At 36.1% G+C, this 62,319-nt stretch overlaps 4 protein-coding genes across 5 annotated transcripts; all 4 read right to left on the bottom strand.

The window, feature by feature from the left end:
• Positions 1–3,628: 3,628 nt before the first annotated feature.
• Positions 3,629–5,148, bottom strand: LOC107740657 (insulin-like growth factor 2 mRNA-binding protein 1). Its single transcript, XM_016553162.1, has 2 exons — positions 4,941–5,148; positions 3,629–3,711 (listed from the first exon to the last, which is right to left on the bottom strand). Exons 1-2 carry the CDS (start codon positions 5,113–5,115, stop codon positions 3,629–3,631), a joined length of 258 nt encoding a protein of 85 aa, XP_016408648.1. The 5' UTR covers positions 5,116–5,148.
• Positions 5,149–16,162: 11,014 nt separating this feature from the next.
• On the bottom strand, positions 16,163–24,138 carry LOC107740626 (ubiquitin-conjugating enzyme E2 Z-like). The gene is made up of 7 exons (XM_016553106.1): positions 23,482–24,138; positions 21,471–21,543; positions 19,833–20,020; positions 19,418–19,529; positions 19,184–19,296; positions 18,178–18,268; positions 16,163–16,972 (listed from the first exon to the last, which is right to left on the bottom strand). Exons 1-7 carry the CDS (start codon positions 23,781–23,783, stop codon positions 16,796–16,798), a joined length of 1,056 nt encoding a protein of 351 aa, XP_016408592.1. The 5' UTR covers positions 23,784–24,138; the 3' UTR covers positions 16,163–16,795.
• A 1,142-nt stretch (positions 24,139–25,280) lies between these two features.
• On the bottom strand, positions 25,281–28,236 carry LOC107740625 (ATP synthase F(0) complex subunit C2, mitochondrial-like). 2 transcript variants are annotated; one of them, XM_016553105.1, is made up of 5 exons: positions 28,177–28,236; positions 26,566–26,613; positions 25,947–26,021; positions 25,681–25,868; positions 25,281–25,605 (listed from the first exon to the last, which is right to left on the bottom strand). In XM_016553105.1, the coding sequence occupies exons 2-5, from the start codon at positions 26,602–26,604 to the stop codon at positions 25,491–25,493; spliced, it is 417 nt and encodes a 138-aa protein (XP_016408591.1). In that variant the 5' UTR covers positions 26,605–26,613; positions 28,177–28,236; the 3' UTR covers positions 25,281–25,490. The 2 variants fall into 2 exon arrangements, with proteins under 2 accessions (XP_016408591.1, XP_016408590.1); XM_016553104.1 differs by lacking the exon at positions 28,177–28,236 and adding an exon at positions 27,920–28,021.
• A 25,590-nt stretch (positions 28,237–53,826) lies between these two features.
• Positions 53,827–55,598, bottom strand: LOC107740655 (homeobox even-skipped homolog protein 1-like). Its single transcript, XM_016553161.1, has 3 exons — positions 55,574–55,598; positions 54,870–55,105; positions 53,827–54,255 (listed from the first exon to the last, which is right to left on the bottom strand). The coding sequence occupies exons 1-3, from the start codon at positions 55,596–55,598 to the stop codon at positions 53,827–53,829; spliced, it is 690 nt and encodes a 229-aa protein (XP_016408647.1).
• Positions 55,599–62,319: the final 6,721 nt, after the last annotated feature.

The raw sequence follows: 62,319 nt of genomic DNA, 5'->3' as shown, positions 1-62,319 counted from the left end.
TTTCTCTCTGAATCCCCTTTGCAAAGGCCTGGGGGGACATAGTTTCTTTAAATTCACAAATCCTTCCTTACGGGTTACTTATACAAAACTGCTGTTATTTCAACCCTGCTGTAAGCCTGTAGGTTTTTCCTTCAGTCAAAGCAACCAAAGCATTTGTTAGATATTGGGTGTATTACTTTGTATATAAAATGTAAAAAAAAAAAACACACATAAAACAGGCTATTTACAGCACTCACTAATTGCAAGACAGCAGACAATCCATTTATTGTTGTTCTTTAAAAGGATATTTTGCTCTAATTTAATCACAATGGATTTGACAGCAAACATGGGCCATGGTAAACGAGGGTCTCTAGCTTACTCCAAAATTGAGCACTTGAAAGAAAAATCAAGACTGAACGGTCAAAATACGGAATATCATGAGGGGGAAAAAAACCAACAGGGAGAAACTACTAACACTATACACACCGCATAGGTCACACACACAACAGGTCTTCCCCTTCACTATTTATCAATAAACAGTTAGTGTTCTACACTTTTCACTTTTTTTCCACGTACTACTCACGAATACACACATACAATCAGAAGAGCCGCTACATTATTTTAAACTCCCGTTTTGGAAATAATTCATTTTTTCAGTCATTCTAGTTCACGTTTGCCAAAGTATTTCTTCACTGCAATTTTTACTAGTGTATTTAAAATATATATTTCTATTGCAGCTCTACACCAATGACTTGCACCATACTGGCCTCTTGTACTACTTCTCTACGGCATTGTTCAGTTCACAAAGAATTTGCCAGCACTGCCACAATTTGTCAATATACATCCCTGTTGTGTTACAATGAGAATTTTTTTAAGAGCAACAAAAACCATGCTGCTTGCTGGATCTTGATAGGTGCTTACAAGGGGAAGGGAGCACGCAGAGTAGCATCTGGAAGAAGGGGGAAGGGCCATTGTTACACTTTTAACACCCGGTATTGTCATAAAGGTGTGTCTCTTCCCCTTGTCTCTAAATCTCTCCTGCCGAAGGACTTCAAAAGTGGCCCATCAAGCCATTGCAAATGGCCCCGTCACACCAATGCAACATTACATAAAGCAGGGAGAAACTCAAGGCGTGAGACATGGAGCCGCCCACACAGCTCTATGCACAAAACATTATGGCTTACTCACTACACCCTCTATGGTCTTCACTGTATTCTTTGCACACATTTAACATCAGTTTCACCAACAACTACTTTATTACAAGCATATTACTTTAAACAACTGAATACAAAAAAGCTCTTGATATCAGCTTTTGGTGGTCTTGATGTGTTGACAAGTTTTAATTATTTGTTTATTGTCAACAATAAGACGTCTTCAACAAAACGCATTTCAAATTTTCCTTATGAGCATTACATAAGTCAGACCCAATGTTACCAGATGTAAGGGGTGTGCACAATAGCAAAGAAGCTGCTCTGACCCTCCACCCCACCCCAAATCTTGTTACTCATCCTGCATTCACACTTCTCCAAAGCAACACATGAAACCTGAAGCAATTGAAATGTGTTCATGCACAAATTAAGCAAAAATATATCTATTTGAATTGGACAGAGTCACAATTCCACCAGCACATACGCATACAACACAACAAAGGGTCAAATCAACATATATGCTGACCTGGGGGTGAACGCTGCTTTTTAAAGTCCCGCACCTCAGAGGCCAGCCCCACAAAGACGTTTATCAAAATGGCGACGAGTAACAGTTCCACCCTAATCAACATTTCTAATGCATTTTCCACAACTCTGGTTGTGTTTTGTGTATGTGTGTGCGCGTGCGTTCCGCTTACTTGGAATTTTCAACTCAAAAGAACCACACAACGTCTCACCAGAGCAGACTATACGAATTCTAAAATTATCATACGCACACAGGGAGAAAAAAGTCCCTTAAGTAGCCTATAAACATAAATAGCAAAATATGTGAGTTTAAGAGCAAAACGCATTTTTAGCTAAAATATCTCACCGAGCAATTATATTAAGGATTAGTTCACGGATTAGTAAACTGTTTACATGGCGCTATCAAATGCATTTGCACCCATTCATGTTAATGCCCCAGTGCTTTCAAATGGAGCCTTCGACAGAGAGCTACGTTGTACGCCATTTTCTCAATTGCTGACGTTGGTTACTCTTCACACTGATGGCGACCACGTGTCATAGCCTACTATCAGTGTACAGTTGGCCTCCCAACACTAATCACAACGTATGCCATTAAGGTCTATTAAAAACGTATATCTGTTACAAATTCATTCATGATAAAAAAAAAAGCCCGCTTTATCAGTAGGCCTATACATCTGAAGACGTACGTCATCTTACGTACGTATCTCCAGATGTATCACAAATATGCAAAAAAAATTTTCAAAAACAGCTATATCATACGTATAGTGTAATATTAAATATGCAACGCATACGTTCACACAACAGGTCTGTCAGCGGCAAACAGATGTATGGCTAAAGCGCGTAAACCAGGCAAACACATAAAACGCTGGTTCAACTGGTAAGAAAGCGGCCATAAAAACAACGTAAATGTATCAGCTGTACCTACCACAGAATTATTGAAACATATATGAGCAGCAGTATTTAAAATATTCACTGCAAATTATTTATTTGTATTATTTAGCACACATTATAGTTTTACTATATAGATTCTCCACAGGATGCAACGTTTTAAAACAATTTACCATCGAGTTATACGCCAGGTTAACAAGTGTAGCTCGGATGGATGTGAAAAAAAATGCGTTTAGGGTGTAAAGAGGTAAGAAGGAGAGTTGAGCTGGGTGGGGACGAAGGGGGAGACCTTTTTGTTCCACATAAACAGTCTTCTGCTCGCCATGCAAACTCCCCAGAACACAAATAAATACATTTCTGAGGATAATTTTAATTTTAAGCAGCAAAAGTTACAGTCTCATATCCACAATTACTTATAACTATCGGCAGAAACACGGATAAATTATATTTTAGACAACAAATCTTTCGAACTGTACAGTTTATGGAACATAGCCATGTATATTGGCTACGCTTTGTTTCTCCAGCGCTGACCTGAAGCGGCGTTCCCTACAAAGTCTACCATTTAAATATCCGCACAAAAGTACGAACAACGATGGTGTTCCAAAGTAATAGCAGCTTTTAAAACCACAGCGGGCTAGAAAACTAAATCTGTGTTGCATGAATCGTTTAAACGAATCAAGCACCGAGGCCTAGGCCTTACAGTAGGCCAAGGCCTAATCAACAGGGAACAAGTGATTGAAATGACACGGAGATCAGCATTGTTACATGTTTGACAAATATGCACGCATATGCCTAACGTGGAGACGACTCCCATATAGCGCTGTAGTAACTATGAATGTAACAGCACGTGGTGTAATGCTACGAGCATATGCCCCTTTTAACATCCGTCACGTGAAGAGAAACAAAGTATATTCGTATACAGAGAGCTAGACGCTTAAAAAGTAACAACTACTTAACTGTTACAACCAAACAGATCAGCAATTTAAGCACACCGCGAGATCCTACTTACACAGTACACATATTTGTATCACCGCCACGACATATATATACATTCAGCTTTTATATAGTACAGTAAGCAAACAATTGTCGAACTATTCAAGAGAAAGCAAATACCTCTGCTTCTTAGGGACAGAATGTTCGACCTCAATTCGTTTGCCGTGAAGTTCCACTTTACCTGGAAAAAGGAAATAAATTATTTTTTTTCTATTTTTTTTTACCCCACTCACAAAATGAGACCACAGCTTACTTAAATGGCCCTCATAATCCAAGCCAATTTTAAAACTAAAACATAATAAATGTGTGCCTCAAATATTTTTATATGTATTTCCCTGTGTGAAGAGAAATGGTATTTTTACTGTAGCCTATAACTTGCGTTGCGAAAGGCCTAAACGAGCTTTTGAGGTGTTGGATTCGCAAGGGTGGGTGTAGTAATTGAACTAAAAAAATGAATAAATAAAAGAATAAAATAAATGACAAAATTCTTAGGACGCTTTCTAGGTTCACTGCTCAGGGCTACACTAGCTATTTGCGTCAACTGTATGACAGATTCCATACGTGTAGGCTATTATTTGTTGTTCGTGTCTAGTTGAGACCTAAGAGGCATATAGCGATAAAAAGAACAGCTGAAGATGAATTAATCTTGACCGTGACTTCATGTGGTGGATAGTTTTAACTGGATCCTTATCGGCATGGCGACCTTCGTGCTATATAGAGCACACGTCACATGCTACATATATGGAGAACCGAGGAGAGACATATTTTGTGGTCAGTGGGACAGATGCAATGAAACTGCATGGTTAAAGTCAGCATATGAGAATGCTACATGGTCGGATGCGTTAAAGACAAGGTATCCCTCAGCATTGTGCCTGTTAACTCAATAGGGGCTTCACGAAACATGTTTCATTTTAGCTCCATTGGCCTATTAGCCAAAAGGGGGAGGGGTGAGACCGGATTCTATAGCTGTGCCGGGGTAGGTTGGACTAAACCTAAAGACTGAGCTTAGGAGAACCACGTCCTACAGTTTACAATCAGAACGACGCTAAATGCATAGTTATTTGCTAAAGTAGAGTACACTGCACGTTTTAAACCTGTCAGAGCAAAGAAAGTAAAGTCGTGGTAGATGTGTGCATGAATGCTTTTATTGTATGCAAACCCTCTCCTCTTAAAAGTTCACCATCTCAGGCACCTTTGCACTATAGAGCCTTACATTGCCCTGACTTCAATGGCAAAAAGTAGAAACATTGATTCATTTTCACAATAAAACCGAGATCCCCAGCAAAACAATAGATTTTGAAGTATAAACAAGCAAAACACTTATGGGAGGTTAACCAGGGTAAGTTACGAAAGAAAACCGGCGAAGAAGCAAACCGGTAACGAAAGGCCCATTAAAATCTATTTACTCACCAGAAAATGTTTCAATCGCTTTCATTGCCCATTGGTCGTCTGGGCAATCAACAAACGCATAGCCAGTTTTCATGAGAAACTGTCCAGAGTATGGGATCTTGTTATCTTCAAAGGTTTTAACCAAGTCCTCTGCAGTCACGTTTTCATTGAGATTTCCAATATATAGCTTGTTCATCGTGAAAAACTCTAACGCCCCCCCCCCAAAACAGAAATGAAAATAAAACTTTTCGGCAAAACGCTCTTAATTTTGGAAAAAAGGACTAAGACACCCGCAGATTACAAAATCATGTAGATGTCAGCCGGTTGGAATTAAAAACGAGGGGAAAAAAATCAAACTGCAAGACAATCCAAAATAAAAAGGGGAAAGTTCTACTAACAGTAACGTTGTAGTCTTATTAAGTCCTGCAGGCGAGTGGTAAATATTCTTCACTGTAGCAACCTTCGCGAATTCCCAGCACGGTGTAGAAATGATATCAGTTTGAATTAAGCAGATGTTTGTTACGATGGAATAGTGGCGAGCATATAGGCGGATCGCTGCCCCTCAACCTAAAGCTGTACCCTGCACTGTCACACAGATCCTACCGCTTGGCGATGGCACCGCCTCTAAAACCGAGTCGAATTTACTAATTTTTTTGTTTGCAAAGAAGAAACCACGTGGTCTCAGTGTAGCTAGAGAAGGGGCCGGTCCTCTGCTCTCTCTCGTGCGCGCGCTCTCTCTCTCTCTCTCAAACTGTGCTTGATTGGAAAGACAGGAACGTTTTCTGTACATTGCACCGTATATGTTCTGCCATGCACACAGACATACAGAGTCATACTAGCCCACACTTGCTCCAGTTTTACTTATTGCGCTCAACGTCACGTTTCCTGTTTTCTTTTAACCTTGTGTTTCTGCATTTGCAAGAATGTCTCGGATTCCAACGAGACACAATTTACAGGACAAAAAGCCATTTGTTATCATTTTCGGTTTTAAGATATTCTAAGTGTAAATGCAATCCCTCTGTGATGTTGCCCGGCTGCTTTTCCTTATCCTTGCCCTTTTCGTACTCGTTTGCCTTACGCAAGTGGCTAAAGTTGATCACGAAACACGTATTTCGAACCAATATCCTTATGACATTGTTAGCTGTGGGTCACGAGCAGGGCGGTGAAGTAAAACATTTAGTTAGAGTAGTTTTACAACCAAAGTTTATGGCAAACATTTTTGAGGTGGAGTAAATACTAAGCAGTGACACACATATTCGATGCATGGTTTTATTGAAACACTGTATCCTTTTTAATTCGGCTCTTGGGAACTTGGCTGCGCGGGGAACGCAGAATCCAGTTTAACTTTAACAGGTCAGCTCCAGCAGCGAGACAGATTTCCCACAGATCTCCAAAGTTCTCGTGCTCCCCTCCATGTCGGGCCAAACCGAGGCACGAGAAGGTCTAACAACTGATGTTGAGAAAGCAGGGCCTAGCTAGCGTCGGGGATACCGCCTACCAACAGGAAGTGAGCAACTGTTGCATTGCCTATTGTGTGTGCACGCTGTGTATGATATGTTTCATTGCGAGGATTTTTTCAGCGGTATACTCAGGTCTGAAAAATCCGACCTCAAATCCCTATTAAAATGAGTTAAACGCAAATCAGATGTGAATTTCAAGCGGTTACTTTTGTTACGTGGCTCTCAAATTGTACACGTGGCGGCAGTACACCGGCTCTCTGTGAGAAAATGGCTTCCCGTCCATTACAGCAAGAGTGAGAAGTGATTCACATCTCGCAAGAACGCCATAACGATGGTCCGCAATGATGCGTAATTTAGTGTATTTCGACCAACGTGCTTAATAAAACAAGCGCAGATCCCGTTTCATTGATTCCTTAAGCTTCCCTCATGTTTAAATCACACATGACGGACTCTTTAAGTAACGAAGCACAACTTCGCAAGGATGTCTTCATTCAAGAATGATTACGATGAGTTGACTAAAGAGGCGTAGTTGTGTGCATATCCGAATTGTGTAACACGTCTGTAGTGATTAATCGCCTTGTCTTTTTAATGTCTGGATAAATACAAAGTTTCCCCTGATGCAAGTACGCATCTGGAGGGTCTCTCGCCAAGGTTTACTACAATGTAAATAAAGGCTGCTTTGAGGATTACACTTCTTATTTTTATGTTCATTCACCACAATGCATAAGCGTATGCTCTTTGTAGTGCCTCAAGGCCATTCGTAGGTAATTCACTCTGTTAGGTGTATATGAATTTTAACAGATTCAGTTGCATATCTCTACTGCAACACCAGCTGACATGCAGGGTATAGATGTACTAAGAACTAAAGGGGTCACGGATCTGATGGCCTCTGTCTAAACACGTTTTTTTTTTTGTGAGTGGTTGTACAGAGTTAGCTTTAAAGTTACTAGGTCAAATGCATGTGTAGCCTATATTCTATTAAAAGCAACCATAAACATGCAAAACCGCAGCAAGTCATCATCTCTTGTGTTGCATGAGATATGAATTTCTTTTCATAGTCCTGTTACACTCAGTAACTGTTGCAAGGGGGTGCACTTTGTGGTCCTGTGAAGGAATTGGCATGTCAATACAACCCCCTGTGAGTTTAAGAGCGACTCTGAGATTTGAGATTGTGACCTGACCACACACTGTGAGGGGGATGAGGAATAGCTGGTGTTTTCTGGGTGAGGGGGACCACAGGCATGGAGCTCATCCAGGACAACAAGGAATTTAGGAGTTTGATGGTGAATCAGTGAAAACTGTTTCTTGCTATTCCTTACAAAGTGTTATGCTTATAATACAAAAACTATATTTTATTGGTAACAGTAGATTTAGATACTATAGAATATAAACAAGTGCTTTGTTTTCTTTTGCGTCATGTTGCATTTAGCAACAAGGCTCTGGATCTTACTCAGGGGAACAAAGCGTGGTAGGAAGGAAGTTCTGAAAAGAAGCAAGAATGACTCTAAGAATAGTGACAAAATGTTTATTTACAGTTTACATGCTATTCAGTTGATTCCAGTAACTTAAGGTTACTTTTTGGAGAAAATAATGAATGGTGAAACAAAAAAATCAGAAAGACAAAGTAACAAAATGAAACCTGACGAACAAAGCTGAAGTTATGTTTGGTCTGGCCCCATATAGTTCAGGGTAATCTGACTGGCTTACCTGCCTACATATGTCATTGTAAGGCAAGTTTCTGCTGTATTTCTTTTCAAACAGTTAATATTTGGAAAGCAACATTTGCATATTGGAGACCAGAGGCAAGATCAGTCTTAAACATAGAAATGGAAGATTGTAGCTGAAAGAAAACATAGACAGTTAAACATTTTTTAATGTAATCGTTGGATATGCATTTTTAATCAGCCTCTTTGCATACAAAAAAAGCGAGAAATGTTACATAACTTCGAAAAACCTATAGCCACAACAAGACTGTCATTGTGGAACTGCAGTCTAGGGACAGGAATACAACATTATTGCATGTAAATTACTTTATATTGTATGGTTATTATAATACAAAATTAGACCTAAAGTTTTTTTATATAACCCAAAATAGATTTTCATTTTTTATTTTATTTTTTCCATCACAAGAAAGGCAGATTAGTATGCATATTTGTGCAACCCATGATCCCCTAAAGGCTTTTTCAGAAGGTCTAAGAGTGCAAGTGGTAAAGACTTCATTACTTTTGTTTTCCTTGAATGCTTCAATATATATATATTTTTTTGCTTCTCTTGTATCTTCATGCATCTATAGGCAATTCTCATCATGGAAGGAACTGATAGATCTTTACAATCTTTAACTTTTCATTTTTTTTAATCAATTGTAAATTAAATGTAATAAATTGACTGAATCTGAAAACAAATCATTTTGTTAATTAATCATTAATTAAATCTGACTAAGAACAATTAAATGAAATAAACTTAGAACTAAAAATACCACAAGTGTCTGATCATTTGTAGATATTGGATATTTAAGTAGCACTTAACTTCTTTAAATTAAACAGTTAACAGAGAATTTAATCCCTTTTAAATATGAGTAATTTTGGTTATTTTTATGCATGTACAAATACAAGAACACAAATGTTACAAAAAGTAATCCAAACACGTTGATTTCAGTCTTAGTTTGAGCAGTTATGGGCATACATTTGCAAGAACAAAAATAACAGCAGAACCAAATCTGATTTAAAGTTTTCAAAGATAGAAATTTTTGTTTTCCCTCTTTAAATACCTTGGAATAAGGAACATTACAATTCCAACATAAACCCATGCAACCATGCAAATAGTTTTATGCAACATTTTATTTTAAATTTATTTGACAACCTGTTACATTTGTCTCATACAGCATCTGTTCAAAAGCATGTTTGGACTATTTAAATACTGGCAAAGAGTGATGTTATTTCTGCCCTCTTGGAGGAAGTTGAGAATGATTGGCAGTTCCCTGTCATTTCCCATGATGCCACTCAAATGATGTGAGACCCTCTCTGCTGTCTTAGCAATAACACAATATAATCTGTGTTTGTAAAATCCTGTAAATCCAGCTTTATTAATCTAATCAGTAAGCCACAATGAAGACCAGCAGTATGTTTAGTGTGTTTCCAACTCCTGAAACAGTTATGTTGCGCAATTTTTGAACAAACGGTTTCAAACTGTCTTCTCTTTTATTTCTATATGTATAAACACATATCTAAAAATATTTCCAGTTTGTAAAAACATCTAAACTAGATGTCTTTTTAAAATAGATGTCTCTTTAAAACCTGTTGATGCAACCCACAAAAAAAAACAACAACAAAAAAAACGTGAGTTTATAAAACTGTTTGATTTAAATGCTGTGTGCAAATAAATAAATTATATTACAAGCAGTGTTTCATTTTACATACAATTGATAAATAATTAGTAGCCTATAATCCAGCCCCTCCCAATAAAACAAGTTTCTCAGGTCTGTTTCTCAAATCAAATACAAGTTGAAAAATTATCTAATCTCCTAATAAAATAAACCACTAAAGTTTGAGTAAATGTTTCTTTCTCTTATAAATACATAGTGTACAAATTAAGTGTACAACATATTTGAAGCTTTTAGGAAGACAGTCATTTCCAACAAAAACAAAATAGTTAAGAGCACAACACACAAGCAAATTTAATTATTTTAAGTATGCAATTTAAACGCATAATACAAGCACGTATAAAATAAATAATCAGCAAAATTAAAATACCACTGCAACATTAATCAGCAAGCCTTTTTGAAAAATAAAGTTTTGTAAACAAATTAAAGAAAAGTGACTTAGATTAAAGACAAAACAAGACAAGATAAATTAACAAGAAAGAAAGAAAGAAAAGAATGATCATCATGCAATGCACACGCTGTTGTTGAACTACCTGACTGATTCTTATCATCACTTCCTCTACTGTATTAAACTTCTCGATGATAAATACATTGAATATTCGATATCCGGTTTTCGAACGACAAAGAAACAGATTTTATGACCAGCAACTTGAAGCTAATATGCGGTTTTTCACAAAATGGAGCGGGAGAGGGTGTGTCCAATCAGAGAAGGGTTTCGCCTCTAAACTGGTGACGTACATAACACACCCCCCGCACGTACGATCTGAACAAATATACTCACCAGTTGTTGTAGCCTATTTCCCTCGTCCATATATACATACGACTTATGCTTCAGTTCACGTATATCGAAGTACCTGTTTTTCTTCACCAATCTTAAGTAATATTAACCTACTGAGCGACTGAACACAATAAGCACTTTTTATTCATTTAAGTGTGTCAAATGCGCTTGATTTACTCGTAGAGAGAGAGAGAGAGTATATTTATTTATTCATATATTAATTAATTTATGTATTTCTACATTTATTTATTTATTTAATTCTGCATTTACGTATTTATTCATTTATTTATTTATACTTAAGGCATTTCTCGTCCTCCATAAGAGAGAGAGAGCTTTGGGAAACGAGCTGTGGTTGACTCTCATATCAGAGAGCTAACTTATCGACAGTTGTATCGACAGCTCTCCGTATCAATTCGGCAAACTACAAACTATATTTAGCTCTCAAAACGAGATCAAGAGACCGCCAGCTATAAGATGTTGGTGTTTTAAGTTTATTATGCCCACTAGGGCAATGACTTGCACGTGACTGCTTCCACCAAGCGGGCATTTTGAGATAATGCATGTTCCGAGGAACTGAGACGCACAGAGAATTGTTTGTACACTTTAAGTTCATTTTAAGTGCATATTATCATTTATTTCTGGCAGATGATTACATGTACCATATGAAGCTTCATTAACTGAATTAATTTATGAGACAAATAAGATCTAATATCAGATTTCAAGCGAACATAGTGACATTTTCATTATATTGTGGGAACAAATTCCATAAAGATTGTATAGGTCCTAGGTTACAAACCATAATGGATTTCGTTTAGCCTACTTGAAGCTTCTGCCAGATTGATGTCACGTGGGATATAAAACTGTGTTGTTTACCAGACGTTTCATTCGTAATATGTCACTTGGATGTGACAGATATGTTGCTACAGAGTTACACATGATTGATACTCAAAGTTCATGTAGGTTGCATTGATTTTATTTATTTGGTCAAGTGCACCAATGCTAACTGGCAATGACATAGCTTTAAAGATTTTCTATAGCCTACATTTATAGAGATTTTCAACGCGACAAAACTGGAAAACAACTCGACAAAATAAAACGAAATATTGTGTTAACGTTGTGTGCTTGATTCGTATCCTATAATTTTCCAGTAGCTATACATTAGATTGTGAATCCTTACCAATTGCTAAGATTGTTATTTACTCCCAGCACGTGTAAAGAAAACAAATAACAAAGACTAAAAACGCTTAAAATGGCACACTAAATGTTATACATTGCAAGTTTTATAAAAGTTACGTAAATAAGACCAGTCAAATTATTTAATTGTGTTCTGCGTATTTAACGAGTTATTAAAATGTTTTAAAGGTGCAAAGTCAATCTGTTACAGCAACCAAGATGTTTAGCTCTTTGTAATAATTGTCTGAATTAAATAAACAGTTTGCTATAACGAAAGACCAAAGTCAAATCGAATCTGAGTCAATCAAATGACTGTTTTAAAGTCAATAGTGTATCTTAGAAAACAAATCGTTTTGATAAATGAATGAATGAATGAAGTGGAACTCAAATTGTTCATAATGGGACCGTTTTCAGTAGCTAGCCTAATATCAAGTTTTTTTTTAATTACATGCCTAATTCTTTAAAGTAGGCTACGAAGCATAAAGACCAATAAGAAGCAACTTTCATCTGTTCAACATCTACCCCTCATGACTTCCTCTGATAACTTCCTTTTAAACAGAACTTAGGCTGTTGATGACTTAAATTAGTCATAAATTCGCGGTTTCCTCGGTTTCTTTCCCATTGCGATAACTTTTGTTGACATGTTCAACTTTTGTGTTACTCTGCATGGTCTCGCTGCTGTAGCCTGTTGGTTACTTTGGTTCGTTTTTTTTCCTGATGAACTTTCACCGCCCCTCTCCTGAAATTCAAATGTTGTGCTATTGTCGTGAAAGAAATCCTGCACAAGCGAGTCACTATTCATAAGGCAGTCATGTGACAAAATCAAAGACAAAGACGCTCCACTACATTTATGGTGTATGTAGGCAAAAAATATAATTCAGAATAAATGTAGCGACGGCATTATGACAGCATATGTGGATATGAAGAGAAACGAATTTATAACTCAAATTCTAATGAATACTCGAAAGGATGAAGGGTCCATGTTTTCTGATAACCGAATCTTGTAAATAAAACGAGTTTCTGTTTTCAAAGATAGTTTTAGAACTAATAATCTTTTAACATTTACCAGGTGATCCCTAGCCTTTAATAAATAGGCTAAATAAAGTACATGTATGGCTGTTCCTTCGAAGAAGAGCTACATTTCTTCACGAATTTGCTATAGGCTATCACAGTTTACTACAACTCTTTCACCGTGTTCAGTTATGTGCACTGTCAAGATTCATGTTTGAGATCAATTTGCTTCAACGACAACTATTTGTTTTACATACCAGAACAGGGTTGATGCAGGAGGGCACAGAAAAAAAGGGGGAAAAAGTATGTTAAAGGTGTAATCTCTGTGACATACATTTCATACCCTTTTCTGTGGTGCTTATCAATGTTTGTTAGTAATTTTGTGGTCACTGTTGTTTTTAAGAGTAAAGTGTTTAGTTAGGGGATGTTACATTAAGATGTTTTAGCTATAGTTTTAGCTGAACATTTCCTCCAAGACAATTTTAATCTTTATCAAATAGATTGTCAATGATCTTACACTCTCAGAAAAAAAAGTTACAAAGCTGTGACTGTACAAAAGCTAAAAAGTACATCTTTGTACCTTATTTACCCCTAAAGATACATATTAGTACTTTTAAAGTACATATTAGTAGTTTTGAAAGAGTACACTAGGGACATTGTACTTATTTTTTTTAATGGTATGGTATTTACATACCTATTCTATAAGGTTTACATACAGAAACTGCCTCTATAAGCACATCTAACAATTAAAAAATCATCAACAGTTCAGAACATCGGCAATTCCAGTCTTTCACATTGATTAACAGTTTTCTTCATTATAATACAGTTGGCTCGAGGTCTGTGGTGACAAACGCTACACACTACCGCCCCCTAATGACAGCTCCACAATGTGTTAGCAGTGTCCCTACCACAAGCATTATACACACAGGGATTGTATTCCATTATTAAAAGAGCTCATTTCAGATGGTTCGATTGTGTCAGATCAGAGTGTATTCACACCAGGAAAGTCCGCTAGTTATGGCGGTAAAGTTAGTTTGACGTTTGACATTCATTAGACATTCGGGTTTTTTGCCAATTAAACTCTTTGCGGCTTTTATGTTTTGAGCCGCAAAACATAAAAACTTTTATGTCTATCTGAGTTTGAGCAAGCTAGTGAAACGTTGCACGCGCAAAAGAGAAGGTCTGCACATATCCAAAAACTTATTTTAAACGCAAAATTGATTTTCGTGCGCTCGAAATACTTTTTTCTTTGCGAAACGAACGTTTTCTCCACAAAACTCAGATCGCGAGCGTGCAAAATGCACTTTCGTGCGCAGAAATGTGGCAGAAATGTAATCCCATAGTTTTGCACGTGAACCAGAAACTGTAAACAAAACCACATGTGTGCTTAAGGTCATCCATTCATTGGTTTATCCATTCAACCGTACCAGAGTTCATTTGGAAGCGGACCGAGACCACCTCTTCAGCTGGGTCTCGGTACGGTTGTTTGGTCTGCACCCGAGTATGATTGCTGTATTCACACCTGCCAAAAAGATCCGCACCAAGGAGGGAAACAAACTTGAGTTCAATCTCAGATTCAGATTCAATCGAACCAAACAAGACAGGTGTGAATCCACACAAAATAACACAAGGAATATTTTTGTGCCCAAAAATGTATTTAAAAATATATATATTTTGTTGATCTAATGTGCACAAAACAGTTGCACTCAAGATATTTAAATTAAAGTCCAAAGTGTCCAAATCAGTCACAGTCCAAAATGTTTTAGAAATATATGAATAAATATTTTTATTTTCGTTTTTTATGTTTTTTTGACAAACCCTGTATAAAATTCTATAAAAGTGAGTAACTTATAACCCCTGTTTTATTAAGCATCTTTACATAATTCATAAATGTTTCAAGTTTGGCACTTTTGTATAGGTTAAGATGATGCCACATAGAGCCAAATGTGTTACTTTCTAAATGTAATCATTAACATCGAATAAAAAAATTCTGGAAATAATATACACATGCAAAAACATATATATAAACTATGGACTTAGCTTATAGAAATACATCAAATCAACATGTGAACTTCAAAAATACGCTATTTTAATAATGCTTAAAATAGTAAGTTGAGGAACCAAATGAAATCAAAGAGAGGCACAAGTAATCAGAATCAGATTTATATTTTCTTATTACAGTTGCAACTGATAGATACATTAATTATTTACATAATTCATTCTCAATTTGCTAACAAGGGAAAAAGCATTAGTACATTACAAAGTCAAACTCATAGTCGGGGAACTGTTTCCTATACACATGCAAAAACATATATATAAACTATGGACTTAGCTTATAGAAATACATCAAATCAACATGTGAACTTCAAAAATACGCTATTTTAATAATGCTTAAAATAGTAAGTTGAGGAACCAAATGAAATCAAAGAGAGGCACAAGTAATCAGAATCAGATTTATATTTTCTTATTACAGTTGCAACTGATAGATACATTAATTATTTACATAATTCATTCTCATTTTGCTAACAAGGGAAAAAGCATTAGTACATCACAAAGTCAAACTCATAGTCGGGGAACTGTTTCCTGTTGCAGGGCGTTCTAGAAGAGAAACATAAGACTCGAGTCAAATTGTTCATTCAAAACAAACAATCAAGCAACCTAACAGTGTTGTCTTATCAAAATATAATGTCCTAGACCAGAATATATTCTCTCGCACTTAAGAGAAATCAACTGCATCAAAATGCTAGCACATGCAAAACCTCGGAACTGTACTCGGGGCCCATCGGAGAATGCGTTAAAAGAGTTGTTTTGTGGTTCACTTAATAGAAGACTATATGTAATCTGCTTGTTCGTGAATAAAATGCATTATAATTGTACATGTATACAAAATACTAAAGGCTGCCAGTCTGGTTGTGTTTAGCATGATGTGGAAAACTATATGCCTGCTATTTAAAGGGATGGATTGCAATAGATGTTTGCAAAATATTTAGGAGCATAGATAGTCATGAACCACGGTGTCAAGTAATGGTTGAATATTATCCCATTCCTCTTTCCCCAATCTGTACGAGGCAGCTTCATCCTGTTGCATACGAGGACACCAGTGGCCACAGTATCCCCGGTAAAGAGAACGACATTTGTAGCAGTATCGAGGGACACTTGGAGTGGAACTGCCGTCTAAGCATTACGAGTAAAATAACCAAGTGAGCAAAAGTAAGTTTCTAGCTTGTTGAAAATTCAAGGTTATTCCCAGAACAATAACAGAACAGAAGTCTCATTTGACACTCAACAGCGTCACAATTAGAGACAGACTGAAGTTCACCAAACTAAACTGTAACTGACACTCAAAAGGCAACCGTTCCCATAAGGGCTCGGCGGGCTGCTGATACTTTCACCAGTTCAATAGCATTTTAAGAACACTGAACATTAAAATAAAACTTCTCTATGAACTATTATATATACTTTTTTTTTTTTTTTTTTAAGTTGCATCCGTCTTAAAGTGTGGCATTCAGTTCATTATGAATTTGTATCTCAATTTAGGTTTTAAACGATTTCGTCAGCGAAATAAAATGTTTTAGAAACTAAGTGTGAAATGTGTGTATTTGCAAGTAAACCGGTTTGTTTTAAGAGTGATTTTATTATCATCATTAATTATTTGACTTCGTATGACTTGTTTTTTTCTGTTAGCTCTACACTGGATGCAGGAAGGGACAGAGAAACATGGACTCAAAAAGCTGAGGCTGTGAAGCCGGCGTATACATCTTTGTCACTTACAAGTGTACACACGCACACATACATCTCTATACACCTCATTCCCCCTCCGGACTGAACCTCTTCTCCATTAGGGGCAAAAAAACAAAAACAAACAGAAAAACAAAAGGCAGTCATTGGCCAGCACACAAGGAGCAAGAGGAAAAATATTAACCAATCGGATGAGACAGACACTCGGTCCTCTGTCAGTAGAATCGCCAGGGTTTTCAGCACTCTTTACATCTGTGCTCGCTTGAGAGGAGTCCGGAGCTGCAGGTAAAGGGGAACGGTCTAACCTTGCTCGCTTCGCACCCCGATAGAGGGCACTCTAAGGCTGTGAGCTGCCCTGACTGTCCGGATCAGTGCCGGATGAGCTGGTGTCGGAGTCAGAGTCACCATCGTTGTCCTCTGGTGGGCACTTTTCCCGCAATCGCCTCTGGATGGCTCTGAGACGGGTCAACAGACCCTGGTAGTCAAAACGACCTCTTTTCTCTCCAAAAGGATCCTGCAAGAAATAGAACAAAATATGTCAATTTGATGGAGAACAAAAAAAAGGAAGGAACAGGGCATTTAGGATATTTAACCAAACTGAGGTGCCAAGTACCAAAACAGATTAAAAAATATATTTTTGGCTAAGAGAAAACTAATCATTTGTTATATACTGTAATAATAATAATAATAATATATACACCCCCATTCAAAAGTTTGGGGTCAGTATTTTATTTCCTTTGAAAGAAACAAATACTTTAATTCAGCAAGAATGCTGGAAATAAACTTATCACATTTACAATGTTATAACAACTTTCTATTTTCTTTTGAATTTTTTTATTCAAAGAATCCTTAAAAAATGTATCCGTTTTCACAGAGACTAAGAGCACAACTGTTTTCAACATTGAGAATAATAATAAGAAGAAGAAATGCTTTTTGAGCAGTAAATCATCATAGACTGATTTCTGAAGGATCATGTGACACTGAAGACTAGAGTAATGGCTAGTTCCGCCTTCTCGATGACATCACGCGCGTCGTTAAAGACGGCACACGATGAATGGTCGGGAAGCAACGTGTAGTCTGACATGTTTCTTGTCCACGACACGACAAGATTTTAGGAGTCAAAATCGTGTAATCTGACACAGTGACTATCGTGACCGACAAAAATATTGTGTAGTCTGAACCCGGCATTAGAGAATTTGTTAAACCCTCTCAATGAAATGTTAACATGTTACAACCACTGATCTATAATAGATCATTTATACAGATCAGTGGTTACAATACAATATCATAACACTATAGAAGAGGTAAGAACAAATCACACAAAGACAATAAAATTCAATCACCATCTGAACAACAGATCCACTTAACTATGTGCGACACGACTACAAAATGCCTGAAAACTGATTCATAGCGTGACTTGAGGACAATAAGAACTCTGGAAATCCCACAGAAATGGCTGCTGGCGAATAGAAGCTGCGCGGAGTGATTCAGCTCAGCTCTTCACTCGGAGGTGTGGTAGTACGTCAAATTCTTTGTTCCTGCTGCTCTTCTGTAAATGCTGACGCGAATGACTCACCACTGCGAATTGGAATGTTTGTAATATCACAATGCTCAACGCTTGCATAAGGTTATACTTCTAATGTTACGATGACAATCAAAATGACAAATAATAAGGCGCGATGTGAAATGTGGCAAAGCACATTTGCAAACAGTCATTACCTGCATGTTCTGTCCTTGGAGATGCAGACGTTCTTTGCAGACCCCCTCATAGAAATCATAGTACTCCAGGAAGGATTTCTCCATCACGCTCCTAGTACAGAAAAACAATGCTCTTATAAGGGTGTTCAATAAAGAATAATAAGCAATGAACTTTTTTACAGAAACACAGACACCCAAAATTAAAGTTTTAAAGTTTTAATCTAGCCGAAAACAAAATTGAAAAACTTTATTTGAAAATAAATAAACTGAGAAAATGTATGTAATAATAAACACTCAAACAAAAAAAGTTGTACAAACATTTAAACTGTACATAAAGGGAGTTATGTCAACTTCTTAATACCAGAATTATGTTTCTACTCCAACTTGTTGAAATATAAGCATGCTAATGGTGGTTGTAATGAAAACTTGTTTTCACGACAGATTTATTCAAACATACAAGACAACAGGTTAATGAATATGTATTTAAGTATATTTATTTATCAAAATGCTCCCCTCCTCTCTAGTCAGTTTAGCTGACTAACCAGTTTATGGACATTGAATGTCTTTCCTGAGGTAAATGTAACATTGTAAACAGTTTTACTGACATATTTTTTGCTGTTCACTACTCATTGAATGATTACATTTCAGTAAATTTCAGTTTCCTTCAACATACCATCTGATGTTCATTAATGTTTATTTTGTGCTAGTAACGCAGAAGAGATGATCCATTCATGTGCCACTTAAATCTACTTTACATTAAAAAGCGGTAGTTTTCTTTTTGTATTTTATGAGAAAATTAAAAGAATTTGAAAGCCATTCATTAAAAACGAGAAATCAATATTGTTAATCCAGCACTAGCACAAAATAGACACTGACACAGTCAAAAGTGTGTCAAAACGGCAGTTTCGGACGAAAATTATTGGTTGCTAAATTTTGGTGCATCACTAATGGTAATACTTGTGTGTGGACTACAAGCGCTTTAAAAATAACCCTGATTATGCAAAATGTTCAAGGGATAATCACTCACCACAAGGCCTCAGGACACGGCACTTTACCCTCTAGCATATCACACACTGCAACTCGCATGGTCTCGTGGCGGATACACTCGTTATAGTTTTTGCTGTCACCTGGATGCCTTTCCTAGCAAACAGATGACAGTGCAGAATAAACGATAACATTCACTGTGGATAGCAATCACAGATTACAGGAGGACCACATCAAGGCTTTAGATACTAAGAATGCATTGTGGGAGCTGTTGTACCTGCTCAAAGCCTGGCTCATTGTGGTAAGGGTTCTCTGTCATTAGGGACTGTATGGAGATGAGAACGGAGGAGATGCTCTGGGCGGGACTCCACGCTGGACCAGTCCAAGTGCTGTGGAAAGAAACAGCCATCAAAATCAGGATCACAACAAGGACGATAAAGCTAGCTATAACGATAACTATATTATCATCATTCATTCACAGAAAAAAACAAAAAAACTCTGAAAGTGATTTCTACAATATTGATCATGTCTCGTTATCATTATGGATGTGATGTGGACTTATCTATTCTCACAGAATTAGAATGAATATTAAAACATGTTGTCCTTGGTGTAAACAGGCCTCAATTTTGGAACTAAAAGTGGTCAAGTAAAATACATGTGGGAATCCAATCACAAAAAGAAATCATTCTTACCCAAGGATGCTGAGGCAAACTTTGCCGTTGCGATAGAAGTTGGGGTTGAAACGAACCGTGTTGTGCCCGGTAGTGATCAGTTTGACACGTGGAGGGTGAATTGGATAGTCGGGAGGACAGCGGAACAGGAAGAGGAAGAAGCCGCCCTCATATGGTGTGTCGAAGGGTCCAGTGATGAGGGCGTGAATCTGTGGAGACACGAGAAGGAAGACGGTTTATTCCAAACCACTACAGGGAGAATAACCAGAGACATCCATTCACTGCAGCAATTTCCATGACTTATTACAACATTTTCCAATACTTTCAGCATTTGTTAATTTAGGTTAACGTTAATTTTTATACCATTATTTACCATTGTTCATTGTTAATTCGTGCTTGTACATAAAAACATTAATAAAAAATGCAAAAAAAAAAACTTATTACAAGGGTGTCAAACTCATTTCCTAGAGGGCCACAGCCCTGCAGACCCTGCGTTCCATTCGGAAGGGCTCATCCCTATGCCCTAATCCCTTCAAAGGGTTGACCCTCCGGAGTGAGAGCTTCGAAGGGTTGAAGGGTGTAGGGGACCAAACAACTGTTTCTTGAAGTGCCCTTCTGCATCATCATCACGTGCCCACACGGAGGCGCCGTCATCATGCAAAGAATCTGCGCAAAGGATCATGGGAGCCCGAAGTGTCCATCAGTTGTACCCTTCGAAATCCTTCATTCCGAAGGGCCCTTTGAAGTGGCCAGTTTTGAGCACTTCGGTTTGGAACGACCCTTCAATATGGCGGCCATGATTGTTTTCAATCCGAAGTGCCCTTCGGAGGGCGATATATCCCGTTTGGCACGCACCGAGAGTTTAGCGCCAACCCTAATTAAACACACCTGATACAGCTAATCATGCCCTTTAGGCTTATTTGAAAACTACATGGTTTGTGTTGGAGCTAAAGTCTGAAGGGCTTCGGCCCTCCAGGAACTGAGTTTGACACCCCTGGTTTATAAGTTTGGGGTCAGTTCAATATTTTAACGTTTTTAAAAGAAGTCTCTTATGCTTACCAAGGTTGCATTTATTTGATCAAACATACAGTAAAAAATTATACGATTTTACAGTTCAAAAATAACTATGTTTTAAAAATGTTTTACAAATACTGTGAAATTATTCCTGTGATGGCAAAACTGAATTTTCATCAGCCATTACCCCAGTTTTCAGTGTCACATGATCCTTCAGAAATCACTGTAAATGCTAACTTAGTGTTCAAGAAATGCAACTTTTTTTCAGAATCTCTTTGATGAATTGAAAGTTCAAGAGAACCGCATTTGTTTGAAACATATGATTTTTTGTGACAATGTAAGTCTTCACTGTCACTTTTGATCAATTTAACGCATCCAAGCTGAATAAAAGTATTAATTTCTTTCAGAAGAATAAAATAAAAATCATACTGACCCTGAACTTAGTAGTGCGTATGTTGTAATTAATATTAATCTTGAATCAAAAATGCTGTAAAAGCATTGTCCATGAAACCTAATACTTTAACTGTACACATGCAATTAATGCCTTCATTGTTTAGTAAGAATATAACAATAGAAGGAAGGATCGAGGGAGCAGAGAACGGAAATATCACCATAATTGTGAGGGAGAAGTGTGCTGATGCTTACCTTGGTCATGTCATGAGGATCAGGAACCACAAACATACCTGGAGGAGGTTCTTTATAAATGGACATAATGTCTCTAAATGAAGGAAAGAAGAGCGGGGTATGAGAAGAGAATGCTTACAAACACAGAGACTTCACGAATATGAAGAAACATTGGTCGGATAATGCACCGTTTTTGTCAAAACACAAGGAGGAAGCAGAGGTCTCAAAAAAATACTCTACCAAGAAAACCATTAGATTATTGAATGCCTGGAGTAAAGAGACAAACTACACATAAACATAACTGACTCATTGTCACCGAGTGCTTTCGTCTTGTGTCCACTTCTCCATTATTAGTCCTCCAGCGACATCTATCACTTTATGCCCAGGCCAAAGTCACTGCCAAGTGATAATTCCCCAGAGTGGCAACATTGTGTCTTATAAATACAGTCGCCTATGATAGATTAATCTGCGTGCAACATTTGGCTGGAAAATGTTTTAGCATGCCAGGATAGTAGAGAATGACTGGTTAATGGTTTGAGCAATATTTTACAAATATTCAATAATCTTTTCAACTTAAAACGTTCCCTGTTCTAGTGATAAATGCCATTATTTGGTGGTTTTCTAAAGAAAGGTACCAACCAAACTTCAAAATTACATTGTGTGTTCAACAAAATATAACAATATATATATATTCATGACGTTTGCATTACATTTAGTCATTTAGCAGACACTTTTATCTAAAGGGACTTACAAATGAGGGCAATGGAAGCAATCAAAATCAACAAAAGAGCAATAATATGCAACATAATAAACAAATATAGATGAAATATATGAAATTAATAATAATAATAAATAATAAATATATGCATAAATATTCAAATAAATATACAATAAATATCACATTTTATGCAACAGGCATCAATTCTCAAAGAAAGAAATACATACCTAAGATGAAAATAAATCAGAATGAAAAACTATTTGTATTAATGTAATAATAATAGTTTTAAAACTATATTCTTGGCACATAATAGACAGTTATATATATTTTATAAATTGTAATTAAAATTTAAATCTCTATTCTAATTCTATTCTTTAAAAAAAAAACTTGTCTCTTTTAGACTTACACTATTCATTTACTGCTTGTTTTCTTTTAAAAACCACTAGCTTTTCTAATCTTTTTGTATTCTATCTATTTGTTTTCTTTTTATTTATTATACAATTAACAAAAGCAAAAAAGGCCTCTAACACTAGCTTGCTCTATTCTTTTATATAATAAAAAAAAACCTTGCTATGTGTACTGCGTTAAGCTAACTGAGACTTGTTATAGCACTTGCATGTCATTGCCCTCTTGTTGATTTTGATTGCTTCCATTGTCCTCATTTGTAAGTCGCTTTGGATAAAAGCGTCTGCTAAATTACTAATATATGCGGAAGGGCGTTCCCCTAGCGTTTCCGACGCAGCTCGAGTTCCTGAAGAGTAACTTTAGGATATTAAGTAAAGATCATGTTCCATGAAGATATTTTGTAAATTTCCTACCGTAAATAAATCAAAACTTAATTTTTTAAACAGTAATATGCATTGCTAAGAACTTTATTTGGACAGCTTTAAAGGCGATTTTCTCAGTATTTTGATTTTTTTGCACCCTCAGATTCCAGATTTTCAAATAGTTGTATCAGCCAAATATTATCCTATCCTAACAAACCATACATCAATGGTTTATTTATCAATGGTGAATTATTTATTCAGCTTTCAGATGATGTATAAAACTCAAGTACAAAAAAAATTACCCTTATGACTGGTTTTGTGGTCCAGGGTCACATATATAATGTGCCGAGAATCAAAATTGAGCAGTGAAATATTAAATCGGAAGTTTGTGTTTATTCAGCTTTCGGGACACACACAGCTTACTTCCTTCACCATATGTCTGGACTGGAAAGTAAACAAACAATGCAAATATCACGCTGGTTAACTTAAAAAAGTTGTCTTATATTTCCCAAAACAAATACAGCGCTACATGACAGCCCAGCTTTACCTTTTTATCCGGAGAATGCACTGCGGAGACGCCTTCTCGTTGTCCCAGTCGGTGCTCAGCGTAGGATCCCAGGAGGTGGCGTGAATTTGGGACAGGAGGCCCGCTCCGGCCGGGACCCCTGACACGATACCGGTCGGCAGGGACGGAGGAACGGCCATCACGGGGACTGAGGGCACGACCAGGCCGGTGTCTGCCGGAGGCGGCGAGGCTGATGAGTGGCCCGGTACGGAATTACCCAAACTCGAGGACAGCTGCGCCGTCCCCACAGAGCCGTTGGCCTCCTCCCCAACGCTATCCGCCATCGTCGATGAACTGACCGAGCCGCTGTCAGATCAATCCGTTACCAATGCAGTTTCAGTTTCTCCTCGCTCGGAGGCAAGTGGAGGAGCAGGCCAGGAAGAGAGAAATGACTCCTACATATTCTCCCCTTTCCCCTCTTCCGACCTCAACTATAACAACCCAATGGCGAAAGCAGCGCCGATTTTAACCTATTATCTGAAGTAACGTTAGCTGAGCTTAGAGACGCGTTTATCATTCGCATCAGTGAGTAACTGAGTCTAAACGCGCATAAACGTAGTTTCTCCTCGTCTGGTCTGGTCTGGCCTGGCCTGGCCTGTTTATCAGCGTTGTTTCATTTCTCCTCACTTCCTCCTCGTTTAGAAGGAAATAGTGCCATCTAGCGGTGCACTCCTAGAGGACATTCAGGATTCAAACGATTCTTTCGGTATAACAGAACTCTAAATAATGTGTTTTTAAACTACACGTCAAACTGTCATATGAAAACAGTCCTAATACAGTAACCATTACTGGTTAATTTGGAGTCAAACAGTAACAGTTCAGTGAGTCTTGTATTAATTCGTAAGTGTTTGATTCATTAAAAAGAACCGGGACTCGGACCATATTGGTCGCTCTATTTATTCACCGATTCATTTAAAACGAATCTGTTCATACGAGTCATTTGTCAGAGAATCGGTCTACATTAGCCGCGCTCGATTTGATTTACATTTAGTCATTTAGCAGATGCTTTTATCCAAATAAGGGCATTAGAAGCAATCAAAATCAACAGAAGAGCAATAAAATGCAAGTGCTATGACAAGTGTCGGTTAGCCTATAGCCTAACGCAGTACACGTAGCAAGGTTTATATATATACATATATTTGGAAAGCTCCTCATATGACAGGATAACTTCAATACCGAGTGCCCACAAAATATTTGGCAGGTAACCCTGGAAACCGACAACATTTCTACATTTGTTTCTCTAGGAACAAAATATGGGATGTCCTTCAAACAAAGAAGCTTTTTATGACAACGAGTTACTAGTTTTACAGCAGCACAATTAATTACAGCATAGCAGTGACTATGGACATTACTTAAAATTAACATACTTGTATTACACACATAAGTGAAGCTTTAAACTAAAATTCTGTTTAAACCAACTGAGACTGGTTTAAGCGGTTTGATGGAACTGAGATGAGGGGTGTAATCTGTTACATTGCATAAGGTGTCATCTTGTAAGAACTTAAGTACTTTTTTTTTTTTCCAGAAACAGAGTTGCAAACTTGACTCAATGATTGCCATGTATTTTTGCATTGCTAAATATTTTATTAATCTAATCTGGAGGTATTAAGGGGATACTTTCCCCCGAAAAAGAAAATTGTCATTGTCACAAGTTATATTAAAGGACATTTTTTGATAAACATTCCCCAAATCCAATATTAGTTTTAAAAACACACCAGCCTAGTCTACCTTTCCTCAACAACCTTGCATTCTCAAAGCGGAAAAACAAGAGCAACGGCAAACAGATTTCAACCATTTATTCAGATGGCCTTATGTGAAGTGAGTTCTTACATAAAACTTTCAGATAGAGGAAAAACGGTACAGGGGAACATAAAAACGGAGAGTTTCTTGTAGTTTTGTTGGAATGGCGATGCCACGGCCTAAGCTGCGTGTCAGAGTTCCAATCTCCAGATCAAGGGAGTCGAACCACGAGAGAAGAGAAGACATCCAAATTACATGGCGAACAGGATGAGGAATGCCACCATCAGACAGAACAGACCCATGGCCTCAGACAAAGCGAAGCCCAAAATGGCGTAGGAAAAGAGCTGCTGTTTCAGGGAGGGATTCCTGTAAATGGAGAAAAAGCTATTTAGGCACAAGCTACATGTATAACAAATAAACCAAGTTTAAGAGGCTGATTACCTGGCATAGCCAATAATGAGGCTGCCGAACACCGTCCCGATTCCTGCTCCTGATCCGGCCACACCCACCGTGGCAGCACCAGCACCAATGAACTTGGCCGCGGTGTCTATATCTCTGGATACAGCGCTGGTCTGGAAGCCCCGGGTTACATTAAGAAGGCTGGCTTCACTGACTGGCAACAGAGCAGCCTGAGAAGGGCAAGAAATATAAGTATGTGCAAGAGAAGCTGCAAGTCACATGGAAGGCACTTTAATTTTTTTTTTTACCTGTTCAGTTCTTGCTTCTGGTCTGTTGAACACCACTGAAACAGGCCGGGCCAAAACCCTGGATCCTCCACGGACCTGAAGGAGAAAAAAATTCAGAATGAGAACTAAATTAATGTCAATATGATATGCATTGTTTTTCTATTAACAAACCTGAACAGAAAGCATGTTTCTGATTCAAATATTTTATGAGTGAGTGAGTACAAGGACCCAATAGGTATTAATGTCATCAACTTTAACAACTTTAAACCAATGCACTTGCAGAGAAGGGAAAAAACAAAAACAATGTGTGGGTATTTCTTTACTTCTCTAGCTCCTTAATCTAGCTTCTGAATAAACCTGGCATCGTTTACTATGAATATTGATGGCTTTGTGAAAAATTCCTTGTGTTCCTCTATTGCAAGTCACTTTGAATGAAAGCATCTTCTAAATTCATAAACGTAAACTTAACAAGCCTTTAAATGCATGATTATAAATGTGGTTAGAACTAATATTAAATGTAGACAATCACTTCCATGGAAGTTACTCAATACTCAGAACATGCCTCTAGATAGACATGGCATTAAGGTAATTTTCTGAGACTGTCAATGGAGTGTGACAGTATTTGAGACTGAATACATACCACAGCAGGTGAGGTGACAAACTTAGCACATGCATACATGTTTGGAGCCTGTGGAGAAGAAAGATGTTAGACCGGTGAAAGAAAAGCACTAGCGTCATTCACAGCATGGCATGAAATTTAGTGTTCATTTAGTGTTCTATACACTGATATTTATGGAAAGCGACAAAGACAAAAGACATTTGCGCCATTGAGACTTAAGTTACAACTCACTTAGCAACTGAAGAGACTTCCAATTTAAGACCATGCCATTCGGAGAAAGCAAATGAGATATTAAATAGTTCCATAATTTCATCAGCATCCAAACCAGAAGACTCTTTATATGCATACAGCCCATCCATTTAGATCTGCTTGGATATGTGAACATCCAACCAAAGGATGCAAGACTGCTTCAGCCCAAGAGCACATCCCTGTAGGTCAGTGGTCAAACATGGCAGCATAGAGGTCATGGGCTGGATGTTTGACTACGGTAATACAGGTTTTTACCCACAATAAAATGTACAGATTGGAGGGATAGTTTAAGCCATCAAATCTGAGGTTATTAGACAGAGCCTGTTGAACAGTCCACATTGACACTAGCAGCATAAATCCAGCCATAAATTGTGTACTAAATATTTTCCTCTTATGCATGTTTTATTTAATTACATATTTGCCATTCAAAGTTACCTAGGTTGTCTATTTTGACTTATTTCAGGTCATAGTATGGATAACCTTTTGAACAGCCTGAGAATAAGGTCCATACTAGTTTCAAAATACATTATTAAGTACGAAAGGACATTAATAATCTTTCCCAAGATTACTAATCTTAAACTTTAGGTGTTGAACTTGCCTGGAAACTGCTCAGGCGGACAGGCTGTAGAGTGAAGGTCACCCATAGCTTTTACTGTTTTTTTATTGAAACTTAAACGCATGTAAATCGTCTTACAACATGAAACAGACATAATTTATAGCTGCACTTCATTGTAGCATAAAAATGCATGCAATTGCATGGTTTAGGCGCAGCGCCAGTTTGAGGGCCCAGCGCGAGTCAGACATTTTGCAAGCGTCACGAGCAATATGTGAATAAAACCTGCGTGCATTTAAAAAGCACTATAAATCTCGAAGCTAAGGAGCATTTGTGCTATTTACCGGTTGCTCGACGTGTTAGGATCCTAAGATGTAATCGCAAACTGATTCATTCATTCATTCACATGAAATGACTTTGACAAGCGGCTAGCGGAGATTTAGCAACGCGCTTCTCTGAATGGCACTGTAGTTATCTGAGCCGGATCAACAACTTCCGCACACATTCACAGCTTAAAAAAGCAAACCTGCCCATTATGTATCTCTAGACGAATGCAGAGAAAACCAGACTCACCTATTAGATACAGCACACAAGGCCCGGGGTTACAGGGACACGCTTGCAGCTAACTTAAAGGCAACGAGTACTCCGTGAAAACTGTCACCTTGTCATTTATATGCTTCGGAACTACGTCCTCGTTTGTAATCGCGCTTCTCTGAATGGCACTGTAGTTATCTGAGCCGGATCAACAACTTCCGCACACATTCACAGCTTAAAAAAGCAAACCTGCCCATTATGTATCTCTAGACGAATGCAGAGAAAACCAGACTCACCTATTAGATACAGCACACAAGGTCCGGGGTTACAGGGACACGCTTGCAGCTAACTTAAAGGCAACGAGTACTCCGTGAAAACTGTCACCTTGTCATTTATAAGCTTCGGAACTACGTCCTCGTTTGTAATTGGGCAGAGGGTCACGTTTGACTCCTCTGATTGGCTACAAGGTATGTCAATACAAACAACGTACCCAATCATGTGCGTTGTCAAGAAGGCGGCCTCTCTTTGATTGGTTTAAATGATTTAAGGAAGAACGCCGGGGAAGTCATGAATCGCTTCCCGTGTCCCCTGTTTCTATTGGCTGCTCAGGGTGGAAATCACGCTTTGTAGATTTTTTTAATTGCAGTTTTTAGAAGAGAGAACATACAAGGGAAATAGCATATAAATGACATCAAACCAAATAAAATAATAAACGAAAAAAAAAAGAAAAGAAAGAAAAGAAAATCACATGTCCGTAAACAAGTACAAATAATTACCAATTATTCAAAGAGTAGATTTAAGGCTTTAAAATAATTTACAGTTTTATTTTTCGCGTTGTTATTTCTTGTTTCTTTTAACGTTTACAGGTAGTGACCTATTTTCTATTTTAAAAGGAGTAAAATTATGCTTTTCACTGCCCATTTACCTTTCTGAATAAAGAATTCTCCATATATAATGAGTAAATTCACAACATACCAAATTTTGCAGTCAACAGTATACTCATAAAAAAAATAAAACATCCTTTTTATTGAGTTGCAATTCAATATTCGCTTTACAGATCTTCTTTATGCACCAAGAGCTTGTAACACTCCAAAGAGAAAGGAAAAAATGAAATCGCATCATATGACCCCTTTAAAAAAAAAATACAATCATAAAATAAATTGACAATACTCTCATTTTCCTCTTTACAGAAAACCCACTTCAAGTCAATGTCTTTACAAAATGTTCAATTACAGGATAAATACGGTGAACAATCTTAAATGATAGCTCTCTAATTTAATCAAATACGAAATGTGCTGTGATTGGTTATATGGGCCAGTGTGTGTTGTGATTGGTTATCTGGGCCAGTGTGTGTTGTGATTGGTTATCTGGGCCAGTGTGTGTTGTGATTGGTTATCTGGGCCAGTGTGTGCCTTCTCTAGTGCAGCTCAATCAGGATTCGTCCTGTTCGTCGGTATTTGTGATATCACAAATCCCGGAAAATGTGCGTTGTAGTCCAAACGAGTCGTTCGTTGTAGTTTTTGAAAAGTGATTTCTGTTAAATAAAATATTTTGAAACTCCTTTTGAAAACTCCTTTTGAAGTGGACTTTGAGCTTTGTAACTTTGCAGATCTTGTTTATGCTCAAACAGCAACATTACAGACTAACTAAAGTTAAAAAAGTGAAAAAGCATAATAGGACCCCTTTAAAGGTCTGTTTCCGCCTTGTAGATTTTAGAGGACGGGGTGACTACAACTGAATTGCAAGAGAGACATCTACACTCCAGAGCAGAAGGTGGCGGTAATGCACCTCTTTACGTTGGTTGCCAGCTGCCGTTAAAAACCAAGAAGAAGAAGAAGAAGAAGAAGAAGAAGAATCTCAAAGATACAGAGTTAATGAACGGGATTTAAATAATAATTATTTTTAAGTTATTTTTTTCTTCTCTTTTTTTATTTTATTTCTTTAGCTTTTTAGTTTTCCCTTAACATCAATGCTCCACGCTCCATCCTAGTAGGTGGCGGTATATGCACCTAAAGCTGGTTTGCCAACCGCCATAAAACGTCAAAGAAGAAGAAGAACTGAATTGCAATAGCTGCTGGATATCTCTAGAGGGCGAGCTGTGCTCTCTTATCTGAGGGAATTTTTTTTGAGTGGTGGAACTATGACGTCACTTTGTAGGCCAATCGGCTGTTAGCAGCACACTGGTTGTAATTTCAGTATCTACTAATAAGAAAGCTATAAGGACTGTTAGGATTTGCTCTGCCTTTGATCTCTTCATGTAATCATGTTTAGATGATGGCCCTCTTATCTTTATCTTTATTTTATTCTTTTTGTGATTTGTTTCCATTTTATTTTTGTGGTTGATATTATGTGATGGATGCTTATTCTTTGTATGTTTCCGTTCTCTGCAATAAAAACAAAAAACAAAAAAAACTAAAGCATCACACTGGTTCCCTCTAGCCAATGGGATTTTTCCATAGGCTTTTGGATTATCGCAAAAAATAAATTCTGTGTTCAATCATAGTTCATGAAATTTACACGTTTTGTCCATCAAGATAATCTTCACAAAATAATGAATTTTGAAGCCAAAATAAAAGTGCCAGAACTTAAAAGCTAAACTTAGGCTATAAACGAACTACACCTCCACCATGCTTCCCACAACTTTTCAAACTTATTCTTAACACGTTCAGTGAAAAGGATTTAGTCTGTAGGCTATATTAATTTTAATTCACGCTACATTAACCTTTTCATATAAACTGGAATAAATGCAAAACTAGAGCCAAACTAAAACTGAAATGAGACATTAGTAATAAATAGTATCGTGAATAAATGAAATAATCATAACTATGACATATGAAAGCACGTATTTCTGTACATTTCGAAATAAGATGCATCAAAAGTGAATAAATCTTTGATTAATATGAATATTTTAATCAAAAACGTGTCTCCACGTAGTATTCAATAAAATTCTAGTGCATTTAATCTATTAAATAACAGCAGAGTGAGCGAGTTTTTGGATATGGTAAGATTAAACTTATTTTAGTGAATAAAGTACCACATTTCAGCTATCGTTTTGTTAGGATGGGTACACAAAATGTTATTTTATCCTTGCTTCTAGAAAATCCTCAATCTATATGTTTTCTAACAGCTGCTTGTGGCCGTAAACATTTAATTTTAACGTGTCGAGTGAGTAAGTATTGGCTACAACCAATGCCTAATTCGTGACACCTGTTTAAATCTAAAGGAGGTAGGTGATAATTCAAACAGTATGTATGAATATGTGAATTCATATTTCTATACGTGATCTAATGTTATCTAGACAATATAAAAAAAAAACATCCGCAAACTCTATGCACAATCCTCAGATTACGAAAGATTTAAGATTACACACAAACACAGCAAGAAAAACAAGTTTATATGGAAAATGCATATTTTACAACAAAAAAATAATATGTCATATAATAATTTAATATGAATTATTAGTTAATTAGAGTGGCTAATATATGCTCTGTGTTTTCATCATTTTTAGCAGAACATGCACTGTCTGGACCCATAGCTGAAATATATTTAGACTTTTTCTAAGTATAAGTCAAGTATACTTAAATGTCATTTTAAGTATATTTCTGAGAAGTACATAAAGCACATTTCTGAGAAGTATATAAAAAGTAGACTAAAAGTATACTTTCCTATTTTTAGTTTAAAAGAAGTATACTAATAGCACACTTGAATAAACTTCTTTTTCGTAAGGGCATACAGGAGAAGGGTTATATATTCATACAGATTATTTTGTAATATTGCTACCAGCTGCTTAAATATGTTTCAATAATGTTTTGCTAAAGTTCACATCAAGTTATGAAAACGTTATTTCTGAATGTTCTCTGAACATTCAAAAAAAATGTCCAGTTTTTAAAAATGTTTTATGAACGGGTTTTCTTGGTTATGCAGACATTAAGAAAACATAGCATGTTGTAGTTTTGCAAACATTATGGAAATGTTATTTTTGAATGTTCTCTGAACATTCTGAAACAAGTAGGCCTAGTTACATTAAAAAATGTTAACAAACATCCAACTAAAACATGTTCCACGAACGATGTATAAATAACATTTTTGTGTTAATGTTTTGAGAACATTATTAAATGTCAGACTGAACACTGAATGAACATTTTTCAAAGGTCATAACTTTGAGGGAACCTTGCCAGAACATTAGCCAAAGAGAACGTTTGAGAACGTTCCCTGTTAGCTGGGGATGGATGTATTGTAAATAACTAACTTCTGACAACCGTGAAACATTTCAAAATAAAATAAATATTTGCATTTTAGCAATATTCAATCACGATCTACTTAATAACTTGGAGAGGCTCCAATTACAAATTAAATAATAGGCTACATTTTATGTGTAATTTATATAGATATATTCTGTTACATGAATGTATTCTATTACAATTCGCTGCGAGAGATTCAAATATAAGCTGGCAATGCCCTCTTAATGTGCCAAGCGTTTGTGTCTTATTCCATTCATGTGATTTGTAGCATATCTGACAGCTTCTTTTAGTGGTTGAGACTTGCATACCTTTGTCTGTTGTGAACTTCACCTTTCTCTATATAAGTTTCCTTTATACTCACCTGTGTGTCTATATCATTTTAACTGCCTGTCTGAACAAGACCTTTTATGGATTATGGGCATGATAAATCAAATCGAAATCTTTCCTCTCTACCCCTAAACCCCACGTTGGAATAGAAAACAAAAAATATTCTCCTAACTTTTTTCATCTGGTTCCTGTATCTATGTATGAAACCACAGAACGAAGCTCCAAAGGCTGAATAGTGAATTTTTGGAAACCTGCCTTCAGAAACATGTTTGTGCATTTGAACAGATTTATGCTGATGAATGAATGACTGACTGATGAGAATGAATATGTGTTTTATTAGCCTATTTAATATCTAAATCATTAATGCATAGGCAGTTCATGCATATTTTGTGCATATAAAAAGCATATTTTTCACATTTCAGTTGGTAGGTTATACCAATTTTTTGCAGATTTTCATTATACGCCTGTTTGTTCTTAAAATGTTAATAACCGGAATAGCCCTAGATAATACAATCTCACAATGTAGCCCTTGTGTCACTGATTAAACAGAAAATAAAGCAGAACACATCCTTCAAGTAAATGTGTTTCACTGCACAATAATTCATCCAAAGCTTCCACAGATTTTTAGCATACTTTGAAGAAATTAGATACAGTTCACAATTCATCAGAGGTGTACAGCGTGAGATAAAATGAAAGATTCTAGAAGGATTTCGCCGGAGGTTTTAAACAGAAAGGTTGTTTCATAAAAGCCTTAATTTTATGTGTGCACAGAATTGAAACCCCTTTAATGTTGTAAATGACTAATTCATTTTTCCTGTTGAAATAAACTGGAAATTGAATTTGAAGCAATAAATATATCTGTTGAGAAAAATGCTGCGGTTCTTCATGAAAGTATTTTCGGAATATTCCAGAAACAGACCCTTTCTAAGAGTTTAGACGCTCTCTCTCAGCAGGAGGTAGATTTGATAAGTTTTACAGATGACAGGGGCAATAAATAACGGGTCTTTACAAGCTAAAGCTGGCAAGGTTTTCCACAAAGAGCCGCGACTGAAGCACAGACGTGGAGTTATGTTCAAGATCTGCCACTGGGCACATTCAGAGTGACATCTGTAGTAATTGTAATTACACACTTCACATATGTCAAGTGCTTTATCAACAAAACATAGCAACGAGTTTACCTATACACACTTCAGAAATTAAAAAAAAAGTCCTAGTATGTGAGCAGGACCATGAACCTGTGTTGGTTTATTTTAGAAACATGTGAATTCCTATAAAAACATGCTAAACCAACAAAATATTATCATGTACTATACTGATTATATGTTACAGGGGTTTTCAAACTTTTTTAATGCCAAGAACCTCTAAATGTATTGCCCTTACTGTTACTTTTTTCATGTATAAATTACATATTTGCGTGGGGGAAAATATTATATTATATTATATTATATTATAGTTTATATATTACATTAAGCTTTTTCCTAAAAAATAATTGGCTAAAAAAATTGTCATTGCACAAAAATAAATTATTGAAGTATTATCTGGAATAAAATAATCTGAATGATCTCTAATCTCTGACCAGTTTTTAAAAATCAGAATGAAACATTAAATACAAACTATTAAATTGAGCAAGCAATTTTTAAAATAAAAAACTTAATAATTTGACTTTTCATCTCTAATAATACATTTTGAAAAACAACAACAACAACAAAAAAACTTTTACATACTTTTGCATCCTCTTGCAGATCACTATGTCTGGAAGTTTGAAAATATTTTTAATGCTTTATTTTTTGATAAAATTGAATGTGATTTTTTTTTTCATTTCCTTATTTCTGCCAGTAAGGGGCGCCACTGTAATACCCTATCAGTTTTGAGTAAATTTGCTATAGGCTCAAAAAACGACAGCACCATGGAGGCCTAAACATTTCCAAGTGATATTTCTGGCTGTTTTGCACACATGTAGATCGCTAGAACAATGTGGGAATAAAAAGCTTGATTTTGATGGGACACTAAACAAAGAAATTGCAGAATTTCTCTCAGAAGGGGGAGTTACTGAGATCACAGACCCCATCTATAACAGTTCTGTCCTTCCGGAAGGTACTAAATCCCTGTTTTTTATTACTCTGGATAAAAACATTAATCAAGGTTTTGGTGCTCATTTTATAAGATTAATGATAGCAACAATGCAAAAATCTATTGAACTATCATGTGCACATGGCATGTTAATGAGTTTGCATATGACTACATTTTTGTGGATCTGTTTATAAACGACTGACAGCTGACACTAACAGGACATTCTGGTGAACCAAAAGGTGTGCCAGCTTGGGGTGTCCGATTCCCCTCAGCCCACCCTGACAGTAATTCATATGGAGCTGTGGAGTTTAAGAGGCTCTTGCTGAACACTTTTGTTGAAAAGGAACTGGAGCAGCATGCACACATGAAATACCATACAAAGAGTATTCCGTTATTATGGCATACTTTTTTAAATCATAATTATGAAAATTTTCCTATGCATCATCTTGAACAAGACGGATAGCATGACTGAATCACTAAAGAACATCTATTTTTAGGAAAGTATGGTGGAAGCAATAATTTCCATATAACTGATCTTATAGACCTATATATAACTTTATGTATATAGATTTAAATGGAAGTGATAAAGAATAGAAGATTTGAAAAAAAAAAGTAACCTATTTCACTATATGTTAGTTTTCCTTTTAAAGAAACGTTCTTAATGTATATAATTACATGAGAAGTGAAACTGCATTCATTTTTGTTAGATTAATTATTGTTAGAATGCATCTTTAAAAGAACTGCATGTTGTTTTACTGGCCTGTCAGATTCAAATTTTCTTTAATTTAAAGTCAAGTGAAAGAAATGGCCAAAACAGGTTTAACACTTACATTCAAAATATAAACTAGGAACATAAGTCTTAATATGAAATCCAGTGTTGTTTCTTAAGTACATTTGATCTTATTTTAAGGATTTTTGAAAACTTTTTAAAAGGTTTTTAAATTTCCCAAATCCTTAAAATAAGATAAATATACATAAAGGCAAAAATACTTGGGATAAAGACACACTCTGTGTCTATGAACATGTGCATGTGCTATAACTCACATCTCAGTTAAGAAAATCATTACATGAGGGTGCATCAGTAGTTACAGTTGAATATTTGGGGAGTGAGAAATTTGCACTATAAGGTCAAAAGTCGAATTTTTCATGACATCACACTTGGTAGGCACAAGGCACAGATGGATTGTGGTGGTCATAGAAACAAGATGTTGAAAAAAAAAAAAAACAGTAAATGCATTGTTATACTTGCCTGAAGTTGTAGACACCTCATATATTGAAATCATTATTTTTGTCAATTATAATTGACTGTGACAGTTATTGGACTTTTCACACGTTTCAATTTTGTGCTAATCTATAACCAGCACTACTTAGTACTTTTACACTCAATCGTTTGTCACATAAATTGCAAAACTGGTCACAAATCTGCTGCAAATGCTACTTCATACGACACTCTACGTTCTGCCTCTTACACTATCCTCAGTATCCTCTGACTGTAGGCAGTGTAAAATCAATAGGCTCTTAACAGGCCAGCTAGGCTTATTTCCCAGCCTCAACCTTGACAAACGAGGCAGTGTGCTAATTGATCGGCACAGCCCTCGAAATGTTCTCTGCGAGCCACTATGTGCGAACCATCCTTTAACATGCATGTAGGGTTGATCACTACATCTGCTGCATTGAGCCAGCTCTTAACACATCAAATCATGTCCATGAATCATCTTCATGGGACAAACTGAAGATAGTATATGGGAGGCAGATCATTATGACAGAGCAGATGGTGACGGAGAGATGCACAGGCTAATTTTAGCACAAGTCTCATCTAGTCATGTGAATCTTATACATGTCACATGACAAAGGAATTGTGACTGAGAGGATTGTGACTGACAAGGTTTTATTAAAAAAATCACCAGTCATTTTTGTTCCTTGACTTAATTTACTTATATATAAATTACATATATAATCCATAATTTACCTAAAAAGTATTTAAAAAATGAGAGCAAACTTCACTTGAATCAATTTACATACTGTTAGCAGACAGCAGGGTTGTGAGAAATTCAGAGTTGGTCACCTTTTAATTCATGAGTGTGAATTTAAATATCCACAGGATGTTGAATTGGAATTTACTAAATTCTACACATGCAATGCATTATGGGAAATGTAGTTGTTCTGTTGCCCCAATCCATAAAATCTGTCTGTCTGTCTGTCTTATTGTTCTATCTTCTATCATTAACAACATCTATAATTCTGCCTTTCTAGTTAAAAAAATTACAATTACATGAATTTATTCATTTCTACTACCTTACACATTCAAATTTAAATAGCAATTCTGTATCTCGTTTGCTACCTTAATTCTATTTCCAATTTTAAAAATCTGTGCAAATATTTTAATTGGAATTTTAAAGGCGTTCTCAGTTCAGAATGGCACACTGATAAAGAGTCAGCGTCTCAGGTGTCTGCACTTTGTGATACCAAAACGCACTTAAATTTTCCCAGATTGTGAATGAAGAGGGCTTTATATCCTTAGAAAAAGAATGAAAGTGTTGTACTTCCACACAGATGTGGGATACATTACATGTTATTTGTTGAACTTGCAGCAAGAGAAGCGTACACAGATTTCTTTTGCTAGACCAGATTTATGATGACAGTTTTTCTGTTGTTGTATCTCTCCTTATGGATAACAGTACAGACACTGACTAGCTCTGAGTGTGTGCCTGCGTGTGTGTGTGTGTGTCTGTCTGTCTGTGTGGTTTTTTGGCTTTAGAAAAAGAAAACCTTTTGAGCCCACAGACCAGCTGCTCATTTCTGGCCAGAGAGGGAGAGAGAAAAAGAGACAGATGGGGGAGGGAAACACTTGGTTACAGCTTCTTGTAAATAAGACTCATCCCGTCCTTTTGATGTTACACATTCACACACACACACACACACACACATGGACACACACGGACATCTGAACATTAGATACACTCACTAGTATGAACGAATATCTAATGCAGGACTCATGTGACAGGTTTGTTGGGCATCCAGCAGCTTCAAACCTCCCAACGGCTGCTTTCAGAAAATATTTAGCCACTCCATAACAGCACAATAATAATAATAATACATAAAAAACACATAATCAATAGAACAAATGCCTTGATTCTCTCCACAACCATCCCCCACAAACCTTTTCTCACAGACATCAGCTTCATCCATGTCAGCGCAGTGAGCAAGTGCTTTCCCGAGGAGCTGCTGCTGTTTTTTTAATGGGCTGAGAGGGATGTGAAGAGCCCGAGCAGTCATTCAAAGTATTATTACACTCCTGGGCTGCGTACTGCCTGCTTGGCCCCCTTGCCGAGGTCGTGGAAGATGGATGGCTCGCTGGAGCAGCAATTAATAATGTTTTTACAAGAGCAATAGAGGCGTGCGCGAGCCACGGACAGATTGGGCAGAGTATTGAAATGTGCAGGTGAATTGATTGGCCCTTCGGATTTCCTGTAGAAATCATTTGGATTAATTGAAAGCACTGGAAAGGAAGAGGGAAGGTATGGGCCGCGTATTGATTTATAGGTCTCACTCAGAAGAAGAAGAAGAGGACGAGAAAATGGCCACCTTGCTCCTGGAGACAAGATGAGGTGGTTTCAAGCAGGCTGCCATTCAACATTCATTGGTCTATTGTTAGCATTGAAACTCATTTATTGCCACAGGATGGAGATACAAGTATTTCATCAAGTATTGCTATCAAGGATGGTCCACTCAAATACTGCTCATGATCTCATCTTCCTTCCTTTACAGTTTTCTTCATTTGCAGTCACATTTGCACACTAAGGCCAGTGTTGGCCAGATGTACCATCATAACAGAGCTTTTTTGAACAATTTTTAGTTACTCAATACTGCCCCCTGTGGTGTCTATGTTACTAAGAGTCTCAAATGTTGACCACTACACCGCTATCATTACTTCTATATCTTATTAATCTATTGCTCTAACTTGCATTACTACTGCATTTTGTAATATAGATAAAAAAAAATATTAGATAGTTTAAAATATTTATAATAAATAAATAGGCATGCTTTGCAGAGTATATAAAACATATTTTTTTTATAATCTGCATAAAGGCAACAAAATATTACATACAAATATAACTAATTCAAAATAGAATTAATGATGTAGAACTAGGAAATCTGATTCATTAACATGATTTGAACAAGATTAAGCCTTGTGTAAAAGTCGTTTTTGTTCTGTTTTGTTAATAAAAATATATTACTTTAATTTAATTTACAGAAACCGCTTTTTTTTTGGAAAGCAAAAAAAAATAAAAAATCATTAGAGCAGACGAATAAAGGTTTTAAACTGCTGATAACATTTACTTTTGCTCTGTACGGTAAACATGAGTGAATCTTTATTGCCATCTCTAGCAGACAATGTGATGAGGCAAGTTAAAGAATAAACTACAGTGGCACCAGCTTTTGTTAATAAATGCATCTAATGTTTGCTCACTAAGCTGAATGCAAAATAGGGTCTGCCTATTCATCCTGTTCTTTTGGAGATAAGAAAGTTCCATTTGCCAATATAGGTCCTGAAGATCAACAAACATCAAACAGATCCATTTTTATAGATGTAGATGTTTTATGTTTTCCATTCACCTCTTGATCCAGGGAGCAGCATTGCCTCCTAAATAAACCAACAACAAACCCTCTTTTTAGAACTAGTTTATCACAGTTTATAACAATATAAAATTATGTGTGACTGGTTTTTATAATAAGGATCGTACAAGTGTGAAATTTTGTGTGTTTTATTATATTTATTATTATTATTATTATTATGCGTTTACTTGTGTAGGGACAGTACAAACATAATCATAGCTAAAACACTAAAAATGACATGCAAATATGCATTCCATGTCCCTAGAAAGGCTAGAAAAGAAAAGAAAAGAAAAGAAAAATAGGAATAACAAACGCTGCCATTCAGATTTGTTTCTAAATAAATTTAATATTTATATTTAGCAAGGATGGATTGAACTGATCAAAAACCACAATACAGACATCCATAATGTTACAAGCTTTCAATTTCAAATAAATCCTGAAAAAAAGTGCACAAAAATATTAAACGGCATAACCATTTTCAACTGCGATAATAAAGAGAAATCAGCATGATCAGAATGATTTCTGAAGGATCATGTAACACCGAAGACTGGAGTAATGATGCTGAAGATTCAGCTTTGTCATCACAGGAATAAATTATAATTGGAAATATATTGAAATAGAAAAGAGTTATGTTTAATGGTAATAAAATTTCACAATATTACTGTTTTTAATGTATTTTTAATGCATTCGTTTACTAAGCACTTTTTTTTTTTACCAAAGGGTGCATCTTTCTAAGAAAGGCCTATAGAAACTGGGCGAAACTGGGCTGTCTGGGCTGTGTGGATCTCAAGCCTCATTACTTCACTAAAATCTCAGAAGACTAAGGGAAAAGATGTGAAATCAAGAAGCTTAAAAAGTCTTCTTGAAAGTGATCATGGTTTGTTCTGATGACTAAGCTTGTGTGCATAAACCTCAAATTTCAACTCAAAACATTTGTCTTTTTCTATGATAACTCACTAGAAACATGCCTTGTGTTTTTCTCATTTTTGGAAAAATACATCAACACGCACTGTATATCGGTCTGTAGGCCAAAATCACCATCTATCCCTGCTTTTCTCAAGCCAAGGGACAGTGAGTGAGTGAACGAGGGTAGTGAGCAGAGGGTGGTGGGACGTGATGCCCAGAGGCAGGCACTGGTTATGGCCAGCTGCCTGTCTGTAAAGAAAGCGGGTGACGCTGAAGCAGGCAGGAGCAGTGCTCTCCGGTTACAGTACCTGTCTATAAAAACCACTCCCGTGTCCAGCATCCCTCTCCTTCCAGACCCCCCAGGGTTCCCCCGAATAGTACCAACGATGAAAGCCATGTCTTGGGTTGCAGCCTCTACAAACCTGGCTTGTTTATGAGCCCTCGTTTGATGTCTGCGCCTGCATGGTTAAGGGGCGCGCGCACCCAAATACGTGTGAGTAGCACCTGGGTGGTGCGTGGAAATTTGCACAGAGACGCTTTAACTCACGGGAGGGCCTTTAAACATATCACTCAGCATTACAATAGCACTGTTTTTCCAAATTGTGATGCGCAAGGTTTGGCCAGTAGCTCAATTACATGGATTAGAAGCCAGTTCTACGGAGATAATCTTCCTTTCAGAATGTCGTCATACCGTACAGCCTTCAATTGCAACATGAACAGTTGTTACAGAAGCTCCAGGCTAATCTGTGCAATGTAATCTCAGATGCATGTTTGTCTGCTAAAGGTTAAGATCATCTCTTTGCACCCAGCACACCAGCTCAAGCCCTGTTAAAATAGCTCACATTCCCCATGACATTCAAGAGGCTGCTGAAGGACTCTGAGTCAGTGGAGTTAAAGATCGGGCTCTTGTGTAGTTCCAGTGAAGGCGGTTTATTGCAGATTTCTTTACTGCACGCTGGTGCACACCTTTTTTTTACAACGCGGAGAGAAGGCTTAACGGTTGGGGAACGAGTAATAAGTGGCATGTGAATGATGCAGGTCGGTCTGAATGAGCTCCCTCTGATGCTGTTTACAAGAGCTGAGCCTTTTTTAAGACTCTTCCCCAACCGCAAAAAGTCAGATCGCCCTCTTGCTTAATTACTATCAGGGTGTATGATTTTTACGGGCAGGCCAATCACAATTCAATTCAATCCTGGCTCTTTTGTTTGGACAGCTTTAGGAAAGCATAGCCGGGTTATTTATTTATTTACTTAGTTAGTTGGTCTTCTGAATTTTTTTCATTTTTTATGTCAGATCCTTACCAGTGAGGACAACAAAGTAGAAAAACAGTATATGCATATTTATTGTCTTTGTATTATTTTTTAGTCTTTCGGTCTCTTTTATTCAACGTTCAAATGAGGAAAATCGCAATTTTTTTTCATCATTCAATATTTGCAGTATACAAACAAATTTCAAGCACAAGCAAAAGCAGAAGTGAAATGCAGATCTTTTTATAGAGATGAGAACATTAAAGGGATTTATCACTCCAAAAAAGAAAATTCTGTTATCATGTACTCACCCTCATCTCTTTCCAAACCATGTATGACGTCTTCTGCAGAACACAAAAGAAGATATTTTGAAGAACATTGTGAAGCAAGTCATAACTGACTTCCATTATATGGGACAATAAATAAATAAATAATAAATACATAAATAAATAAATTTAAAAAACTGAAACATTTCTCAATATATCTGCAAAGGAAACTAAGTCATACAGGAGTAAAATGACTTGAGTTTGAGTAAATTATGTCATATTTTGGTGAAGTATTTCTTTAACTGAAACATAATTTCATAACCTAAAAGGTTTTATAGTCTGATGTCATAGGAGCTTCTTCTCTAAAAACCACACCTGCACTGGTTCTTTTACCCAAAAACAAACAAACAAATCAATCAATAAATAAATGAATCTTTAGTCAGTAAATAAGGATTTATTTATTTAGTTAGTCAGTTAGTTAGTTAGTTAGCTAGCTAGTAAAGAGGTTTATTATCACACAGACAGCAGCATATAGGACAGGGCTGTCGCTCTTCTAAAAGTCTTTATCTTCAAAATTACAACATTGTGGGGCATCTTATCAGGCATTTAATACATGTTCTACTACAGTGGATGATAGCTTGTGAGGCAGGACTAACCTATAACCTTGCCCCAAACTAAATTATTAAAATAATGTGTATATAATGTTGCACATCACCCTGGCTCAAAGTCTCAATGGTCTTTTTGTAAGTATACTATAATTTGTGGGAATGATTATATAGTCTGGTAATGATCTCAGTCATACAAACATGCTTGCAAAGCAGCATCTGATCCCTGTGTGCTGTTGACCAGTAGGTGGCATGAGAGACAGTGTGCATACTGGACAGGGCTTCTGGGTTTGTTGTATTTAAAACCAGAGAATTCTGCTATTACCATAATTCAAAGTTTCAAGCAGCAAGGCATATCTCTGAAAAATAATTACACTGATTATTTAATATTCAGCACTTCATTAAGCTTTGATCTGGCCTGATTTTAAAGACATTCATGTCACAGTTGAGCTTAAATGTTAGTATAGTACAAAAATTAAATAGTGTTATTACACCAAAAGCTCAAAGTAGAACTTCAAAATATGTCTGCAGGGATAAATAGGCAAACTCCAGCAGTTTATTCAGACCAGCACTGCTAAATAAACCAAATCACAAAAAAGCTAGAAAAAATTATATTTGGACCATTTTAAAAAACTAAATATAAAATTTACATACTTTAAAAAAAAATTCCTAATCTGTAAATATGATCTGGAAAAATAGCACCATATCTTCACTGTAAGAGATACAAACCAGACAAAACAATCCTTAGCAAATACATGTCAATTGACCACAATCTAGCCATAGAAAAAGGCAGACACAGGCAAAATAGGCTTCCAGAGGGGAACTGTGCTTGAGTCACGGTGAGACTGGGTTGATACAAAGACACCTTTTCATTCTCTATAATAAACGAAAGACAAATACCTTGAAAAAGAGTACAACTTCACATTTTCCTAAACAAACTGAAATCAAAAACCGCCCGGTGTCACTGGTGGAGGACGGTCATTTGCCACAGCAATTTAATATTTATTGTCTGTATAGGTCTTAACGTCTACCTTCTTAAAGTCTACTTCATTAGTATTGTATTTTTGTTATAAATCATGTTATTATTTTCATTAACAGTACTGAGAACCATTGTTAATATTTTCTTTACAACCTTTTTGTGTAATCATGCTTTGGCAATATTGTATGCATAACACTCATGCAAATTATACTTAAATTAAATTAAAAAAATTACATGAGTTCTCATAATAAATCTATCAAAAAAATGTAGTTTATATGGAATTTTCAAATCTGCTTTAGAAATGTAATTCTAATGTACATACCTGCACTATCAAACTATAAGCTAACAAACACAAGAATCCATTTAAAATCTTCATATGGAGAACTTAATTTTACTAAAAACATAAACCTTTTAAGAGAGAACAATTTGATAATATAGGCTATGCCTCTGTAGAAGTCATAAGTAAGAGTAATTTCAACTTCTTTATTAAAAATGTGTTTAACTGCGAATCCGTGATGTTATTATAACCAACCAGAAACGTTCTACAGTGGAAACAGCAACCGCTCCAACAAATTCATCGTCACCGCCCAACTATCTGGTTCCCGGAAGTAGTTTATTTATCCCATTCATTTTCTCCAGAGATTTCAGAAAATTCTTCAGTAAAGAGATTGAGTTCCAGGTCTTGATCTAAACTGACTCTGAGATTAATTACAACATTTCTGAAAGAAATATGTATATGAAGAGAGAGAAGGAGACAAAATAATATTATGAATAATCTCTTGCCCCAAACATTGTGAATGAATAAATACGCATTTCAAAGCGGCATTTGTTGTGTCTTTCACTGCCAAACAAACAAACAAACAAAAATATTTTATAATGGCATCATTAGAAGACAATGATAAAAACATGGCAAAATAATTTAACATTTGCTTGTTATTTATGTTTAAGCTGAGAAGGAGACAAAATAATATTATGAATAATCTCTTGCCCCAAACATTGTGAATGAATAAATACGCATTTCAAAGCGGCATTTGTTGTGTCTTTCACTGCCAAACAAACAAACAAACAAACAAACAAACAAACAAAAATATTTTATAATGGCATCATTAGAAGACAATGATAAAAACATGGCAAAATAATCTAACATTTGCTTGTTATTTATGTTTAAGCGATTTTAAGCTCCTTATAGGCTACATAAAAATGATTAGCCTATCTCATGACTCAGTATAGTTACAGAAAGCATGACCAAGGGGATGCTTTCATGTTTATTTTCTTGTGATTACTAGCACACCACTGTTTTACTGATGAATGTTTATTGTTAAAATATGTTGTTCCTGTAGGTGTTCTTACTGCAGATGTGACGTTTGATCTAGAGCATTTGATTATGGTCTAATTCTTCACATCTTGTTGCTGTGGCATGGACCATAACACTTAAGATTTAAGCATTCATTTGAAGGAATCCATGTCAGTAGAACTAGGAACGAATGTAAGAAAATGATCACTATAGTCAACAAAACAAGAATTGCTGCATGAAGTTCCTATTAGATCATGTCAACTCAAGAGTTTGCTCAGTAAAGGTCACTGAAACAATGTATCGAGAACAAGAGTCAATAAATCTCTTTGAAGAAGCTGGTCTTAACGGATGTGTGGTTTGGCCGAAAAACAAACCTGAAATAGTTTATCCAAAAGTCTTATATTCATAGGATGTTTTTTTTTAATTTCATATGTTTTCATATGTTTCATATGACTTTCCCCCATGCAGCTACAAACAGCAGAATGTGCATAACTCCAGACTCTAGGACCCTGGGAGATCCTCATGTTCTATGAAGGCCCATAAACTTGTGGCATGTCTCATTGGCAGGCTCAGTGTATAAGCAGGCTGCTCTAGACTCAGTGTGCTTCCAGCTTACCAGTTCATAGCACACACTGATAACACAGAAACCATTGCTTTTTAACACACATCAACATCTGTAGTATACCACCACATCAGTTGACCTACAGCATTCCAGACTGTGAAAATACCCACTGACATGCATGTCTTACGATTTATATGCGACCATAGACATTTTCTCAGACACAGATAAGGTTGTGGCTACACTTAACAGGTTGACAGAAGTCAGACATATCCTGTCAACCACAGGACACAACCACAACTCATTAACCCACAGATTTATTGTAAAAGGATGCAAGCGACATTAGCAAAGACATGAATTTAATCTGTTTCCCAACCATTAATCAACTCAGCATGAAACTAGACACATATAAACAAACATTTGGGACTTATTACTTATAACATACCTCCTACTGTACATTAACCCTATAAAGCCATACTGTATCATTTGATACGCAGATTTCTGGCCTCTATGATCGATATGATCAAAACTTTGCTGAAAAATTTGCTGTACAATATAATCTACCACTTGTTTGATAGTTTATACTTTCTTTTTAGCAAGCAAAAGGCCTTATATTATCATTCTAATGTTGTGTTACATGTTTCTCTTTGCTGTGAAATCTTTACTGATTAACTGTAAGAATAACTTACATTAACTGTAAGAATAACTTTTATATTGTTAGTAATGTTTAAAGGGGAACACTGGATTAAAGCAATTTAGCTTTATCTATACATCATGTTTTAGAAAAAATCATGTATGAAAAATCAGCCTATGATACACAAGGCTTTTGAGGAATATTTATTTGTACCTCTTTCAATCATCATTGTATTGCATTGCATATTTAGCCAAAAATGAATAGATCATAAAACTACTGTAAGCATTTAAATACCATTTTACTAGGCATATTATTCAGAGATATGCATTTTATGTAAGTAGTCTACAATACTATTTTAAGACATCATTAATTTACATAAAAAGCATATAGAATTTCATCTTACTTTTTGCCCATATAAATATCAGCAACTGCACCAAATTATATATGATAGTGTTTTTGATGATTTCTAGACTGACTATTTTCAAAGCAACAACCAAACTGCAACCTTTACAAATCATATTTCACATTATGTTGTGGTAAGCATAAAAACAAATAAACAAACAAACAAACAAAAAATACATACATACATACATACATACATACAAACATAAAGTCTGATTTAGCAGAAACCATTCAGCTCATGCAACTATCATGCCCTGCTCAAAAAACAATGAGATGGTCCTAATTTGCATTCATGAATGTGACCATTCTGTTTTCTTTCAACAGTGCTGTGCAAAAATACAGTATGGCCTGAAGGAGGCACTAGATGGAAATAACTGCACCAATGAGAACGACTGAGGACCAAGCTGTCCTCTCCCTGGAGTACCATATTAACACATACAGCTATCAGGTTAGTCAACCTGTTAGGAAGCCACTACTGTGCTGGTAAATTTCCCTAAAGCTATGCAATACAGCTGTGAAAATTATCAGCTCACTGATTTAAACAAGCTACGGGGGACTTGGTGACACAGATTTCATTTTAATTTGATTGTTTACATCTATGTTCCACGATTTTACTATTGCCCTGAAAGCTGAACAAATCCTCTCCTCTCCTTACTTGAGATTGTTACAACCTGTTCTATTCCTCCCTCTAGCAGAAAAATCTAATTAAACTGGTGTCAGATGCTGTTGATGTTGTGCCCACCTCTGCAGAAGATTGTCTGTTTCTCTGTAATGACTGAGATTTTTTGTTGGTCAAAAACATTTAAATGATGGAATATTTCCCTAAAGAATATCGTATCTGTTCTAAGACCTGGTACGCTTACTATGCAAATTTATTGCTTTTTCTCCACATGTTTGTATTTTTTCCCCCTGTCTGACAGCGCAGATGTTTTACCATATAAAACTATTTGTAGCATTGCCAAAGTTCACCACATTATGAGTTTTGAGGGGTTAATGATTAAAAGCAATGTATCTTTATAAAAATCTTACAAGGCTTGCATTGTGCATTCCAGCAGCATCCACCTCAAACCAGATATGTCAGTAATTTGATGCAGCAGTTTTAGTGGTAATCTGCCTGCTGTGACCTTTGTGTTTTTCTAATAAGTCTAGAGAAGACATTCCTGAAGGCGATATCTTCAGATTGAGATGAAATGCAAAACCCCATTGCTAATGCCATAATGGACAGGTTATGACTCCCAAACAAGTATAGTCTCTACCCGAAGCACAGGAAGATTGAGTTTTCTTTGAAAGTTTGTGGCTAAAATACAGTTCAAGCTTTTGTGTGAACTATAATAATGTAGTAATATTTTTCTTCTTTCTAGTGATATTGGATATTGAGTTCTATCACTGGCTTTCACATTATGGATATTGGCAATAGCGTGGCATTTTGTAGTTGTGCAAGTCTTCAGACAGCATTGCAGATTTCAGAGAAAGTGATTGGTGCATTGTGTAGTTGTAGTGATAAAATGTGTTTATTAAAATAGCTATTTGTGACCTATTGAAAAGTGACACAGTGGGGTTGTTATTCTCAGTGCAACAGTTCAGTCTTTCTCCTCAGAGTAGATGTCCGAGCTTTGAGGAGCCTGATAGTCTGAGAGAATAAAAACCATTGCAGTCTTCTGATGTTGACGTGTGTGCTGCGGCAACTGCGGTTTTGTGCTGGTAGAAAGGAAAAGAGTTTGTCCAAGGGTGGGTGGAGTCTTCTGTGATGCTGTGGGATGTTTATGGTGATTGTCTGACATGGGAAGGAATAAGGCTTCAATAACTTGTGATTTGGTGGAGGATTTTTCTGATAATCCTAACAAATAGAAATTGTGGTCAAAATTATTATTTTTGAATTTAATTATTTTCTGTTCTGTTCTGTTCTGTTCTGTTCTGTTCTTTCTTTTTCTTTTTCTTTTTCTTTCTTTCTTTCTTTCTTTTTTTCTTTCTTTCTATTTATTTATTTATTTGCTCATGGTCTCTTTGCATCTCAGATGTATTTTTGTACTTTTGAATTCAGTTTTGACATGGTCCTCATTTTTAAGTATGCTTGCATGACTATTACAGCAGATATACTGTATGTTGTATGAATATTTTACACATGCATGCAGTGTTGTGATTGTATGTGTGTGCATGTCTTACATAAAATACAATGCATTTCAGTCAATTTAGTATATTATGGACTTATGTTTTGCCCTTGAAGTCACAAGTCTTCAAAAGCATGTGAAGGGGCTTCTCTGAGAAGACAGAAATGTTCTCTGACTGAATCATCATCACTATTTAACTTTTTACTCACTCTGAACAGACAGTTAAAAAAAGACAGACAACTTTGACACAGACAGATTTCATCACTCCATCTCTATATCTGAGTTTTACAGTATTTAAATAGCTTCAGTTGACACAGGCCAAGCCTGTAGATTTTACTGCTGCAATAAAGCTCTGTCCTAGCAACAATATAGAAACATCATACGTACTCATAACTCTCTGGCTTGCTCTCCTTTGCTTTTTCTGTCTTAGGAGGATGTCTGCATGCACGTGACTAATTATGCTATCAACTGTACGAGATTGCAGAAATGAGAACAATAGAGAGGCTATAGAGACAAGGACAGATTTCCATTTGGACATTGGACATCAAGGACATTGAAGATGATTCAGTGATGATGCATACAAACTGTGATTGCTGGTATTTGTTTGGGGTTCATCTTTGGAAGTTGATTGGATAATTTGTGGTTTATGTAAATGAATATTGCATTTTATGGACAGACAAATATAGGATATAGCTTAGTGGTTAGCAATTCTGGACGTCAATAATGACTATTCCTGCAAGTTTATTTTGTTCTTGCAACTGTAAGATACTTTGGATAAAAGCATCAGTTAAATAGTAATTAATAAATATTGAACAACAATTTTGTGAATTTAAGATATTGTCATACACTACCAGTCAAAAGTATTTAAACACTAAGATTTTTAATGTTTTTAAAGAATTCTCTTCTGCTCACCAAGCCTGCATTTATTTGATCTAAAATACAGCAAAATCAGTAATATTATTAAATATTTTTACTATTTAAAATAACTGTTTTCTATTTGAATATATTTTAAAATGTAATTTATTCCTGTGATCAAAGCTACATTTTCAGCATCATTACTCCAGTCTTCAGTGTCACATGATCCTCCAGAAATAGTTCTAAAATTCAGATTTTCTGTTCAAAAATATTTACTATTATTATTATTATTAATAGTAGTAGTAGTAGTAGTAGTAGTACTATTCATATTTTAAAAAGTTGAGTCCATTTTTTCAGGATTCTTTGATGAGTAGAAAGAGCCAAAGATCAGCATTTATTTAAAGGATGCTTTAAATTGATCAAAAGTAACGATAAAGACATTTATAATGTTACAAACGATTTCTATTCCAGATAAATGCTGTTTTTCTGAACTTTCTGTTCATCAAAGAAACCTGAAAAAATTCTCCTCAGCTCTTTTTAACATCATAATAATAGTAAATGTTTTTTGAGCAGCAAATCAGAATATTAGAATGATTTCTGAAGGATCATGTGACTGGAGTAATGATGCTAAAAACTGAGCTTTGAAATCACAGGAATAAATTACATTTTTAAATATATTAAAATAGAAAACAGTTATTTTAAGAGAGTTTTACTGTTTTTGCTGTACTTCTGATCAAATAAATGCAGCCTTCTTTAAAAAACATTACAAATCTTACTGTTCAAAAACTTTTGACTTGTAGTGTAAATTTACAGGTTTGTCTCTGTTTCAGAGAAGTCCTTTAGCGGGACAAACGCTTGAATATTAATTTAGGTAATTGCTTCAGGCAGCTTCAGGCGATCATTCAGCCATAAGACGATGCAGCTGTAGTTGTTGGCACACACAGCAGCTTCTCAGTGTGGCTGCCTCATGAACCAAACAAAGCTTTCCTTACCCACCTACCGCTAAACTGCTCATCTTACTTTCAGCTATAGCAAAATGTGAAGCTCAGTGCATATGCATGATTGTATGAGACCCATGAAAATGTTTCTCTTAGAAAAGATTTTGGCTATTACAGTTGTTAACAATACATCTGTTTCCACGTAGAAGGGAACTGGCTTCCCTGTAGTGCTAATGCCTCTCTGAGAGTTCATTTTCCTTAATTTACTTCTTAATTAACTTAATTTCCTTTTAAACGTACGGTAGCTTTTCCTCATCATGTTTCTCTGTTTAGCGATGAAGTTTGTGACCCACAAGGTCTAGAGAAGGATGTCAAGTTTTCTTCAAATTCACTCCTTTCACTCCCTTTCTTGTTGCTTTTGGCCTCTTGACGTAAACATACTGGACTGTGAATATATGTGGATATCTAAAGCTTAGCACATTTAGTTTTAGGTCTCGCATGTTCAACTCTCAGATGAGCATGATTGGTGCGTTTTAATAAACCAAACAGCAATATGTTTAGTTGCATATTTTTTGTGCGACAAACTTGTACATTTTGACACTATGAACACTGCAAACTCAGGGCGGGTGGCCGGTAACTGTGTGGGAAGTCCAGCACTGTAAGATGCTTGGAAAAAGTCATCTCGTTTTCCAAACTCAACTCATTTTCAAGAGTAGGTGAATCAGCGACTTAATACACTACTGTTCAAAAGTTTAGGGTTGGTAAGATTTTTCAGAAAGGTCTTTCATATTCACCAAGGCTACATTTATTTAATCAAGAATAAAGTAAAAGCTGTAATATTTTTAAATGTTATTATAATTTTAAAATAACTTACTTTTAAATACATTTTAACATTTTATTTATTATTGTATTGGCAAGCCTGAATTTTTAGCATTCATTACTCCAGTTTTGAGTGTCCTTCAGAAGTCATTCTAATATTCTGTTTTGCTGCTCAAGAAACATTTTTATTATTATCAATGTTGAAAATAGCTGTGCTGCTTAATATTTTTGTGCAAACTGTGATACTTTTTTCTAGGATTCTATTAATGATTAGAACGTTCAAATGACTGCATTTAATTGAAATAGCAATCTTTCGTAAGATTCACACATCAATTTAATGCATTCTTTAAAGAATTTCTTTTAAAAAATCTTACTGACTGCAAATATAGAATCCTGTAAAACTGCTGCAAATGCTTGTCTGAGAACTGCAGGGAACAGACTGATCTGAATTTTGAAGCAGCTTCCTAAAAATCATAATAAAATTATTTTTAAGAAGTGTTCATTTGTGGCTGAATTTATTAAATGCATATATACAATTTAAATACATATAATTACTTTTAATATTTTTTATTTATATTTATATTTGCATACTGAAGAAGGAAGAGTACGGTTTATGGAGAACTTGCAGTCATGTCAACCTGTCCACCTCTGACTCCCTCAGGGCCGAGGCAGTATTAAGAGCAGGAAGTTGTAAAAATCACACGGCAGTGCTCTCCAGACAAAAGAGGATCCGCTACTGTGTGCTCAATCGGTGTTCCCACAGTCACCATAGAGGAGAATCTCTTTACAGTCTCGCACATCACTCGCAATTCGTTTTAAGCAGTCGTTTTTTTACTGTCATTTCCCACCTATTGCCAGGGCTTTACTGCAGACGTCACCCATTGAGTTATTGTCAGACTCAGACAAGGGTACTGCAGACTGTTAGTCTCTAATGATCTGAGCATCCAAAGTGTTGGAGTTTACACCTCTAAACATGAGGAGATGTGATAGCAGTATACATGCACCCATACATTTTACTGTGTAGGCTAATTATTATTATTTTACAAATACCTTGTTGTTAAAGGCATTTTAAAGTAATGCTACGACATTCCTTACAAATACCAATAACTATTTAATCCATATGAAACAGCACACTTTTCCCTGTAGATTTTACAGCACAGAAATTGTATTAGTAGCCACAAATCGGATTGAATGTACAGCATTTAGATCATTTTCTTGTAAGGGTTATTGTGACACAAGCCAGACGAGGTTCATTTACGCTGAGACAGATTCAGCACCCTTTCAACTAGAATTCACCTGTAGCAGGTGGAGCACACCTGGATATTCAGCAGGTGCCTTCATTCACATAACCATGGCTATAATGCTGTTCACCTTCTCAACTTTCTAGTGCGGTGTGTTGGAAACAGGGCTGTCTGTCCGCTTTTGGCTGTGTGTATGTGGTTTTAAGTAGGATATTCTTAAAAGTCATGACTGTGTTATAATTTTATAGACAACTAGAACTCATTAGCCTTACAGTAAATTTAAACATTACCGTTTAAATGTTTGAGCTTGATTTCACTAACGCTGCATTTATTCAGTCAAAACAGACAGTAATATTATGAAATATTATGAAAAAAAATTTTGTTTTCTGTTTGAATATATATTAAAATGTAATTTATTCCTATGATGGCACGGCTGAATTGCCAGCAGTCATTACTCTAGTATTAATCATTCTAACATGCTGATTTGCTGCTCAAGAAACATTTCTTAAAATTATAAATGTTGAAACTTCATTTATTTATTCATTTATTTATTTTTTGTGGTTTTGGTGAATAGATGAATAGAAGGTTCATCAGAATTTATTTGAAATAGAAATTAATAAAACAATAAGAAAAAAAAAATCCTTTGTAACATTATAAATGTCTTTACTGCCATTTTGATCAATTTAATGCATGCTTTCAGAGCCAAAGGATTTCTATTTATTTTTTGTGGTTTTGGTGAATAGATGAATAGAAGGTTCATCAGAATTTATTTGAAATAGAAATTAATAAAACAATAAGAAAAAAAAATCTTTTGTAACATTATAAATGTCTTTACTGCCATTTTGATCAATTTAATGCATGCTTTCAGAGCCAAAGGATTTAATTTCAAAACATTTTTGAACTGTATTTGTATGTATGTATTCATACATTTTTAAGTGTGGCTTGAGTCTGTTTTGCTGCCACTGTCATATTTTATGCATTAATTCAGGCTTTTCACATGCACACTTGCAGACATTATTTATTAGAGCAAGGTCTGTGAGGCTCAGACACTCCTGCCCACCTGTTGATGTTTTGTCTGGTTACAGGCTGTTTGATTTTAGATTTTCAAGATCATAATTCCGCAGGTTGTGTCTAGGATGGAGTATAATGACAGGAGCTTTGTGTCTGTAAGTTGATAAGTAGTCTTTAAGATTACAGTGCTGTTTGGTCGACAGGTTGCTGTTAAACAATGACAAAAGTGTTGGTGTGAATTATTAGAGTCGTGTCGGCTGTAAAGGCTTGACAATGGTAATGAGTAGAGCATTAATTGTTTTCTGTCCTTCCACAACCTTATTATTATTATTATTATTATTATTATTATTTATCTGTCAAAGAAAAGGCAGAAATACATCAAGTAAAATGTTTCCATAAATATTTTTAATAGTCAAATTTGTCATATACATTTTTGGAAAGCATATATGTACACAAGTTCATCTACCACAGTATCCAGGTCCAAAAATGTCAATAGATGAAAAATGTTTATGAACAAACTTCAAAAGATCACGTATTTTATGAAAGTAAGCAAAACTGCTTTTTATATTATGGGAAGATAAACAACAAAACAGCTCTTCATGAGTAATGATATCTAGATTCTGAATAATTGTACAGATGCAAAATATACAACAGACTTAAACTTTCATAGGACGGACAAAAAAAATCTTCCAAATATATTATTTTGTGTCCCACAGAAGAAAGGAAGTCATACATGTTTAGAACGACACGAGGGTGTGTAAATGATCAATGAATTTTCTTTTTTGGGTAAACTATCTTTTTAACATGCCAAAGACACCACTATTCTTTTATCCTGAAGCACTGCCAAAGGTTTTGGGCTGCGTGGCTGTCCTAGCTCCCCCTCTAGGTTTAAGCAGGTGGTCTGGTCTCCAGTGCAGGCAGTGGGGACAGTGGCATCCTGCAGGATGGTGCATTGTCTGGACGGGGGAATAGAGAGCAGGCTGTGGAAGTCCACTGAGCCAGGGGTAGGTCGAGGGAGGGAGGTGCAAAGTGTCCACTGGCCTTGTGGTGCCACTGTAGGGGTTTGTATAACCTGAGAGGCTACCCATGCCCAGATGAGAGTATAGATGAAGGGGCAAGCGGGGTAGCAGTGGGTAGGGGAGTCCAGCAGCCGCTTGACTCACCATGAAGGCACACAGGTTTGGGTCCAGTGGATTAGGCCAGCTCAGACTGTGGCGCTGCCTCTTGTCCTTCATCCTCCTGTTCTGGAACCAGACCTATAATGAAACAGAGGGATAAATGGTCTTAGTAAAGGACACAGTATGTTGGTCGGATTAGGTAATGGTAGATGTACAATAAAACTTTCAGTTTCAGCAGGGATGGAGATCAGGTGTCTGATTTTATGGTTTCTTGGGTTGACTGTTACCCATAGCCTCACAAGACACACAAACAATCCTCACACTCTTAAAAATAAAGGTTCCAAATGGGGGTTTTCACAGCGATGCCATAGACGAACCAGTCTTGGTTCCCAAAAGAACCTTTCAGTAAACAGTTCTTAAAATAACTATTTTTTCTTAGTGTGAAGAACATTTTAATAATCTAAAGAACCCTTTTCCACTGTAAATTACCTTTTTATGAAATGAAAAGGTTCCATGGATGGTAAAGGTTCTTTGTGGAGTCATTGATGCCAATAAAGAAGCCTTTATTTTTAAGGGTGTAAATGAAATTAAAATTAAAAAATATATATTGATGAATAACAGAAGTTAGACTCAAATTAATTTTTAAAATGAGCGCTTTTTTAATGCACTTTAAATGCTGCCTGTTGGTCCTGAGAAGCTTTTGTTGGGCCAGAGGTTGAGTGTGGCATGAAAAGGTCTGCATCGTGAATTACCTTTATTGTGGTCTCGGGCAAGTTTAGCGCTGCCGCCAGTTCGCATCGTCTGGGTCGAGACACGTAACTTTCTTTACAGTATTCTTGCTCAAGACGGGTCAGCTGCTCCCTCGTGAAAGCAGTCCGGTGCCGCCGACTCTGGTCTATCCCATTCAGCAGTGAAATACGAGGGCACTCTTCCTCTCCTTGATCACTGTCAGCATGAGCAGACACTGGCGACTCCCTGCCCTCTGCCACTGAAAGGTTTACTTCACATTAGGCATTCGTTTACTTTGCATGTAGCACATTTACAATTAGAAAGGCAGGGTTTTCAATAAACTCCCAATTTCCTAAATGAACTCACTACACAGATGTTGATTTTGCACAGTAGGCCTATATACTTGACTTGAATGTGACAACATATCAAGTACCAGGCGAATTTTCTAAAAAAAAAAAAACGTGTTAATTCCTCCCCCATGCCTACTGTTAAAATATGAATGTTGCAGGCTACTTACGCATTTTATCGTTGATATCCACGTCCGCAATCCAAATATTCCCCAAATGGATTTTTACAAGCTTCTCATAGTCCTCAAAACAGTCCCAGACCAGGCCCTCCCCAAAAAAGGAATTCTCTCTCGTCACTGCTTGTCTTCCGAGCCAAGTTCGTTTATGAAGGGAAAGATTAGTTGTTTTTGTAGTCGCTGTCCACCCCCCTCCTCCCTCACCTCTGCATCTTTCAGGTCGTCCCATCTTGTTACTAATGAGAGACGCGCTCTATCCGCTGAGGCGCCGCCGGGGCGCGCGGACAGAGGGAGGTGTTAAATTGTCTTTGGTCTCCGACCGGCCTTTGTACTTTTTTGTTATGGAGAATTAAGATCGACCACCCTTTGCATACTGTCACAGTGGCTTCCTCGTCGAGATAGGCCAACCCTGATTGTTCCTTGGCGTTTGATGTTTGTATTTTTGGAAGTCAATCATTAGAATCCTAATGTTCCTAAATTGCAGAGGTCTACAGTTTATCATAGAGATGAAAGCGTTTCAGAAGCCGTATAAAATATACGTAAGGTAAAGATTTATATATAAAAAAATAATAATAATTGGAAAATTGTCAGAATATTCGAGCATCAACTAATTTTATAATAAACAAAAAACGTTGCCAGACAGAATTTTCTGGCATTGGTTAATGTAATAAACGCCGGACGATATTTTATTAAGTAGCTATTAAGCCTTTTCCCCAGCATATGTTACTGAAAGCTCAAAGGGACAGCTCATCCCCCCCCCCAAAAAAAAAAAATTTACTCATGCTCATGTAATTCCATAAATGTATTTCCTCCTGTGTGAAAAAAAGTGTAGGCTATTGTTCAATGTCAATGGAGTCCAGTGTTGTTTAGAACCATGTGTAGAGGAAAGAAATTCATACAGGTTTTACAACGACATGAGGATTAATAATTGATGGATTTTCATTTTTAGGTGAACAATCTCTTTAAATGCATCGTCACATGAGCTGTCTGGCCCAAAGATACTGAACTAAGATTGAAACTTTCTTCAGAAGCCTATATCTATCAGTAGCCTACATATAAGTTTATCTCAACAACACGAACAAGTGCGAGTGAACGTAAGCGAGCCTGCTGAATATTTTCAGTGTACTTTTTTGATATATTATCATGGCTTTGCTAATACCCTCTGCTAATCAGAAACGTCAATGATACGTGCTTCAGTGCAGGTACAGACAGGATAAAATGTCATGTGACTGCACGCGACGTGGATCATTAAGGGCTTCTGTATTTACCATTGTGGTTTGATTGGACACCTAGGCTTAAATGAAGGTTATATGTCACTCAGACCCTTTTTCTTTTCTTTTTTTTTTTTACATTTATTGATTCAGGTTTCATATTTCATATTTCATATTTCAGATCAAACTATAAACATATAGGTAGGCCTACTGTATTTTGCAATTCAGTAGCCTATGTGTTCCCGTTCCTGTTTTAGAACAGTAGTTTTGGATTATGAGTAGAATAAGGTTTGTGATTAACATTACTCAAGCTATTAGCATTTCAATTTGAGATTTGTTTATATTTATTTAGCATATTACTTAACATTTTATATTTATTTAGTTGGTTTCTCTTTCCCAGTGACGCAGACTGTGGCATATCCCGTATTCAGACCGTCTCTCAAACATATGCTTCATCCGTGGCGCTTCAGCTTAGCCTGATATCAAACTGACTGTTGTATTGTTATACACCAGTACTTTGATCACTTGTCAGTTAAGGGAAAGGCTCCACCAGAGCTGTAGCCTGTACCTGGCTGGAGACTGGCGCAGATATCGCGTAGAGGTGACAGAAATTGCCCTTACATGAACGGACAAACCTATATGTGTGTGCCACTTTAAAAACTTTAGAATACTCAGTTTGGCTGACTTAACTTCATATTATCTGTATTGATAATTGTTGAGAAAGAAGTCTCTGTTACTGATCAGTAGGCCTACACAATGACCAAGAAATGCACTGCTCGTGGGCGTGTCCATTTGGGTGCTTCGCATAAAACTGCAGTAATCTACATAATCTCAGCAGACACTGCATTATTTCAAACTCTGTTTATTTGTTCCCCTATTAATTTGTACTTTTGTTCATAGTAGCTACATACAAAAAGAGACCTACGATTCTTTTTAGCTGTTTTTGTTATTGTTTTGAAAATACTTTATTTTTAGTTTATACAGTAAATTTCGACTGTAGGCCTATAGTATAATATATAAGTGCTATTTTTTTTCTGACCTTCACTGTAGAAAATACATTTAATTATGAAAGTCCATCAAATGTTTAAATGTCTACTTTAATACGTTTATTTAAATAAATGATCAGTTATTCGAAATATTGAAAGTAAATGTCTTGTCTTGATCTACTTGGCTGTACAATGAAGGGCAAAAAGTAATTTAATTAAAATGTGTTCTTCTTCTTATATGCATAAGAAAAACGAAAGATATTTGAGGATATGTATTTCGACTGTAGGCCTATAGTATAATATATAAGTGCTATTTTTTTCTGACCTTCACTGTAGAAAATACATTTAATTATGAAAGTCCATCAAATGTTTAGATGTCTACTTTAATACGTTTATTTAAATAAACGATCAGTTATTCGAAATATTGAAAGTAAATGTCTTGTCTTGATCTACTTGGCTGTACAATGAAGGGCAAAAGTAATTTAACTAAAATGTGTTCTTCTTCTTCTTCTTATATGCACAAGAAAAACTAAAGATATTTGAGGATATGTTACATGCCTTTGCTCTGCAGTTTGGTCCTTTTGCTATCCCTGATCTTCCTCTTCATCTTCTTCCTTTAGAGGTTTAAATCAAGGCTATTCGCTTTGCGCAGCAATGCAGCCACACTTTATACTATCTGTACTGTAGTACACATAGGTGCACCTGAACAAACCGTTAACGGACTGTTAGCGCTGGACTCAAGGGCACTTTAAAAAAACAAATCTGTACAGCAATTTGCTCTGATGCTGAATTCTTCGTCCAAAACGCATAATTTACTTTGTGACGGTTCTTGAAAAATGGTTTATTGTTCCAAAGTTTAACGTTTCACATACAGTATGGATGTTATTTTATAGATAGTACAAAGTGGCATGTTCATATTCCTATATCAGGACTCATAGCATCACCTGCCTGTTTAACCGCATAATGCAGATACACAGTGATCCACAAGTCTTTGCGTTCACGTGGAATTTTAACGTAGTATCGCAAGAAAACTCAATTCTGGTGATCTGCACATTATAGTTTTTCTGCTCCAGCACACCTGGCTGTTCAAGTAAAGGTCGTGATGCGCTGGTTCAGGTGAACCGCTAAAAGATTCATAGCAGTGCCTTAAAGGCATAGCCTAGTTCCCCCAAAAATGAAAATTGTGTCATCATTTACTCAGAAGTTCTTGGTAACACTTTTCTCACTATCAACTAGTTGCTTATTAGCATTACTAGCATATTGGCTGTTTATTAGTACTTATAAAGCATAATAATGCTTTACATTTACATTACATTTAGTCATTTAGCAGACGCTTTTATCCAAAGTGACTTACAAATGAGGAGCTTTATAAGTACTAATATTTTAGATCCCTTAATCCACCACATACCTGAATTTAACAACTACCTTATAACTACTAACAGCAAATTAGGACTTTATTGAGGCAAAAGTCGTAGTTAACTAAAGTGTGACCAAGCTTTTTTCTTTTGTTGAGCACAAAAGAAGATACTTTGAAGAATGTTGGTAATCACTCAGTTGACGGAAGCCATTGACTTCCATAGTATTTTTTTTCCATACTATGGAAGGCTACCGTCAACTGTTTGGTTACCAGCATTCTTCAAAATACCTTATTTTGTGCTCAACAGAAGAAAGAAACTCGTATAGGTTGGAACAACATGAGGGTAAATGATGACAGAATTTTCATTTTGGGGTGAACTGTCCCTTTAAGTGTACATATTACTGATCTAAGATACTAAATATTCATCTTTTAAGGGTATTGTCCCAGTGACAGTCTGTTTTATCTGTATCCTATGGTACATATTTTGCACATTGTTTGACTGTAGAATTAAAAAAGTGTTTTCAAAAGCACTTCAATTTCTTCATAGACACTGTATATTTACAAGTGTGCTGCAGTAATTGTAAGCTATTACTGTATTTTTTGTATTGTAGCATTTTTTCGCAAATGAAAGAATAATAATAAAGATGACAAAGCTTATGTATTCCTACTTTACGTTTATTCATCTTAATTAAGTCACAGTAATGTGCTGTTTTAACGTATCATGTAAATACATAATAAACATATAGCACTCTTAGCAAGCATGTACTGCTTGCATGTGAAGAGCATTTTTGGGAAATGTGCATAAAGTTTGAATGTTCCCACACTCTCACCAAAAGATTGCCATTAAGATCAGTCATTATCAGAAAGCTGTGAAAGTGTTATTGTCTATTATAGGAAGCTGTTTGGATGAATGTGATTTTATGATATGTTGTCTAATGTCTTTAGGCATTTTAGAAGCAAATTAAGAGCAGTAGTCATATATTTATATATTTACATATATATTATTTATATAGTTAAATTTTTTTGGAAACCAAGCAATCTGCACAGAAGTCCAAGGTTGTGGTGCTTTCCAGAGGGGCTGCGAGTTCACCTTGCATAATTGCTTTTAAGGCTTAACATTCAGATAATTAGAACCAAAATTGTTTTTATATTTTCCTATCCTCTCTTTTTTCCACAAAATAAGTCTTTTTTCTACCTTGCCACAGTAATTTGAGGCCCATATCCCACCAACCCTGCAGAAATGGGCTTCCATGAATTATTACTGAATGCAAATACTTTCTGGACATAACAGCAGAGGTAACTTCTCCCATCTTTCCCGCTATTCTTTCTTACTCTTTTTCTGTCTACCATTTTTACTATACTGAATCTTATAGGTCTCTATACAGAGATTGTTTCAGTGCAACATTATAAAGACAGAAAGTCTATCTATTTTATTTATTTGTAAGGTGATGTTTTCACAGTTTTCACTGTACTTTGATCAGTTGCATAGGGACATGTTTTTACAGACAGCCTGGTGTTCTGTAATTCACATATATAGATGTCATTATCAAAAACTCAGGGACTATTCTGATTTAATTAGGATGAAGCATACATTGTCCTCACACCATCACACTGTTCTTTCAATATCTCCTTGATATTTGTCATGTCTCCTAGATAATAATGCTGTAACAAACTTTTGGTCTGTGCATTTAGTGTTAAGCTTTTTATTATTTTGATTTCATCCCTTCTGGATAGGTGAATATATTAACTCTGAATATTCTGGATATCTATATATCTCAAACCAGTTGGCCTTTAGGATAGAGATGCATACAGTATCTGGTAATTTTTAATAGTGAAAGATGAATACCTTGACATTTGTTTTTGTAACTCAGTGTTTAAAACTATAATGTGTTTGGGTTTTAAAACGTCACTATCGATTTTTCCAATTCCTTGCGCATTCTCAAGCAGAAAAAAGATCCAAGTAAAGGCGCCTCTGAACAGATTGAGGGATGCGGCGGTCATAGTAGGAATGTATGATTAACTGGATGGAATTCTTGGTGGGAGCTCAATTTTAAACTGTGGGTCTATAGTAGCCATCAATGGTGTTGCTTGGACACAAAAATACCAGCATTAATTGGCGATATAATTCTTTCTTTTCACTACAGAATTTCCAATTTTGTCGTCATCATTGAATTTGATTTGTAGGTGGTTGTAACATTTATGTACATTCAGACTTTTTAACGTAGTGTGTTTACAATGATGTTTCAGAAACTGGGACTAATTGAAACTATAAATGTAAAAGTAATTAAATGTGATGTGAATTATTATTATTAGGCCTATTATTATTATTATTGAAAGTAGCTTAATAATTTAGAGTTGTGCAGAAGAGTAGGCTAATATATTTATGGGCACCAACATCCGCATCCTCACTGCAGCGAATTGCTCCATCTTACAAGTGTAAAGAGAAGCTTTTTAGATCTGGTTTGCGTTGTTGTAACTGTCATAATTGTAAATATGCAATATGTGACTGCCATGCTACAGACTAGGTTAATAGAGCAGATTTGAACCTGATATTGAGGAAGATGCGTGAGGAATATGATGAGTGGGAGCCGCTCACTCACTTTATTTATTTATTTACAATATTGCAGGGTGTGTCATATTTCATGTGAATAATACGTCACAATTTAATATCGAATATAGTCTCTGATAAACTGTCTGAGTAATTATAAACTTCCTTTTGATTTGCATACTAGCCTAAGTGCTATCGAGTGGTCGAGGGCTCTCCATAATTGGCGCATTGTTTTGTACGCTTAGATAAAGCATGCTGTAAAACACGATGTAAAACATGCAGTCCATATATATGTACAGACTGCGTGCTATATACTAACGTTTTGTTAAAGTGTTTTGGTGCCCCCAACCAATTTAATTAGTTAGAATCCTATGAGAGACATTACATCTTTCAGTTTTAAATATTCTAAATTCTATATTACAATAATAGGTATAGCCTATTACTGGTCAAAATGACCCAATCCAGAAATAAGCATTTTGCTATTTAATCAACAGAATTCTTTGTCGTGCGTTTCCTTAAACGTTTTAGACACAGTTGAACCAGCAAAGGTCAGTTCACACAAAAACGAAAAATTCTGTCATCATTTACTCACCCGCATTTCTTTATTACGTGGATCACACAATAATATATTTTGAAAAAAATGTGTCAAGTGTATTTTTTTTGTCCATACAGTGTAAGTCAATTGTCCATTGTCGTTTTGTGTTCCACAGAAAGTCACAGAGGTTTGCAACGACATGATGGTGAGTACATGACTAAACGTGTGCTCAGTGCTCAGAGTAATATATAAATGATAATAAATGTCTATTGCTTTTCTAAGATATCCACTTTTACTGTAGCTACGGCCGCCT

Source organism: Sinocyclocheilus rhinocerous, unplaced genomic scaffold (genome assembly GCF_001515625.1).
Source record: "Sinocyclocheilus rhinocerous isolate Xijiao unplaced genomic scaffold, SAMN03320098_v1.1 scaffold705, whole genome shotgun sequence".
Taxonomy (NCBI): domain Eukaryota; kingdom Metazoa; phylum Chordata; class Actinopteri; order Cypriniformes; family Cyprinidae; genus Sinocyclocheilus; species Sinocyclocheilus rhinocerous.
Note: the sequence above shows the minus strand (reverse complement) of the source record. Positions and strands in the feature narration are given on the sequence as shown.

Bases quoted from the DNA above. Each gene is read 5' to 3' on its own strand.
- LOC107740655 (XM_016553161.1), bottom strand. From the start codon at position 55,598: ATGGGACGACCTGAAAGATGCAGAG. The intron at 55,106-55,573 runs GTGAGGGAGGAG...TAAACCTTTCAG, and splicing joins ACGACCTGAAAGATGCAGAG to TGGCAGAGGGCAGGGAGTCG. The intron at 54,256-54,869 runs GTAATTCACGAT...GTTTCATTATAG, and splicing joins TGCCCGAGACCACAATAAAG to GTCTGGTTCCAGAACAGGAG.
- LOC107740625 (XM_016553105.1), bottom strand. From the start codon at position 26,604: ATGTATGCATGTGCTAAGTTTGTCACCTCACCTGCTGTG. The intron at 25,869-25,946 runs GTAAAAAAAAAA...TGCCCTTCTCAG, and splicing joins CAGAAGCAAGAACTGAACAG to GCTGCTCTGTTGCCAGTCAG. The intron at 25,606-25,680 runs GTAATCAGCCTC...CTCCATTTACAG, and splicing joins CTCATTATTGGCTATGCCAG to GAATCCCTCCCTGAAACAGC.
- LOC107740657 (XM_016553162.1), bottom strand. From the start codon at position 5,115: ATGAACAAGCTATATATTGGAAATCTCAATGAAAACGTGACTGCAGAG. The intron at 3,712-4,940 runs GTGAGTAAATAG...TCCTTTTTCCAG, and splicing joins AGCGATTGAAACATTTTCTG to GTAAAGTGGAACTTCACGGC.
- LOC107740626 (XM_016553106.1), bottom strand. From the start codon at position 23,783: ATGGCGGATAGCGTTGGGGAGGAGGCCAACGGCTCTGTGGGGACGGCG. The intron at 21,544-23,481 runs GTAAAGCTGGGC...TCCTTCATTTAG, and splicing joins TGCATTCTCCGGATAAAAAG to AGACATTATGTCCATTTATA. The intron at 20,021-21,470 runs GTAAGCATCAGC...GTGTCTCCACAG, and splicing joins ATCCTCATGACATGACCAAG to ATTCACGCCCTCATCACTGG.